The 54,452-nt window shown below is 40.6% G+C and overlaps 3 protein-coding genes across 3 annotated transcripts; all 3 read right to left on the bottom strand.

The window, feature by feature from the left end:
- Nucleotides 1-4,862: 4,862 nt before the first annotated feature.
- Nucleotides 4,863-13,799, bottom strand: LOC115800981 (uncharacterized). The gene is made up of 7 exons (XM_030758651.1): nt 12,515-13,799; nt 12,045-12,112; nt 11,524-11,752; nt 7,394-9,387; nt 6,982-7,200; nt 5,815-5,955; nt 4,863-5,583 (listed from the first exon to the last, which is right to left on the bottom strand). The coding sequence occupies exons 1-6, from the start codon at nt 12,858-12,860 to the stop codon at nt 5,851-5,853; spliced, it is 2,961 nt and encodes a 986-aa protein (XP_030614511.1). The 5' UTR covers nt 12,861-13,799; the 3' UTR covers nt 4,863-5,583; nt 5,815-5,850.
- Nucleotides 13,800-20,863: 7,064 nt separating this feature from the next.
- chaf1b (chromatin assembly factor 1, subunit B) lies at nt 20,864-35,867 on the bottom strand. Its single transcript, XM_030758442.1, has 14 exons — nt 35,815-35,867; nt 35,296-35,451; nt 31,870-32,002; nt 31,577-31,697; nt 31,233-31,336; nt 31,052-31,148; nt 29,837-29,921; nt 29,470-29,563; nt 29,280-29,349; nt 29,097-29,188; nt 28,851-29,010; nt 25,605-26,120; nt 23,164-23,252; nt 20,864-21,629 (listed from the first exon to the last, which is right to left on the bottom strand). The coding sequence occupies exons 2-14, from the start codon at nt 35,419-35,421 to the stop codon at nt 21,529-21,531; spliced, it is 1,788 nt and encodes a 595-aa protein (XP_030614302.1). The 5' UTR covers nt 35,422-35,451; nt 35,815-35,867; the 3' UTR covers nt 20,864-21,528.
- Nucleotides 35,868-36,996: 1,129 nt separating this feature from the next.
- Nucleotides 36,997-54,146, bottom strand: morc3a (MORC family CW-type zinc finger 3a). The gene is made up of 19 exons (XM_030758879.1): nt 54,038-54,146; nt 50,872-50,944; nt 50,317-50,449; nt 49,892-50,118; nt 48,252-48,408; nt 46,084-46,231; nt 44,020-44,148; nt 43,743-43,862; nt 43,562-43,659; nt 43,330-43,437; nt 43,111-43,239; nt 41,248-41,322; nt 41,121-41,163; nt 40,875-40,976; nt 40,604-40,712; nt 40,431-40,518; nt 39,227-40,343; nt 38,593-38,780; nt 36,997-38,474 (listed from the first exon to the last, which is right to left on the bottom strand). Exons 1-19 carry the CDS (start codon nt 54,074-54,076, stop codon nt 38,300-38,302), a joined length of 3,258 nt encoding a protein of 1,085 aa, XP_030614739.1. The 5' UTR covers nt 54,077-54,146; the 3' UTR covers nt 36,997-38,299.
- Nucleotides 54,147-54,452: the final 306 nt, after the last annotated feature.

Below are 54,452 nucleotides of genomic sequence, written 5' to 3'. Positions count from 1 at the left end.
CACCCCTCTTGCCCTCTCAATTCCCCCCTTTCTTTTCCTCTCCTCTCATGTCTCCTTCTCTTTCCCTCATTCTTCCCTCCCCCTCTTCTCTCTTTCTCTCCCTCTCTCTCCCTCTCTCTGAGAATGTGGGGGCCCCACTAGCATAAATTGTCAGCTGTTCCTGGGCGTACTCTCCATGGCTCCCTAAACTCACATAAGCCCACATATGCAGTCAGTGGTGAGGCAAGGGTAACCCAAGTAAACTCTGTTGGTTATGAGTCTGAAAAAGTATACCCAAGCCCCCCGAATAATGCTGCAGTGTGAGGCGCTCAGAGTTTTATACTATAATAAGCAGCACCAGGAACTGCAGGGTCAACATACTTTTATTCTGCCCCTTCGGTTAATTAACTCCAACTGCATAGTGAGTCTCTCAAACCACAATTATTAACCTTATTTGCAGTTTTCACGGGAATCACTGTAATGCCTTTTTGTGAATAATTAGTCATAAGAAAATTAAGGTAATTGCTATGTTTATGCACGGCTAGAAGTCAGGGGAAAATGTTCGCAAAACAATCACAAATTTCTTATTTTCCCTCTACACTGGGGGACGTCTGGGGGTTTTCAGAGCTGTGGGTTGATACTGCTGGAACCATTTTGCATTGTAGTCTTATTGTTATCGCGCAGGCATTGTTATGCACTAGTGTAGGCTGTCATCTAGTGTCAGGTTTAGGTACTGTTTTTTTTTTTGTTTTTTTTTAATGAAGCAAGTTCCCTTTTTTTATTTCCCATGGCAACTCAAAGGTAAATAAACACAGGTCAAAAAATCTGTGAAATATTACAGCAAATATGCTGTTTATTCACAAATCAGAGTGGTCATGAGACTTGGATCGGCCTCAGGTAAGGCTGGATATTTGTTTTGTGAGATACACAGTGTAAATCATGGTGCTTTATGCAGAGTGCTTTGTCTGGCTCGATGAGTTGCAGTGAAAATTTGTCTCCTTTTTTTCCGACATCGTGTCAGCTGCAGGGCAGTTCAGGTTTCAGCGATTTGCTCAGGGACTCCTGTGCTCATGCTTCAGCATGTGCCCTCTGCTGTGCTCAAACTAGATTGGAGAGAATTGTGAAAAACAATCAGCCTTAAGGTCAGAGGGAGTTGCACTGTGTTTTTCTGAATCTAGAGAAAGCATGTGATAGAGTGCCAAGAGGGGCTTTGGAACTGCTGGAAGTCAGTAGTAGCAGAGAAGTATGTGAGGGTGGTGTAGGATATGTATGGGGACAGCAAGTCAGTGGCGAGGTGTGCAGTAGGAATGACAGATGGGTTCAAGGTGGGGTTGGGATTACAACAGGGATCGACTCTGAGCCCCTTCTTGTTTGCAGTGGTGATGGACAGGCTGACAGATGGGGTCAGGCAGGAGTCTCTGTGGACTATGATATTTGCAGATGACATTGTGTTTTGTAGTGAGAGTGGGGAATAGGTGGAAGAGAACCTGGAGAGGTGGAGGTATGCACTGGAGAGAAGGGGAGTGAAAGTCAGATAAAGCAAGACAGAATACGTGTGTGAATGAGAGGGAGACAGGTGTAGCAGTGAAGATGCAAGGGGCAGAGATAGTGAAGGTAGATGTGTTTAAATACCTGGGGTCTACCATCCAAAGCAATGGACAGTGCACAAGGGAGGTGAAGAAAAGAGTGCAGGCAGGGTGGTGTGGGTGGAGACGAGTGCCATGGGTGATTTGTGACTGAAGGAGAGCAGCAAGAGTGAAAGGGAATGTTTAGTGAGACATGCTGTGATGTATGGTTTAGAGACAGTGGAGCTGACAAAGAAACAGGAGGCTGAGCTGGAGGTGGCAGAGCCGAAGATGTTAAGACTTTGATTGGGAGTGACCAGAATGGACAGGATTAGAAATGAGTACATCAGAGGGACGGCTCAGGTTGAGCGGTTCGGAGACAAAGTTAGAGAGGCAAGGCTGAGGTGGTTTGGACATGTGCAGAGGAGGGATAGTGTTGAAGATGGAGCTGCCAGGCAGGAGGAAAAGAGGAAGACCACAGAGAAGGTTCATGGATGTTGTGAAGGAGGGCATGCAGACACAGTGACACAGGAGGATGCTACAGATAGGGTGAGATGGAGGCAAGTGATCTGCTGTGGTGATCACTAAAGTGAGCAGCTGAAAGAAGACGAATCAGCCTTAAATACTTCAAGACTCCACTTAGAAGACATTTACAAATGTTTATGGTGATTTGTGAATAAACCTTATCCACAAACTAACCCACTTTCAACTTGAATTACTGCCTTGTGCCTTTATGCCAAGAGTTTAATTCCTTATATGAGTTCTCCTTTGGTCAGTAAAGTTGATTTTGATAGAACACAAAGTTGTAATCATGTATGTAGACAATTCTTCAAATGGATGTTGGTGCAAAGAAGCCACAAATTTTAACAGCTTCAGACATTTCCTCGTCTTACCAGCACAGATTATCTACGCTGGTGTGGTGGAGGAGTACAAGTACCTGGGTGTTCATGTCAAGACAAACATGGAGGGTGTAGACAGAAAGGAGATGATTCATTCAATATGTGCAGCAAAATCACGGAGATTTATCTGATTTTGTGATTTGTGGCCAGGGTAGTGTCGGAGCCGGTGACATGAACAGACAGGCTCAGTGGCTACAAACTGGACACTTTTGAAGCTGTGTTCACTGAACAAACTGACCACCCTCTGCACCACTTACTGTACAGGCAGCAGGAGCACCTTCTCTTACATTATTTCAGCTGCTTTAACAAAAGAATTTCTCAAATATGGCATAAAGTATTTCTCATCCCATCTCACTATTATCTCATCCACAAAATCACTACAGTTTAAGAAAATTAACCCATATTATAGTCTTAAAAACCACTCACCAGCATAATGTATCACATTATCAGTATTAGTTATCTATGCATATATGCATTCTTTTTTAAGATACTTAAAAAGTTGTTTTAGCAGATGCTGGATGCATCAAACAAATGCAGCTTTTACCTAAAGTGGGTTTTTTTATTTGTTTTTTGCTCTCATAGCATTTTAATGCATAATCGCTTTGCAATGTCAGATCTTCTTCTGCCTGATCATGATTGATTGAAACATTGCACAGCAACAGTGAAAAAAATTTAGAGGATTGGAAGAATAAACACTACATTGCCAAAAGTATTTGCTCGTTTGCCATCAGATGCATATGAAATTGAGTGACATCCCGTTCTTAATCCGTGAGGTTTAATATGTCAGCCCACCTTTTGCGGCTATAACAGCTTCAGGTCTTCTGGGAAGGATTTCCACAGGGTTTAGGAGTGTTTTGGGGAATTTTTGACCATTCTTTAAGAAGCACATTTTTAAGGTCAGGCACTGACATCGGACAAGAAGGCCTGGCTCGCAGTCTCCGCTCTAATTCATTCCAAACATGTTCTGTCAGGTTGAGGTCAGGACTCCGAGCAGGTCAATCAAGTTCTTCCACACCAAACTCGCTCATCCATGTCTTTATGGACCTGCTTTGCGCACTGGTGCGCAGTTAAGTTGGAACAGTGGCTGGGTTGATGTTGTTCCCAATCACTTCCACTTTGTTATAATACCACTAACAGCTGACTGTGGAATATTTAGTAGCGAGGAAATTTCACAACTGTACTTATTACACAGGTGGCATCCTGTCACGATGCCACGCTGGAATTCATGCATGGACTATATCCTCTGCATCTTCATATGGCTGCATTTACAGGATTTTTCCCCCCAAACTCATGATTTGATTTTAAAAAATTATAATGAAAATATTAAATTACATAAGAGACAGAGGAGCTGACAAGCTGGGACTGGCTTTTTTTTTTTTTCTTTTGAACTTATGGAAGATTATTTCTGCCACAGATTTTCTTCTTTTTGCCAGGCAAAAATCATCATCTCAACATTTTAACTTAGTGACTCAAACTTCTGAATAAGTCAAAAATTTTAGTTACATAATCTGAAAATCTGAGATAACCAAAAATCTTAATTCATGGATGGCAATTTTTTTCCCAGCTGTGAAAATTAACTTCCATAATTACTAAATATTTACAGATGTAACATTTAAAATTCCAGTTAATACCTTGCAGCTGTTAACCGGTCAGGTTGCAGGCTGGATGCATCTGTGTTCACTCATATATGTTGTGAAGAAATGTAACTGGTGGGCATCAAAGTGTCACAAATTCATTATCCAACCAAATGTGAAATAAAATGTCATTTTAACATTTTAACCTATCTGATTTTATTTCTAATAATCAGCATGTAAATTCTGGAGTTATGAATAAAAACAGTTTATGACATCACAGTAACCTTTGACCACTAAACAAGTAGTTCTTCTTGAATGCAGGTGTGCCAAATTTAGAGAAATTCACTTGGACGGCCATAAAGCGGCACCATTTTCAGGTGTTAAACCAAATCTTCAACAAAAACAGTTCCCTTTAACTTTAGGGACAAGCTTCCTGCTTAGCTTTTGGCATAAAACTGTCCCAGGTCTATAATTTGAATCTTTTGTCACTGGCTCCATTTACAGTTCCTCAATATATCAAATATATGTACTTAAAATCAGAATGAGAGGATATAAAAGGAAAAAAAATGTATTCAGTCTTTACAGATAGCGAGAGACAGCTCATTTATTTCTAAAATCAATCTGTGAAACATAGACATCTCTGTATGTGCACACATTGCATTTACTCAGTAGAATTTGAAGTAGAACAAAATGAGCGTCTTATCTTGGATTTAAGTGGAGGAAAAGATCAATAGAACATCTGTAATGACACAGCTGTCTTGATTACGATTTCATAAATTCACATTAAAAACGAGACACTTTCCCTTTTTAAAACCGGCAGCCTTAGAAAAGATTGGGGGGGGGGGGGGGGGGGGGGACTACAAACAGCCTGGAAATACACATGCAGTTGCTTCACCACACCAACCCCCCGCCCGAGTCAAACCCCAGACTCAAGGACTAGGTGAGATTAACAGATCAATACAAAAGGAGGGAAAGACTAGTCAAGTCATTTAAAAGTTTTCACACCAAAAGACAAAGACCCACTGAAACACCTCGAGGAAAGGCTCGCTCCTAAATCCCACCTCCACCTTCAAGTATTCCCTCCAGCACTTGCACCACTTCAAGTATTCCTGCTCTGAACTCAAAACCTTCGATTTCAGTACTACTTCTTAGGTTTACAACATATGTTATGATATAAGTGCACTCCAAATGTATCTATACATAGAAAAATAAAGATGACAATAAGTAGAAGTAATAGTTATAACAATCACTTTATAATTCAATATTGTACACAACAGTGATGTTAAAAATCACTTTATAACGTGGCATCACATTCCCCGCCCCCTGAGTGTAATGTTCAAGTTTAACCTTCTGTGTCTACGAAAAAGCAAACAGGAACAGCAACCTTGGTTTGGTTATTTAAATAACATTAGCAATCATTGGCAACGGCAATGATTAGAAGCTCGAGTAATTTCCACAGGCCGTTGTGCTTGTGTGTGGTGGACGCATTATGTACACGCTGCAGATCGATCATGTGACTCTGGCTCCAGCCCGTTCCCTGGCGTTGAGACACTGACAGCCTTCATCCTGGAAAATAAACATGAGTGTTAAGAAACAGACGAGCCACTCTGAAGAAAAATCAATGCAGGTATTGAGAACATGATCATACTGCACTGTAGGGTATTGACAGCCCCATCTGTGAGATATATGAAGAGCAAAGGACAAACATTCATCTCTCCCTCTCAATCAATCATATCAGGCAGCAGAATGCAAGATGACTGACTGGCCTGTAGCTCAGTCTTTTAAGGTGTCACTCACCTTAGTCTCAGTGCACGAGCAGGCCCTCCAGCTGCCTCACGAACCGGCAGCAATGCAGCTCCGGCATTTGTACAACTTGGGGTCGTGGGTGCGGATGTGATTCCGTACATTCCTTAGTCGAAAGAACGTCTTACTGCAGAGCTGCACAGGAGGAGAAGGCAAAGTGTTAACAGCACAGAAATGACTGGAAAGGAGTTGTGATGTCACAGTTTCTAAAAAAGCTGCAACACGCTGCTGGGCGCCAACCAATGCACTGCAAAAACGTGGGCTGCGTAAAAGCAGCAAAATATGTTAGGCAAGTATTACACCTGTGGCAGCTGATTGACCACTGCCTTTTTGATACATTGGGGTTTATGTGCACATTGCTGCTGACTGGGTAACACTTAATGAAACACCCACCATATTTGAGAAAACGTAGCTCTAAGCTACACACTAGTTCAAGGAAATGCCATTCAAAGCAAAAACGGTAACAAAATATATTTATTTTTAAACCCAGACCAAAAAAAACCCTAAAAGATATGAAATGGTTTAATTTTGATGCAAGGCTTTTAAGAACAACACTTGTGGTCTCTTGAGCTTCGCTACACCTTGTAACAAAAGTCACCACCGACTGAAGTTAAAGGGAAGGGCTGTGCTGATTTCACCTATTGGAAAGAAAGCTAGAAGAAACAGATCGCATGGAGCGGCCTCGTCTAAATGATGCATGAAAATAGTATCACCTCGTAACTCACTGAACAGAGCAGCAGGAGACAAAGCAGTGAGGGAAAGACTTTTGCACAAGCCAGTACTGTCTAAAGCTTTTTTGGGCTTGATTTAGTGGCAAAGAAAGGTCACTAAATCAAAGCGATGACTTGAAATATGATCACTGCTGTGCGTGAGGATATCTGGAACTCAACACACAAAGTTTAAAAAAAAAAAAAAATTAAAAAAAAAAAAAAAAAAAAAAAAAAAATTATATATATATATATATATATATATATATATATAAATATATATATATATATATATATATATATATAAAACGATCATCAGATCATATTTGATTTTCTGCATACAGCCCTCATCATGACAGAATATAAAATTTGCACATTTTGGAGCGTTACAATGTAATGCTCACACAGCTATGTGATCTTTAGACGTGTGACGTTCAGGAAACCCTGTGCTTACCAGACATGGCCAGTGTTTGCCCTCAATGTGCCTGAGGCGATGCATAATTAGAGCATCACAATCCTTGTAGGTGGCGGAGCACTGCAGACAGGCGTGGGCTGATTTTGGAACTTTGGGGGCTTGACTACGAGGCCCTCTGAGCTGCTTTAGTCGTGCCCGACGTACAGCATCCAGCACGGCACAGCTCCGACTGCTCAGAGCAAGGAGTTTACCTTGTTGCTGGAGAAAAAGGAAAGTATGTATGGGTTCATTCACATTTTGTAGATAAAAATGATAAAATCCTTTTAAGATTTTAAAAGGCACCAGGGACGATGCTTCAAACAAAAACTATGCAGTTCTAAAATTTGATTTTTAAAAGAAAAGTGAGAGATCATAATCATCATTATACATTACTACTTGGTTATTTTCTTACCTTTGGCATGGTCCCTGCAGTTTTTGACCTAGCACATCTGGCTAGAGGTAACGTGTTTCGAGGGTTAGGCCTGGGTCTCTGGCCTTTAACTTGGGTCACTTTCCTCTCCTCTCTCTCCCTCTTCACCAGCGGAAGGATGGGTGGCCCTCTGGCTCTCAGAGTCCTGTGGGGGGACTCTTCTGCTTCAAATTTCTCTCCAACTTGTGACACAGAGCGTGTTAAGCAGATATCAACACTCTCCTCCTCTTTCTTCAGTCCGGTGATGGGCCCCCCTGCTGGCCGACAGAAGCTGAACAGAAAGCCCGAGTCCAGCAACTTGATGGGGGGCTTGCTCTGGCGTTTGCCCAGGTCTGGTGAGGGAGGGTCAGGGAAAGGTCCTACAACTGGCACAGGTTCTGCTGGTTCCTCTTTAATGACTTTGTACAGAGGGTGGTTATAGATGGACGGTGGAGGCGCTTGCTCTGAAAACTGCAGCCCATCAGGTTTATTTTCTTTCACTTTTGGTCTAGTGTCCATGGCTCCTCTCAGCCCCTGGTTTCCCACCTTCCTTACCTCCTCTCTGGGACCACACCTCGCCTTCTTCACCTCCTTTGTGGAGCCCCGTCTGAGTTTAGCCTTTGCTGCCGGTCGGCCGCTGTTGTAACGCAGTGTTCTGACTGTCTCTACAGCAACCTTGTTTCTAGCCTTTATCTTCTGTGAAGGTAACGATTTGTGGGGTGTGGGGCCACAGCGGTTGTTTGATGAAAAGAGACCTGAGAGAGCGTATTCAGCCGGTTCGGATTTGATCCTGACTTTGTTTCTCACTATATTCTTTTTGGGGCTGCGTCGCAGAGGCTGCTGGGCATGAAGGTGGGCACCGTCACCCTTCCTCACGGATTGTCTGAGTTGCCTCCCCCCAAAGGCAGGCCTGGATGTAGGCTGGAACATGTCGGGCAACACCCCTTTACTTCGCATGCTCCTATCACTGGGAGGAACACGCTGCAGGGTGGTTTTTGGCCTCTTAGCTGTAACCTTCTCTGCGCTAGCTGGTGCGCCAGGTTTGGTCTTCACAGGCTTGTGCAGAAGGTGGGTGTTGACAGGGTTGCACAGGGGAAGCGCCAGTGTCACATCCCCATAAGACAGTCCCGGGGATGGTGAACGGGGTTTCCGCCGCTTGGTCAGTGAATAGTTGTTGGCCTTCAGCTTCCTTAGTCGCTTCTTTTGTCTCCAGCCAATAAGATCTTCTGGTCTGGGGAGGAGAGCAGTCCTTTGTAACCCCAGAACATTCATCAACTTGTACTTTTCCTGTGCTCTGGCATAATCCTCTTCATCCTCGCCAACCTCCTCAACTTCCTGCTTAACCCTTACAGGACTGCACACAGTGCCGGGCCTCAATCTAGATGTGCAGGAGAGCTGGGAGATGGGATGAGATTTTTTGTTTTTTTGAGAGGTCTCTGACATTGGCAGCAATCTCTGAACCTGCTTGGCAGCTCCAGGAGTGGAGCGGAGCAGCCGAGTGTTTGATGGAGATACAGGTGGGTAATTCTGTGACTGTGGGGTGGGTATGGCATTTCGAGATGTGGCAGCCTTTTTTGAAGAGGGGGATTTAAAGTCCATGAGCTTCATCCTGTGTGAGGGACTCAGAGGGAGGCCGTTGTGGCCTTGTGGTTTTGGCGTTCTGCGCAAATTGCGGCTGGGACTTCCTTCAAAAGACTCATCTGATGCATCCAGTGTTAGATTGAAGCAGTCATTCACATTGTCCTCCAATCCCAAAACCCTTTTCCTTTTGCTTTCTCTCTGCTGGTACTGACGCTCACGGCACGCACCAGCACAGGCTAAGCCCAGATGCAGTTGCTGTTCCTGCTCTTTAATGAGGGCAGAGCAGGCTTCCACTGCAGGCCACATGCCCAGGTGGCGGGCCATGGCGATGACTTCAGGTAGATCCTCGCGGCGAACACACAGAGTGGAGGAATAGGAGAAATCCAGCAGAGAGAGAAGGCTATCCTCGCTGAAACCTGGGGGTTAAAAAGGAGCCCTTAATTAGATCACTGGTCAATCAGAGGGTGAGAAGAGGGAGATGAAAGCAATTCGGTGTAAACAGAAGATCAGAGGGAGAGCACTCCAAGTGGGAGCAAAGTGTAAACATGACAGTTGAGACAAGATGACAAATTAACAACTCCTTTAATCATAGACACTTCTGCTCTCATCTTTGATGTGTGTCTTCACATAAGTAAATGATAACACAGACAACAGCTAAATCTCATTTCAGGGATCAGATTCAAAAAGTCAGAAATTTTAGACTGATTATTTCATAACATAATGTCAATCCAGGCTCATTACAAAGGCCTTTGAAATCCAGCTTAGAAACCATCTCCTCTGCCTATATTAGATGATATGATTAGCCATTAGTTTCCTAAAAACCGTTATTAGAGGAATGATAAGACATTAATCTTGTTACCTCATGTCAGGAGTTGTCATGAGTTCACAAATTTACATTTTTTGCATTCAGACACTTTATATATGTATATACATTAGATACTGTGTAATAAATCAGTGGAAATAATAATGATTCTACTGTTTGTTCTAGCCTGGGCATGTTAATAACAGGGTATTACAGGGACACTGTTGACTAAAGTTTATTACTCACTAGAGGAGCAGCATTAAGTTTACTAGTTGGCTGAAAGACAACCTGTATTCTGCTGACTAAATAATGATTGATGAGCAAAACTCTGCTGGTACCAGCTTCTCAAATGGCTGTGGATTCACCGCAGAGTTGATCCCATGCCCACCCACACATTCATTTAAATAAAAATAAAAAAGTCAATTTTAAAAAAAAAAGTTATGTTAAAAAAAAAAAGAAAGAAAGAAAAAAGGGGAAAAAAGCAATGGGAAAGTCATCTTGAGCACTTTAAAATAATAATGGACATTTTTCAGTATTATTTGATTTTTTAAAGAAAAAAAAAATCCAATTTAGTAATGTGGAGATTTATGGATAATCAAAATAAAGGTTGGGTTATCCTAACATAATAAACAGAATGTGCAACTGGCTGTCCAACAATGTCACAAGCTAAAAGTATTTAAGCCATTTCTCAGTGCCTACATTCAAAAGTGAGATAAAAATCTGGGATATGTGAGGAGTTCAGACAAACACACACCTTTTTTTTTAGAAAGCCTTTCTTGGAAATCCTTCATTGTGTTGCAGTCAAAACTAACAAATTGGTAGTGAATTACGTCCAAACCCTAATTATATTAAGTTCTGCATAAACCTGACCATTTGCTGCATGGAGGAGTGAAAGCGCCACAAATGTTTTTTTTTTTGGATGCAGCTCCTGTTATGTAACTGCCAATGCTCTCAAGCCCCTTCATGCTCATGGGTCTCCCTTTCTAGATGTATTACTGGGGACAGTTTCAGCAACCATCATTTTATCTACTATGAGAAGTAGGATAGCTATAACTCACCACTCATAGAGATTAACTGTCTTCTTTTTATCTCCAAGCCATCCATAAAAAAGTAGCTTATTTATTCTCATGTTTACAGCTTTGAAATCTGAGTTATAGCATTCCTCACAAGAAAGCATTACCTTTGATATCCCGATGAGCACTGGGAAAAATTACACTTGCCTATTACGCCTCTTATAGGTGGAACAGGATTTAGGAGTCTCTTAAGTGAGACAAATATTTTATCATAGAAGATCTTAGGCATGCATGTAGCTTTGGAATTTTGAGTTTACACATAATAAAATGCTTTTTGTGAGTTTTTTTTTTTAAATAGTACCCGTAATGTATTTGCTGGGCATTACTGTAAAGGAGCGCTTTCTTCCAAACTAGCCTCCCCTGATTAAATAAAGAAATGTATCTATCCGAAAGGGGTGAGGGGGAAATTGTTTCCAAAGCACCATCTAAAAAGAGAATACCTTCAGGTTAAATATCACATTTCTAACACTACTATTGTTAATCTTCTGCTGACATTTAGGCCAGAAATATTCATATAGAAGTTGACCAAAGGCCAATTTTTGACTTGCGTCTTGTCTGAGTGACTGATGTGAGGAGAAGGATCAGGTTCAGTAAGGTCTTTTAGGCCGCCTTGAGCCACTGAACTGGAACGCAGCTCAAACGGTGACGTTTGGCCTCCAGGTGCCCACTCGTCTCACCTGTGAGATCTATGTCTGCCTTCATGCTCAAGTCCATTTCCGTGAAGATCTCCTGAAAGTGATCACTGACGGCCGCCAGAACAGCTCTGTGTGCCAAGAAGGAGCGCCCGCTCGTCCGCAGGGTGATGTCACAGAACTGCCCCGCCTCACGCTGACTCCTCAGCTTGCTCAGCATGTCGGAGCTGTGCGATGCTACCGTCTTTGTGACACATCCTCTGCCACCTGGATCCTGCAAATCAAAGAGACAGAGACAAAAAGAAAAAAAAGAAAAAAATACATAAAAAATAGACCAAAAGGCCCTATTATAGCAATATCGTTCGTGTGTGAGAAAGCACTTCTAGGAGAAAAGCGCGAGATTAAGTGGGAATGAGTGAGAAGGTGTGAATTAAAATGTGTGACATGCAGAAAAATAAGGCACACTCCATAAAAACGAAGAAGCACTTAAAATTTGATGAGCAGAAACAGGGGCCCCGGGATAGCGTTAGCTGTCAGGTCACTTTCTAACTCCAGCTTACACTCACCTCTGATTTCTTGTTGTGCTGACACTCTGGACAGCTGAGGACAAAGTCTCTGATCTGGAAGTACATCCCTGTGAAGGAGGCAGTTGTTCAAACATCAGAACACGAGGCAACAAAAGACAGGAAGAGATAATGGTGCAGCTTTTTAAAGGCGCATGAAGGGGACTAACCACTTTAAAAGGTGTCAAAACTCTTTCAACACTTAGTATTGCCTCACCAAAAAGAACAGCAAGGGATGCAATTAACACCTATTGTTCATGTCTGAATAAGTCTCTCAATCTTTGACTGATTCAACACTAGTGCATGTGTGTGGGTGTCAAACAGTCCTACATTTACAATCAGAATTAAATCCTCTACTTATGTATAGATCACACAATCAGTAAGAAGTTATACGGTTATTTTACATTTGTATTAGTCTAGACAGAAGCAACATGCTGTGCTAGGACAGTCTAGAGACTAAGTGATGTTCATACCCTCCCACCAGTAGTTTTCAGCCACGCATTTGTAGGTCTCTTCCAGTGAGAAGTGGCGCTGGCCCGGTCGCCGTCGGTGGAAGGTGGAGATGGCCTCATGTCTTCGGTCCTCATTCAAAACTTCCCGGTAGTTGATAAAGCCCCTTTCCAGTTTCTTTCGATATAGCAGCCCGTCTATCACCTCAAAGTTGGGGGACCACCGTGCGGTGGCTCCACGCCCATCCGAGTCCCCCGCTGACTCCTTCTCACCGGGTTGCTCTCCGTCTCCATCCAACCAGGGCTTGGAGGGGCAAAACGTCTCTGCGTTTTCGTACTGGGCGTTGGTGTGGGAGCAGTCGCAGGCCATTCCTTTCTCTCTTTTTAGTGGATTTATATTCCGATATAGAGATGCAACTTTGTGGTCTCAGAAGGAAACTTTACTCACCGACGTGAAACAAAGTCCACGTGGATGGGGTGATAAAGGACGACAGAGCCACGAAAACACACTCTAACACCCAGCTACAAGTCTGTTACAATCTAGTGTACTATACAGAGCAAATTCTCAAAAATTAACGCCTCTCCATTGTGGCTTCAAAAGCAGAAGAAAAGTCAGACGGGAATCAGCCGCAGTTCCCTGCCCCTGCTTTGTACCTTTGCTGTCAATGAGAGCATCACTTCTCTCTATCCAAACATCCCTAAATATGTAATAGTTACACTTCCTCATTGGGACACATTTGGTCAAATTTCTGAGCAATTTCTCGGTTTCGAATTCTAGGCAACCATAAATTGATTCCTTATGTCCTTCTAAATGTGGATGATAAACCAGGAGAGTATCGCGCCAACAACGCCAATCCAAGTGATGTAAAGTCACCACAACGACCGCGTAAACGGGCTTCTCCGTTAACCTCTCGCCGGCAGTCCGTCTTCCATCTGTCTCAGAGGTCGGGAGTGGCCTCTGGGGATGGATGACGGCGGGCAGCCTCACCTCTGGCGTTAACTTGTGATTTCTTTTCGCCAACTCGAGTCGGAAGCAACATGATGACGCAGCTATCAGCTCAGCATCGCGACTTGGACGACCTAAAAGCGAGGCTGTCTCCCCCGACCAGCTCGAAAATGTTGCAATAATCACCGCCGGACCCCTTCAAAAGCGAGCCAACAAGCTCCGGTCAAACACCCGACATAGTTCACTCCGCTCCAGTCGCCACAAAGCCGGCCTAGTAATCAAATAGTCCAATTTTTCAAACTCGTAACCTTCTGTTTGTTGCTAATCAGCAGACTAACCGAGCGAAATGCTCCCCGCCTTCACACAAAGGCTATTAGCAGAAGCTTTAAAGAGACTCGGCCGAACGAATTATGATTGGCTGATACGGCTGCCACTCAAAAGCCAGTTTTCTTCCACTCGCAGTAAGGTAGGTTGTTCGCTCACGATTCCAGTCTACTAGTAATTTGCTTCACTTGCTGCACAGACAAGTGAAACACGATACACCCACTGTGTCGTATCCATTAACGGAATAATTCATGTGACGACCGTTCAATATGTACTCCCTGAAAATAAACCGAAGTTATAGCTACAACACACACTTGCACATTTACTCACAATTCCAAACGGTAGCTATCTTTCATCATCCCAATGCCTGTTTCAAATACTGTAATCCCATAATAATTTTGCAAACGCTTTGGTTACATTTGCAAACTTTTAAGATATTACAACTTTTTGCACAAAAGGCCCTCACGGCTTTCAGCCTCATGTAACGCTGACAATAAATACCTCACCCAGGCCCGTTTCACAAAACATGTTCATTACTAAATCTGGGGGGATAATCTGGGGGAAGTGTTTGAAAGAATGTTGAATTTTGAAACAGTAACAAATGAAAAATGCTCTTAAGGCAAAAACTGATTGCACATTATTTTAAATACAGCCAGGTTTTCACTGTGATGCAGGAAAGCAAAAATTACACTGAACAGATGTCCACATGTCCTTATAATGTTTGGATGAAAATCCTTTGCAGTCAATGACTGCCTGAAGCCTAGAACCCACGGACATCACCAGATGCTGTGTTTCCTCCCTTGAGATGCTCTGCCTTCAGCTGCTGCTTGTTTGTGGGTCTTGGTGCCTTCAGTTTTGTTTGTAATAACTAAAAAGCATGTTCTGTTGGGTTGAGATCAGGTGACTGACTTGGCCATTGAAGAATATCTTATTTCTTTGCCTTGAAAACTCTTGAGTTGCTTTTGCAGCATGCTTTGGGGTCATAGTCTCTTTTCACTGTGAAGTGCTGTCTGATCAGTTTTGCAGCATTTGGCTGAATCTGAGCAAAGAGTACAGCCCTGTACACTGCAGAAATTGTCCTGCTACTTCTATTAGCAGTCATCAATTAACACTAGTGACCCAGTTCCACTGGCAGCCTTACACGTCCATGCCATAACATTGCCTCCACCGTTTTCCATACTTTTCACTTTTCATCATTCTGGTGCAAGTTAATCTTGGTTTCATCAGTAAAAAAAAATCTTTTCCATATTGTTCTTGAGTGTAAGGAAGAACATTTCCATTTATGAAGCTTCTCTTGATTGTAGATACACCAATGATACACCTCCTGTAGAACTTTGAATCAGCTTTAGATTTTATGCGTGCTTCATTAGCCATGAAATAACAAGGGAACAGACCTCACCTGTCCACTTCCTTTTGAGCCTCTGAAAATGGGGGACTGTGTATAAAAATGGCTGTAACAGTTAATGTAATACCTTTGTTAAACTCCTGGAATTAAAGCTGAAAGTCTGCACTTCAATCACGTCTTTATTTATTTATTTATTTATTAAATCCACTGTGGTGGTGTAAGGAGGCAAAATTAAAAATTAAAAAAAAAAAAAAAAAAAAAAAGTTGTGGACCTAACTGTAAAAATATGAAATGATGATTAAAAATGCTACAGTTAAAATAAAAGTACAGACTGGGGTTAATCCTCTTTGAAACAGTGGCTACACATAAATACTTTAACATGATCACAAAGATTTGTTTATTATCTTTTTTGGTAATATAAGTAAAAAGTAAGTTTGATTTTGGACTCAGAAGCTAGTTCAGCCCTTTCATTAGAAATCACTTCTTTCATAGTTTGCCCACCACTCTCTGACATTGGCTTACTGGAAATTTTGACCACTTATTAATTCATCATTTCTTCAGTTGTACAGTGTTTGAGGGTTTTCCTGGATGGATGCACTGCCTGTTTCAAATTCAACCACAACATTTCATTGGGTTTCATGCCGTATCCCTCAGTTTCCTCTGTAAGTCGTACCTTAGTGGATTTGTAAGTGTGCTTAGGTTCATCATTCTGTTTAAAGGCCCATTTCTGGTTTAACTTCATATCTTTATATAATCTTTCAGAACTATTTTTTTTTTTTTTTTGCATTTTTGGCCACAGCAGCTTTTATCAGCAGTTGAGAGAGACAGGAAATGGGGGAAAGATACAGGGGAAGACACGCAGGCAAACTGGCAACGGGCCGGGACTCGAGCCCGCGCCGCCTGCACTGCAATGCAGCATATGTATGTGGTCGCCGACTTCACCACTAAGCCACCCAGGCGCCCTATCTTTCAGAACTATTTGATACAGATTTTATAGTTGAATCCCTCACTGTAAGCTGCCCAGTCCCTGAGGCACACAAAAACCTCCAAACCACATTTCCAACATTATGCTTCACAGTCATTATGAGGCCCTCCTGAAAAAAATTGTTTCTGGCCTCTGCCTGTCATGTCTGCTGTTACTGTGGCAATACATCTTTGTCTGTTCAGAGCACATTATTCCAGAAGGACATGTCTTTGCCTATATTTTGGCAAATTGAAGCTTTGCTCTGACCGATGCACTTTTACACCAGCAATTACAAAAGTGAACTTCAGATTCTGGTATTAAATTTTGACACTTTTTGCAGTCTGCTGCTGGGCTGAAGTTTCTGGAGGTCTTGGACCAGTTGGCAGTAGTTAGAATTTATGCAACTTGTAGATGATTTTCTTTACAATGCACAGCAGTTAACACTACAGGTAAATCTTTAACAAGTACACACAAGTTCCAACTTGTCCCATACTGTACTCTTTTATCATTTTTGATAAAGCCTATCAGCCATTTGAAAATTGAAGATGGGCCCATTTTCAATATGATTGTTAACTGTGGCAAGAAGTTTTGTTTTTTTATAAACAAAAATAACTGGGCTTCCCCATTTTGAATGATCTTGATGTTAAATTATGAATATTTAACCATCTAGATGCTTGAAGTCTGAAATTACTCAGACATTTCTTTGTAGTGTATATGAGCTTTTGTTTTGTTTTGTTTTTTTCTTTAAAATAATTTGTTAACAGGGGTGCAGCACTTTTTGGGTGTAGTACTTTTGTTTCAGCCACATCTCCTGGATGGACTTCTAGCATTCCTCTCTGCTCACCCACCTCTCACCTCTGAGTCCAAGAAACTGGATGTTTATGCTGGCTCAGGATTTAGAGCAACATCTACTATTCAGAAGTCCAGTGGTTCAATCCTGGACTTTTCCAGTCTGCATGTCAAAGTGTCTTTGGGCAATATCCTCAATGTTCCAGATGAGTGCATGGTAGTTAAAAATACAAGAAAATATAATTCTATTTATGACAGACTAAATTAGACTGAATGTGGTGAGACCTTAAGTTGACTGGATGGAAAAACTCACTCATGAGTTATTACAGAATTACCATGCACTGACAAAGAATGTTATAGATGGAGCTGCCAGGCAGGAGGAAAAAAATGAAGATCACAGAGAAGGTTCATGGAGGTAGAGAAGGCGGCCATGCAGAGGGTTGCTGTGACTGGGAAGGATGCTTATAACTGGGGAAGATGGAGGCAGATCTGTATTAACACAGTTAGATCACATTACTGCTGTGAAACTCAGCTTGAGGGTTAGTGTTGGCTAACTAACCTGCTATTTAGATTAGTTACATATAAGCTTATACATTAATCAGATATGTGGGCAGGATTGTGGTGCAGTGGTTGGCACAGTCCTCCTAGGAAGGTTTGAATCTCCTGATCCAAAGTTCAAAGACATGCATGTCAGGTTAATTGGTGATGCTGAAGTGGTTGTAGGTGTGCATGTAAATCAGTGTCTGTCTTTCTGTGGTAGCCTCTCCAGAGTGTATTCTGCCTCCCCTAGGCTAATGGTTAAGCTGTTTGAAAAAAAAAGAAAGAAAGAAAGAAAAAGAAAATGGATGGATAATTCGATAGACTGACAGTTTGTTCCAGCATGAGTCAAGAGTAGAATAGAATAGAATAGTTTTATTGTCAATATACGTCACATATAATGAAATTACAGGTGGTTCTCCCATTGTGCAGCAATATAAGTATAAAAGTATATAGAAATAGAATAAATAAAACATAAGTAAAACACATTGTACACATCTGTTTAATTTATATTTACACAACTAAGGAATTAGATTTACACAGCTAAGGATAAATATCACAATAAATAATACTTAACAAGAGTACGGATATATATGAGTGATAGATGGGTGTTGGATCATAGCAACAGTAGCAGCAGTTTGGTTGGTATTGCACAGAGAATAAACATGATTATTGCTCAGAGTTGTAAACATCAAGGTGATATTGCACTTGATGGAGACATTGACAGAGTAAATGTTCAGATCAGGGTTGTTTAATGTTCTAATGGCCCAAGGGTTGAAACTGTTTCTTAGCCTGGATGTGCAGGCTTTCATTGACCTGTATCGTTTGCCAGAAGGCAACTGTTCAAACAGGTGATGCGCTGGGTGGGAGGGATCGTTGAGAATGGCTGTGGACCTTCTTAGGCATCTGGAGTCAGCGATTTCCAGGAGGGAGGGCAGAGGGCAGCCAACAATTTTCTGGGCTGTGTTTATGATCCTCTGGAGAGCATGTCTGTCTGCAGCCGAACCAGCCAGAGATGCAGAACGTGATCACCATTGGTGGATCGTTAGAAGGTCACCAGCAGCCTCTCTGATCCAGTTTGTTCTCCCTGAGGAAGCATAATTTCTACTGGACCATCACCATCATTGCATTGGTGTTGACGGATCAGGTCAGCTCCTCTAATATATGGACTCCCAGGAATCTGAAGGAGGTCACTGTCTCCACCATGTCCCCGTCGATGTAGAGAAGGGTGTGGTCAATTCTGGTCCTTCAGAAGTCTACAGTGATCTCCTTGGTTTTTGAGGTGTTCAGCAGCAGGTTGTTGGCTAAACACCACTAGACAGGTGTTTCACCTCATTTCTGTATGCAGCTTTCCTGTAATGAGCCCAGCCAAGGTGGTATCATCTGCTAACTTAAGGATGGAACTTGATGGATGGGATAGTGTACAGTCATGTGTGTAAAGGGTATACAGGAGGGGGCTCAGCACACAGCCTTGGGGAGAGCTGGTGCTCAGAGTGAGGGTGGATGACAAGTGGCTGTCCAGCCTCACTGACTGCGGTCTGTCAGTGAGGAAATTCTTTATCCATGCACAGGTGGTGGTGGATGCAGGTCCAGCAGTTTTTTTTTTAATGATAACATCTGGGATGATTGCTTTAAAAGCTGAACTTAAGTCTATGAACAGCAGTCTAACATAGGTCCCAGGTTGTTCCAGGTGGCTCAGCGTCGATTGGAGGGTGAGGGTGATGGCATCCTCAGTGGGGCGGTTTGCCCTGTGGGCAAAGTGATGGGGATCATATACTGTGGAGAGGCAGTCTTTGATATGGCATGAGACTAGCTTCTCAAAGCACTTCATCACCAGCGATGTGAGAGCGATGGACCTGACGTTGTTCAGACTGATGTTTGTGGGTGTTTTGGGGATGGGGATGATGCTGGCTGATTTGAGGCAGGCGGGGATGGTGGCTTGGTTCAGGGACAGGTTTGAATAATCTAGTGAAGAGCTCTGCAGGTTTGTACACGCATGACACCAATACCTTTCCAGGTATTCCATCCAGACCACCACCTGGTGCTGGTGAAGGCTCACTGAGGTGCTGGTGTATGCTGGGGGAGGGGCTAATGGCCTACTGGTCTCAAATCTTGTGAAAAAAACTGTTCAGGTCCTCAGCCAGTGAAGCATCGGCTTTAACAGCTGAGATGGTGCTGCCCCTGTACTTGATGCTGTCGGGGAGATGGGCCTCAATTTTCTGTTCATATGAGTAAAGGAGTCAATGCGTTTACAATAAAGAAAAACATTAAAAGACATCAAAAACAACTGTTGCTGTGATTTGGATTATAAATAAAACTGAATTGAATTGAATAAAATATTGCACAGCACAGGTCATCTACTAACAGGAAGGTTGGTAGTTTGATCCCTGGCTGTTCCAGTCTGCATGCCAAAGTATCCTTGAGCAAGGTACTGACCCCCAAGTAGCTCTCCGATTTATGTGAATGTTAGATAGAAAGCCCTTCCGGATAGAAAGAAGTGCTTGTATGAATGGGTGAATGAGGCATGTTATATTAAGTGCTTTGAGTGCTCAAAGAGTAGAAACATGCTATATCAGAACCAGTCCATTTACCATTCAGGGTCACAACTGGGGCTGGAGCCCAGCTGCCATAGGGCAAGAGACTGGGTCTACCCTGGAGATCGTTGCCAATCTAATCTAGCAGGGCTAACACAGAGAGACAGGTAACCATTCACATTCACACCTCAGGCCAATCTAGAATCACCAGTTAACCTAACCTCATGCATGTCTCTGGACTGTGGGAGGAAGCCAGGGTGCCCATGCAGGCACAGGGAGAACACGCAAACTTCACACAGAAAGTCGGCCCCAGCTGGCCAGTGGATTCAAACCCAGGACCATCTTCCTGTGAGGTGATGTGATAAAAGATCACACTTATAATTCTGCCTTTTAAAAAAAACTATCTTTAAAGTCCCTTCAATATTCATATATTGCCATAATAAATGTCAATGCAATTATCTAGTGTTTTACATTAAAAATTAAACAAATTTTTTTTTTTGAATAAAAAAGCTGTGAAGCAATTTTAAGTTGTAAATTGACTTCCTTCCACCAAAACCCTAAAACTCCAGAGTAAAACCTCTGAAAATGATCCAGTGGTTCTACAGTAAAACAGCTCCCTAAGCTGGAAATTATGGCCATATGGGAATTTTTTTTTTTTTCAATTTTGAACGAGTGTAGTGGGATTTTTCAAATGATGGCATCAGACCTGTCACACAGATCGTACTCAAGCTTGGAGACAATGATGGCTGCATTTGAGAAGACTGTTGCTTTGGGGTAATAAAATAAATGAAATCAGTCTTTAAGCCAAGTGGTTTATTCATGACAGCCCAAGTTAGACCTTTCTAAATGTCTATCAGTAAACTGATGTTAATATGAAAGGCCCAATAGAAATAGGTTTTCTTCAGGTTTAAATTTGTGAGCAATGCACAGCAAGTGGCATTACCTCTACAATGACTGCAGGCTATTTGAACTGTAAAGATGGCAGATGTTTACCTTCAGATCAGTTTGGTTTTAAGAAGACTTCATTTCTATGACATAATTATTATTTTCCTGCTTGTGATTTCAACATCATGTCATAAACCACCTGAACTTACACTCTATATCAAACATCCTTTATTACATAAGAAAATGTAAAAGCTTAACAGTAGAAGTGAAGCTACTGAACCAGAGTCTTCAGCATGTTATATATTCAAAGCTCACACAAAGTCAAAACCCTTTGAGTGCTTGTTATTATCTTCTACAGGTTTTCAGTACAGTTTTCTCTTCACAATCATTTTCTGGACAAGTGAAACAACTTTTCTTAAGCTTTTAAATGTCACACAACTCAAATATAATACACTTAACTCATTACCTGTTTATTGTATGATACAAAACACCTTAAACAAGAAAATACAAGAAAATAAACTGAAATTCTCTGAATACATAACATCAAATGTAAAGCTTCATCTGCTTAGATCAATATGATGCAAAGGCAATGCTATTGCACTATGGTACGAATTCATGGGGACCCTCAGCTCTTACACTGAAGTGTCTTCAGCTTCCATTCTGCTTTATGTACTCTAGTCTTATTTTACAGCACCACACTTCTCTCAGTTTGCACTAGCCCTGGGTGGCACCGGTCTTTGCTTGGGGGTCGCTGGTCTTGGGTCGTTTAGATTCTGGTGGCTGGCACACTGGATCGGTGGAAGGAGAGGTACGACCTGGCGAAATAAAAGTGAAAGAACAGAAGGTTACACGTCACAGCCTGTTTCTGCATTAGTACACTACACTACAAAGTACTGTCATGTGAAAAACAAAGTTTCCGCAAGGGCTCCATGCACTCCTGTGGAAAAGTAAGCTCACCCTTACTGCCTGCATAGGAATTAAGAAGGAAAGTAGTAACCAGATGCTGCTAATCAGATGCACTTAATTAAGTTCTGGCAGTATGTGAGATGTTAAAGACTGATCAAGTCATACAGAAAACAATTACTTCAATTTATAGCTGCTAAATGAGTGGCTGCATAGTGTAGTAGATCACACATTTGGTTGGCAAGCAAAAAGTCAGTGGTTCAATTCCAGCTGGAGACACACCCCTCTGATGTTGTGGCAGAAAAGGCACCTGGCATAAAACTCAAACATGTGGCACTACCTGCTGTGGTGACTTCTTTATCTGCTGCTTCTTTTTATTGCTGCTAAAGGGGGGTCTACAAGCTACTGAATCATGGGTTGTACTTAGTTTTTCACAGGACTGCATACAGACCTGTGAAAACTTTTTCACACATCTGTGTATTGACATTGGGTCAACATTTACACAGCAAACACAGACAAAAATGCATTAGTTACGCCTGAAACGATCCTCCTGTATTTGACAGTGCAGCTGTTTTTTCTTTTTTTTTAATATTTCGATGTCACGTTGTTTATTTTGTTAAACTTCACTCTATTATTTTGATAGTTCAGACCATTCGTAATTAAACAAACAAAAAAAGAACAAACATGAGCAGTGAAACCAACATTAGAGCAGAAGAATGAATACAGAGCGTTCAGATTTGCTTTGATGCTCACTCCCAAACAAAGTGGATCAGCTAATCAAAATATGCTACTGGCTTGTTTGCAACCTGTCTGACTGCTTTTGTTTCCTGCTTCTCTGGATGCATCTGTAACTGTGTCATAGTCAGAGATGTCTATGACATATTTTAAATCTTTTAGTTACTCAACCTGAAATATCATCTAAAAAAGATAATCATCTTTTTTAAGCTCCAATACAGAGACTGTGCATAAAGCAGAGCAGTAAGCCAAGTATGAATGCACAAAAATATACAATGATTACAACAAGGGACAATACATGTTGTTGCTATTATCAATCAGTCCAGGCAGGGCCACAGCAATCCCTGGCTTCTTGCCACCTCATTTAAAAGCAATAATAATTTTGAGTAGTTTGCCCTGAGGGATCCGGATTTTAAATCTGGGAAATGGTATCGGGAAAGAAAAGCTTACGGCAAGCGCTTGAGATGAAACGGTATGTAAACAGGTGCTGGTAATGACATTAATGGTTGTTGTCTGCATTTAAAGAGAGTGATTACCAACACTTCCTGTTTCATGTCAAAACGGCTGCATCCCTGTGCATAACAGAAATCCTATTATGTAACTGAGGCTTTCGATGGCGATGAACGCAACCCTCCATCATAAAACTAGCTTACAGTGAAAATATGTGACATAGAAAAAAAAGAAAAAGGTGGCGGCCAAAGCCTCACTAACCATGTTTGGCCTTTTCCGTGGAAGAGAGAGGGCTGAAGAGTGAACTAGCAGCTGGGGGCCGTGATGCAACGGGAGTCAAAGATACTCTCCTGCAAACAAAGAGGGAAAAGTTAGAAGGGATGAAAAGGCTTCAAGCAACTAAACATGTATTTATCATCTTTGGTTCGTTGTTGCCCAACACTGAAAATTAGTCAAATGGTCCAAGTTACAGATGTGAAAAGGGGTAACACAAAAGCATGCACAGGGCCACCATTGTCTACAAGCAGCCTGACAGAGTGATTATTATTTTATAGTCAGTGGGGGGTCCAACGAATCCCTCATGCCAGACAGGGCTTTGTTTCCACTGCAGGTGCTGGGTACATATTAACCGACAAAAACACTACACACCAACTACAGCTATTTATATTTCTCCTGCATTATTTAAAAGAATATTTAAAGGCACATTTTGAAGAGCACAGTGTTTTCTTTCTTTTCACACACTGAAAACTCAAACTGCATTACAGGGGTGAGGAGGGTGGCTGCAGTCAATACGAGGCCAGTCAAAGAACATTTGAATCGTTCCAGTATTTCCATAAATTAGCATATGCTGTAGTTTTTAGCAGCTGCACTCTTCACGCCCTCTACACTGCACCTATAGAGCCTTCAATACTTGCAGTGAAACTTCAGTATTGCTGCCATAGAAATAACAATTATCTCTACATTACATGTTTAATAACTGAAAGACCAGTTTCTCTATCACTCAAGAGGGTTTCAGTAACTTTCACTTTCCTGCCAAATGTATTTGAATATTCAAAATTGTAGACAAAGCTCCTTATGACTGATTTTTTTTTTTTTTTACACAATTTGGCCAAATGTAAAGCAAGTGTGGCTCCTAAATAATTTTAATTATGCTTTCTCGTGACAAGGGTTTTTTTGTTATAATTTATAAATATTGGTTTAAAGTTTTATTGGCAGGGTTTTTATTTTCTGAAGTTGACGGTTTTATGAACACTTTACGTGTGAAAAAATATTCCCATAACCTGACTGAATGCTGACATAATCAACAAAAAAATGTATATGTACTTCCTTAAAGGGGATGTTTTTTGATGTCCTTAATTTTTCACCTACACTTGTAAGACACACCTTTCCCCCTCCAGAATTGTCTTAATTCTTTGTGGCAGAGATTCAACAAGGTGCTGGAAACATTCCTCAGAGATTTTGGTCCATACTGACATGATAGCATCACACATTTCCTGTAGATTTATCAGCTGCACATCCATGATGGGAATCTCCAATTCCATCACATCCCAAAGGTGCTCTGTAAGATTGAGATCTGACTGCGGCGGCCATCTGAGTACACTGAACGCAATCTGATGTTCATGAAACCGGTTTGAGATTTGAGCTTTCTGGAAGCTTTCTTCCTGCTGGAAGATGGGCACGCTGTGGTCATAAAGGGATGGAACTGGTTACCAGCAATACTCAGGTAGGCTGTGGTGTGTAAGTGACTCTACCGAATGTTGCAGCAGAAACTGGAAAAAAAAAACAGCCTGGTCTGATGAGTTTCAACCTTCTATCATTCAATTTTGTTGACAGTGTGAATTGTAGCTTCCTGTTCTTAGTCGCCTGGTGTGGTCTTCTGTTGCTGTAGCCCATCTGTTCAAGGTCTCATGTGTTGTGTATTCAGAGCTGCTCTTCTGTATACCTTGGTTGTAATGTGTAGTTACTTGAGTTATTGTTGCCTTCCTATCAGCTTGAAGCAGCCATTCTCCTCTGGTATCAACAAGGCATTTTCCTCCAGAGAACTGGATAGTTTATTATTTTCAGATGATTCTCTTCCTAAAGATGGTTGTGTGGGAAAATCCCAGTAGATCAGGAGTTCTTAAATACTCAGACCAGAAGACCAAATGCGACACTTTTGAAGTTAAATTTATGAAAGTAAATAAAGGCTTAAAAATGGCCAAAGTTTCAAATACTTACACTTAGTTACAAGGATCCTTATGAGCCTCAGAGTACATACCGCTCAGTTTAATTTTTCTCTACTTTTGAAACTGTATGACGCCATAGAGAGGGGAAATCTTTAATATAATAATTTCAGGCACACAGTACTGAGTTGACAGAAGCTTTGCTTCAGACCTTCTGTTTGAAAGAGGCCGCCAATCAGAGTAAAGTTGCCTTTAAGCAGAGAAGAGCTAAAATAGCTTGTTTCAGATAAATAAGGCTTATTTTGAATTGTGAATAATGCAAAGCTTCTGTTAAATTGTTTAAGTTGAGGGTTTGAAGTGTTTTGTTTTTTTAAATACTGTAAATTAAACAGTTTGGGATTTACAGCGGCAGCTATACAAGAGTAGAACTTACAGGCAAAAGAAATAAAAAAAACATATCTGTACTAAGTACAACATTATTTTCTGTTTTACTTACTACCACCCTGACAGAATCACAAACACAGCTGCTCTAATATTTACCTTGGAGTGGGTCCTTTTGAGGTGGTTGCACCCTTCGGTGTTGTGGACCCAGCATTATTGACGCTGTTGAGAACTTTTGGTGTGGAAGGAGTGAGGGGGGTAACGCGTGGTTGGGGAGTGGAGGGTGCACTTGCGCTCCCAGATTTTGGGGTCTGAGGTGATGCAGAGGCTGTGGCTTTAGGGGTAGTGGGTTTCCCCCAACCCTCCAGGGTGTTGAGGGTGATCCTGCGGGGCTGAGGTTTAGAGTTGGCACTCTTCTTCTCCTCTGGGGAGGTTAGAGAGCCCTGACTAGTTTGGGATGTGGCAGCTGGGGCTGAGTTTGACGGCTGAGATACAGGAGATGAGCTCTTGGCCACTGATGCCTTCTTGCCTTTTTTCTCAACACCACTGCTTGGGACAAAGACCTCCAGGGTGGGCGGCTCTTTCAGTGGAGTGCCCAGCTCCCCTGGAGAGAAGGACAGGAAGGAGCAGTAACCGTCTGTGGAGGACACAGCCAGGAAGGAGCCATCCCGAGACCTAAAAGGGATAGTGTGTTTAATGGTAAAACATTTACACAAACACACACACATACATGCACACAAATTAGAAGGGCTTCCACTAAAATAGCTTTTGTTCTGTAAATATCTTCCCCTTGTTGAAGCCCCATGATCAGAGGTTAAAGTGAGCTGAAATGATCTGAAATGGCATTCCAGCACCTTCAATTATTGAATAATTTATTTTTAAGCCTGACAGGCAGTTTAATACAAAATAGGCTACAGTCAAGCAAGATTTATGGGCTGCAGTGTGGAGGCCCTCCCAACTGATGCCCTGGAGACAGTTAATGCCCCCCCCCCTTTCATCCCCGTTATGTGTTCATGCTGCAGAAGGAAAGCAGTGTTCACAATACTTCCACATGAGAGGACAAAGCATAAACAACTTTTTTTAAAGTGCCAGTTAACTTCAAATATATTTCTTTAAACAGCTTAAGAGATATCAGCAAACACACAAAGTGTGTCTGTGCAGTCTGCGAACTAAAGGTACAGTTCCTGCATTTCCCAGACAGAAAAACACAACAGAGAAAGATTTCAGAGTGGGCAGGAAAGGAAAATGAGATTTTCAGAAGTAAAAACTGCTCAGCAAGCAACATATGATGAACTGGAAACTTTCAGTTTACATGCAAGGCTCTAATTTATGCTAGAACGTGTGTCAGTTTTGTTCTTGTTTTCATGTTGTTAAATCAGAAAATGCATCTCTCTAAAGTTATCTGGTTATATATTTAACAACTAGTTCTTGTTATACAAAGTTTAGACTGGACAGCCAATTCAGGCTAAACTGACACTGAGTAGAAGCAGAGATGTTACGAGAGAGAGACGTGGCACTCGATGACTTCTGAATTTAAATGTGTGGGAGAATTTAGCAACAGCAAACACAGTGGTAGAAGTACAAGGAGAAAAAGCTTTTATCAGTTTTGACTGAATATTCAACATTTGATTTTTGTCATGTTGACCATTGAAATCAAAGTTACTGTAGAAATTTCTTCAACACAGCTGCTCAAACAAGTGTCTGAATGTGTTTTAATATAGCTCCTGAATAACAGAATATGCTTCCAGAAGGACTCTATTACAAGTCATCAATTTAAACTGACAACATTTTTTAGTAACACTTGCCAAATTCCACCATTATGCTAGCTATAATCTGTGGCTGAGAGGTTGGAAAGCAGCCATAATGGTTATGTATCATCGGCTTATATACTGTAGGATGCAGCTGGCTAAAGCCACAAAGAGCAGTAAACCTCAGAGCAGCACTAGTGTAGATCAGCTGATCAAAGCCTGTCCACAAAGAATAGACATCTACTGATAACAAATTATTAGATGGCTTATTACTGCCATCAAGGGGGTTATGCTTTCAGTAGCGTTTGCATGCATGCCATTCTGTCTATAAAAACAATAGCTAAAAAAGCATTGAATGAAGTCTGATAAAACTTTGTAGGGGTATAGAGTCGGGTCATATTAACAATCCATTAAAATGTGCCTTACATCCACCGAGGTCTTCAAGGTCAACTTAATGATTTTTATTTTATTGGTCCAAAATTGACAAAAAGCCTTTTAAGTTATGAACTATGATTCTTACAAGTGTGGTGTGTATTGTCAAAATATAGTACCATGTAAAGATTTAAAATGTGTGACATTTGACCTCTGACCTTCCTTCAAGGCTAGTAGATTGAGCTGAAGATCAAAGTGATACTGCCATTAACAACATATAGGCATATAGGGAATGGTATATGGGGATATTTTTTTTTTTAAGTTGACCCAAAAATGTGTTACATCTTGAAACAAAGTATTGTCAACAGAAAAAGAATAAGCTGTCTACTTAGAAATATACTGTATATTATATAATAATCTCAAGTTATTCATGTCAAGTTATTTACAAATCAGTACCTATTATTCATTACCTACTTCTACATCTGTCACACTGCCCTTACCTGATTTTTACTGCAAACTTCTTAAAGTACAATTCATAAAGAACAAAGAAAACAAAATGAATACATAAAAAATACTACTGTATTCCCTTAAAAGTAAATACTGCTCACAGAGTAAGCTGCCTTGGTGGAGGTTTGCACTCTCAGAGTGCTTCTAGTTTATAATTTGAGTCACATTTTCCACCCTACATGGGAACCTAGGGTTCCCCCACCTGCCAAATTCCACTTTAACCCCTGCCTATAGTGGCTTCCATGAGCTGGAAGCTTTACCTTCTTCACGGTGACACCGACAGATGGAAATGTTTTATTCCAACTGGTACTGACTTTGTAACTAAAACTGATTTGGCCCGTCACTAGCTGTCCCCCTATTTCTGTCCTCTTGTCTTTCACTGATTTCTGGGATGGTTTTAATGACAATGACAGGCACTGGCATTAACTTTTGTACTGAATGTGCTGTGAGTATGTACTGAATTTCTCCTTTTATTTATGGCTGTATTGTTTTGTATTTACCATAAAAGAATACTTTCTGTGAGTCAAACTGCCTCTGAGAAAATAAAGTTTTACTTAATTAAACTACAGATAACGACCCATATAGCCACTGTTTTTGAACAATGTGAAAAACTCCAACTACAGTTTCAAAAACAGATGAAGTTTAGTTTATAAATTACTCTACTTCATTTGCAAATATATATTACTGTCTTTTTGTGCGTGCTTATCGTGCTGTGAAGACAGACATTACAAGGAGCGCATCTATGCTAAAACAGCTATGACAGAAAGTGCTAGTTTACCATGTGAGATCACTGAGTGTGTGGTAGTGGATGTTGGACACAAGGCCAAATGGAAGGGTCTGCTGTGTATCATACAACAAGATTGAATCCTCAGAGGCCACGGCAAACACCATACGGTACGGCAGCTGGAACACATTTGGAAGAGCCTGGATAGAGCCGTCTGTGAGGGAGTAATGGAGTGACATGAAGAACACAACACACAAGAAAACAAATCAGAAATAATCACTCTTGTTTGGATGTCCTTGCCTTCTCCTTTTTTTGTCCTCAATTCAAAGTAGACAGGGCAGCAGCGCACAGCCAGTGTAGCTTTAGATGGGCACGGCAAGTGGGCTATAGGCCTAAAACACACAAAGAGATTTAAACATCAATTATTAACCTTTAAAAGACTCTGAATAGCTTAAAAATGCAATAATATCCTACAAACGATACCTCTTTAGACTCTTCCTGGAAAAGATGTAGGTGGTATTCATGATGTTTTCTCCTATCTCCACACATCCAGCTGAGGTTATAAAGAGGGTGACAACAGAAAGGGGGTCATTAGGTCAAACAAAAAAAAATTGTACTACAACACAAGATTTCACCAGATAAATGACAAGTAAAAAGCATGTTTTGTGTTTACCCGGAGTGAGCAGGAATGACCCGTCTGGTGTGAACGAAAGACGGCGAAAGAAGGACCTCATGCTGTCATCGTGGAACATTCGGTACTGCTTCACCTGAAAAGGATACGTAACAGCTCTGACTCAACTCTGGACAGTTTGGGAGAGCATCTAATATTTTTAAAACCAAATATGAGAAATTAAATCTGTTTAAGTCAACAGGTGGATGAATGAAAATAACACATGCAGAAAAACCTCAAAGACCCATGTAAAATTAAGAACAGAGGTATTGTGGTATATATAAGTATTAGTTTGGCTGACAGATTTACAGGTTAAGAATTTCTGCCTGGTGCTAATACTGAAGAGTTTTTAATAAGAACCACAACTGACCTCTCCTTCTGCAAGTGGCCCAGAGCTCATTTTACTGACACAGAAGGCCTTCTTCTTGGTGTGAGTGCTGTACACACGCAGCAGTCTGAGTGGGAGGAGAAACAAAAACAATCTGAGCATCATCTTGCAGAACTACACTTACCCGTCACTTTATTAGGTACACCTGTTCAACTGCTTGTTACTGCAAATATCTAATCAGCCCATACTTAGCAACAACTCAACAACTGAAGTTCAAACAGTGCATCAGAATCTGGATGACGGTGATTTAAGTGACTTTAAACGTGGTGTGGTTGTTGGTGCCAGACAGGTTGGACTGAGCTTAAAGTTACAGAGAATGGACTAAAAAAGAGAAAATATCCAGTGAGCTGCAGCTCTCTGGGGAAAATGCTTTGCAGTTGCCAGAGATCAGAGAAGAATGGCCAAACTGCTTTGAGCTGATAAAAAGGCAACAGTAACTGAAATAACCAGTCGTTACAACTGAGGTATGCAGAAAAGCATCTCTGAACACACAGCACCTCAAACCTTGAAGCAGATGGGCTACAGCTGCAGAAAACCACATGGGGTGCCACTCCTGTCAGCAAAGAATGGAGAAACTGAGGCTACAATTCACACAGGCTCATCAAAAGTGGGCAACAAAATATTGGAAAAAATGTTGCCTGGTCTGATGAGTCTCAGTTTCTGCTTCAATATTCAGAAAGCAGAGTCGGCATAATGATGTGGGGGTTAGTTTCACACTTTGGGCCTCTCAGTACCAACGGAGCGTCATTTAAATACCACAGCCTACCTCAGTATTGTTGTCCATCCCTTTATAACCACAGTGTGCCCAACCATGGCTGCTCCCAGCAGGATAACAAGCCAGGCCACAAAACAAATCATCTCAAACTGGTTTCTTGAACATCACAATAAGTTCACTGCACTCAAATGTCCTCCACAGTCACCAGATCTCAATCTAACAGAGCACCTCTGGGATGTGCTGAAGCAGTTTAGCATCATGATGTGCAGCCAACAAATCTGCAGCAACTGTGTGATGCTGTCATGTTAATATGGACCAAAATCTGAGGAACGTTTCCAGCACCTTGGTGAATCTATGTCATGAGGAATTAACGCAAAGGGGAATCCTACCTTCTACTATCAAGATGTACCTAATGAAATGGCCAGTGAATATATAGGAAAGTGAAGAGTGTTCCCAAAATAGATAAATCCATGTTTTATTACCTGTCACAGCTGAGAGTGGCAATATATTGTCCCAGAGGATCCCAGGTAACCCCCTGCACGTAGCTCTTGTGGTCATTCAAGATAGAAAGCTTTTGTCCTAAATACAAACATCATAATAGACAGAAAGTCAAAATAACATTAAAAAAAAAAAAAAGAACATAAAATGTATGCAGCCACAAACCTTTGTTGATGTCCCACATGACAGCCGTGTTATCAACAGAGCCAGACACCATGAAGTTTCCATCTCGCGTCCAGCAGATGTCATACACATCCTCTATGTGCCCTCTGGAAATAAATCAAGACACAGCCAACTCCTTTTTATAACCACACCTCAGGAGCACCACAGTTATTAGAGCTGTGCCTGCACTCTTGAGAGAGATCCTGTAATTACAAATGATGCACAACAAGCAGCGCTCCAAACAAAGTAATTAAACACTATTCATTACCGAGTGAGGTTCTCTTGAAATTCTCAAATGTTTAAACGTCTCACTTGGTTGACCTTAACAGACATTAGCGCTTGCTGACCTTAGAGTTTTGACCACAGTCCAGCTCTCCTTGTTGAGCTGAGCATCCTCGTCCTCCTGAAATGCAGAGGCCTGCTCGGGCTCCTTCGAGTCATTGAGTTTCCACAGCAGAATTAATGCATCTACATTAAATAAAAAAAAACAAGTAGCTATTACTTTATCTTAAAACAAACAAACAAACAAACAAAAAACAGTTTAGTATTTGAGAACAAAATCCAGGTTATTTTTGAATGGAAACACATATTTACAATGGAACAAATGCTGACCAGCATCTGTCTGTTATGAATAGCATACCATCTCCTCCTGAAGCAAGCAGTTCTCCATTAGGGCTAAAACGCACCACATTGACAGCTTTTGTATGTCTAGCCAGATTAGACAGAAACTCCACCACCGCCTTCCCGTCTGGACCAGCATCCACCCGCCACAGCTGTATTAACATCAGGGAAAAGGTCACTGAAGACTCGGTAAACTGCACACAGCACCTCACAATCAATGCTCTGTCCAACCACAAAACCCTAATGTTAGTTTAAGCATTTTAAGTATTCTGCAATCTGATTACAAATGATTCATATTAAATCAATTTAAATGCATTTTACAGATTTTCATTCAGAGATGAATTTTAGTGAGATAAAGGTTATAAAGAAGGGTAAATATTTAAAAATCTTCATACTTAATGAAGTGCTGTTGGGTGGATCCTGTGTGTGACACATTCATCCCTTTGAGGATGTCACAATGATGTACTGTTATGAATTCCAACAAGAAAATATACAGCAATAAAACAGCAATAATAAGTGAACGCCAGGAACGCACTCAGGAGCTTCATCTAAGTCATACGAGAAAACTAAAAACCTGTTTTAACTAAAACTGTATGCTCAATTCAAACATTCACTGTTTATGAATGGAGTTATGTTCACGGCAGGAAAAATAAAAATACAAAAAATAAATCAGCTCCTCAAGTTTGACACTCCACCGTTCTACTGGAAAAGTGTTGTGTGCACTAATGAAACTACAGGGGAATTGTTTGACATGTAGTTTTAACACAGTGCTGCACACAAACATAATGATATCATATTGGCTGATGGCCCATCATGTTAGGGAATATTTGTTCGTGAGCCTGGGTAGATTACCATTATCTAAGGAGCAAATAAAAAAAAAAAATACTTTCAGCTGCTCCCATATTCACAAGGAGTCACCACAGCGGGTAGCTGCATACATTTGATTTGGCAGAGTTTTACACCAGATGCCCTTCCAGATGCAACCCCCGAGGGATTTGTGTCTCCTCCCAGGATCAAACCAAGGATCTTGATTCAGCTTGTTAGGTGAATGTGTAAACATCTACACTGTCTGAGGAGGAAATAAGTCCCTGAATTTATTAATGTATCTTACAGTCAAGGATGCTGAAGCTCAACAGAAGCAAAACAAACACTGGCCCTCAACATTAAAGTAAATGTACAGATTCACATAAAAATAAATAAATAAATAAATAAATTTCTGGGCAGTCAGAACCACAGATCTTATGGGATGACCTTACGAGAAGCTTCTTTCAGCTTCTCCGTATATTTGATTTGGTAGGCATTTTTATACTGGATGCCCTTCCTGGTGCTTCCCTCCCAGGGATTCGTGTCTTCTCCTGATTTCGAACCAGGGATCTTTGGTGTGTTTGTGTTAACCACTACGCTATGGACCTCAAGAGACAGCCAGACATGCTAAGGGAGGTTTGTAAGGGACAGAAGGTCAATACACCCCCTGAACACTACACAATGAAACTGTACACTGTTTGAATGTACAGCTGTGGTCAGAGGTTTACATACACTCATGGGCATGACTGGCATGGTAATTTTTTTTTAATGATTTCTTTGACCTGTTTTTTTTCCAGGTTGGAATAATAACAGCATAAATCTTTAATGACTTTAAAAAAAAAATAGGTGCACAAGTTTGAATTTATTTTGGATCTGCTCTAATCCACACGGGGTCAAGTTTATACAGACAGGATCATGTTTTATACACTCACATAAATCTGTTAATAAGTGGTGCTGGAGATTCTACAATGTCTTTTTTTTTTCTTCTACAATGTCTTAACTTAACAAGGTCAAGGCCTATTAACTTCTTGTTAGTTAATGTGATTGATTACAACTGGTAGTTGCTTCTTTGCCAGCATAAAAAGGATTTGTTTGATAGCACTCAGAACCAACACTCAGAACACCAAAAATTTACAAAAAAATTCAGTGAAGATCTAAGAAGTGTTGCAGATTTACACAACTTAAAGCTGGTTCTAAACAACTGCAGATTCCAAGATCATCAGTTCAAACAATTGTGCAGAAGTACAAGTTACTCAGATGCGTCACCACTTTGGGTCTACCAGACCTTGGCAAACTGTAACCTTCATATGAGAGGCCGTTTGTTAGGATGTTCAGGAACAACCCAGGACCCACCAAGGCTTGAGTTTGCCATGAACTAGAAACTCCTGGAACACCAGCATCACTGTCCACAAGTGAAGTGAGTTTTCATCGCTGTGGACTGGGAAGGTGCCAACCAATAAAGAAGCCCCTGCTCCAAGATTGATACTTGAGTGCTTGAGTGAAATTTGAAAGTCATTTAAGACAAAGACTGAGCTTTTTGTCCACAATGTCAAGAGGCATGTTTGGAGGCGTAAAGGTGAGGCTTTCAACCTAAGAACACTGAATCATCTGTCAAGCATGGTAGTAGCATCTTTATCTTGGGTTGTTTTGCTGCTAGTGGTACTTTGTGGTAATTCAAAAAGTGGATGGAATAATGAAGAAAGAGAAGTACCTCCAAATTCTCCAACTTCACCTCAAAACAACAGCTAGATGGTTGAAACTTGGACATAACTGGGTGTTCTATCAGATCAATGATCTCAAATATAAATCAAGACAGGTTTTGGAATGGATAAAGCAGGCTAACATTAAGCATCTAGAATGGCCTTCCTAAAGCCCTGACCTCAACCTTATTGACTTTTGACCCTTTGTGGATGAGAGAAAATCCAAAACAAATTCAAACTTGTGAACCCAATTCACATTTTTTAAAAATTATTAAAGATGCTGTACAATCATTCCAACCTGGAAAAAGAACAGTTCAAAGAAATCATTAAAAGCCCAACATTACCATGACATTCATCCCCATGATGAGTGGATCTAAACTTCTGCCCACAAGTGTACTATTTCAACCAGTTTCCTTTTGCTTTGGATGAAGATTATAACACTTTTTTATGACCAATTAATACAGAAAAAAAAAACAGGTGATCAGTACACACACACACACACACACCTTTCTTGACAAAGTATTTAACTCTTTCTTCAGCAGAGAGAGGCTTATTTCTTCCTCCTGCATTTATTCAATGATTCTTTATTGTCATTCACATTGCATTTGCATACAGTGGAACGAAATTCTGTCCTCAGGTCCCAGTGTTGCCCTTGTAATAGTTATGATATTCAAGTAATTCAATAATTAAATATAAGTAACAATAATATAAAGAAAATATATACATATATATACACATATGCATAAATTTATATCTACACACACAAATATAGACCTGTGTGTGGGTATATTATATTGCCTATAGATACAGATTTTTTTTCTTTGTCTAGTATATGTTAAACGGCTCCTTTCACAGTCAAAAGCGTGTACAGAAATCAACATCACATGATTAGTAAATAAAATACAGTAATAAATCGTCGACTGACCCCTCTCTCCACTCACCCTGACTGTGGTGTCCACTCCAGCTGTGGCCAGTCGATGAGTGCGTCCGTCTGAGCTGTGCTGGAAGTCCAGACTGTACACTGGCTCCTTGTTGTGCCATGCTATCTCACGTGTTACCACCTTCATTTCTTTGCAATTTTTATATCCAGCACCGACCTCAAGGGATGCAAACACGGTAAATTCACAACCCGGACAGTTTTTAATCGACTCCTATGAACTCAGTAGCTAGAAAAGTTACAAATATGGACCATGAATTACGGGTTACAGAGGCAATAGACTGATAAAGCCGCTCATTTGGCTACACTTCTATATAGTCCCGCGGTTGGCTAACACGTTAGCAGTCAACTTGGCAGGTTAGTTGGGCTAATTTGCGGCTAACACTGTGAACAAAACTCCCATTCAGGAACATAGGCATTTAAGTTACTGTCAGCTAACAAGCATGCCCGTTACAAATGCACACGAGTTATAGCTGCTTATCGGGCCAAATTAAGACAAGTCGATAGAGATGACAGTTGTTACCTTCTCTGTTGTCCAGCTCAGTCAGAATTAGTAATTTCCCGCGTAAGAGTCGCTCAAAACTTCCGGTCTAGTAGCCTGCCGTGATTGGGCAAAAACACGGAAAGGGCGGAGACAAAGTCCTGATTTTACCAGAAGGCGCAATTACATATAAACCAACTCTTGCACTACGCGTGTATATGTCTTTATAATTTTGATTAGGAAATTTCATGTAAAAAATATTTCTCCTCGAATATATCTTTAACTATCAAAATAAATGAGGACATCTGAAGAGACTTATAATTATTTTTCAAGCTTTTTATCATTCTCCCAGCTCTTGTTTTTGCGGAAGAAGAAATAAACTAAAGCATACATGGCATAAATAATCGACATAAATAATAATAAATAATCGACTACGAGTACAGGTTTGCAACTGTTCACAAAAAAATGCTTTGCTTAATGTACTATGCAAAGGTCCTGAGCCACCCCTCATTTTATTAAATATTTTGCTAGTAAATAGGGAATGGGTGCAGCGATTTATTGAAACGTGTAAACGCCTGGAAATACAGTATATAAGGCAAAAGTAGGATTTATACAATTCTAACAAGCTTAAAAGTCAATATTTGGTATGAGCACCATTATTCTTCAACGTGGTCTGAACTCTATTAAACAGTTTTCTGGTCATTTCTTTAAGTAGTCTTCAGGAATAGCTCTGCAGGCTTCTTGAAGGACTTCAAAGCTCTTCTTTGGATGTTGGCTGCCTGTTGTTCTGTTCTCTGTCAAGATGATTCCACACTGCTTCAGTAATGCTGCCCTGGGGAGGCCAATCCATGACTGCTTTTACTGGTAGTGTGTTTTGGATCATTGGCGTGCAGAAAAAGGAAGCTGTTGCCAATCAGATGCTTTCCAGGTGGTATTGCATGGTGGATCAAAAGCTGATGGTATATTTCTATATTCAGGATTCCATCAGGATCTCCAACACCACTGGTTGTACTGTAGCCCCAAACCAGGACAGAGCATCCACCGTGTTTTACAGACAGCTCACACTTGTACCATTCTCCTGACCTCCCTGCATACTGACAATGATTTGAACCAAAAAATTCCACTTTAGCATTATCTACCCAGCAGTTAATGCATTCAATTATGTAGCAAAGGAGTTTTTGTAGGAGGTCACAAGGCATTGGTTGCATGGTATTGAACGTTCTTTTATTTATATAAATGTAAAATTTCAGTCTGAAAAGTTAACAGTATGTACCTCAAAAATAAATGAGTTCAATTTGACATATACTTCGTGGAGGGCAGTCATGATATCAAATTTTCACTTCATGATGATCATGGTCATGTATCAATAGCAAATAATGGTAATTAGAGCATTATTTTATTTATTGAAAAAACAAAGCAAAATAATTTATGATTATGTGGGTATTATTGACAGTATTTAATTGTTAAATATCATGGTCATCGGCAATACACGGTAACTGTGGAACCCTTAGTCACTTTCCATCACTGCCTGTACAGCGGTTAACTGTATCACAAGGAGCTTTTTAGTTGAACACAAGAAAGTCATACAATCGGAAAAAAAATTCTGCCTGGTTTATTAACAGTGTCCTTTTCAATTTTTTCAGTAAAAAGTGATGGAAACACATGGAAATGCACAGTGTGCCAGGCCCACAATGCATTTCATTACCTGAGAGTCCCTTCATAAATAGTTTTTAATTACAAAGCTGATGTTTTAAAAATCTAATTATCCTAAACTCATCAGTATATTCAGACCTACAAGTTCATGTTGCCGCCACTGTGCAGATTTCACTCTTTACCACAGTGCTGCGAGATTTATTGCTCAACAGTACGGTGGCTTTCAGTGACATCAGGCCAACTGAGGTTTGATTGCCACCTACGCTGCCAAGATATTTTAGTCTGAAACAATCAGCCGACTCTGAAAAGGTTGCTACTTGCTGTCGATACCTCACACCTTGGTACTGTAATGAAACCATGAACTGCGATGAGAAATGTTCATTCTATTTACCGTCATGGTGCCATGTCTATGATGACGGTTTTCTGTGGCTGACTTGTGTCGTAATCTTGACAATACCAATGCTAATGCGTGATACAGTACTCCTCAACAAGTATAAACAGGCAATATAAAAATATATTTTGTAAAACATGAAAGTACAAAATATGATACACATTATTTATAAACACAGCAAAAACAAACTGAAGAGTATTAATATGTGGCAACACTGCCAATGAAGTGTTACTTCACTGAGAAACTTTGGAGCGTAATCTATGGACAATAACATTCATTTGTACAATCTACTGCTTTGCATTCTCTCACCGTTTTTTTTTTTTATAGAAAGACAGCTGAGCTAATGTTGAAGTCACTTAAAATCATTGCCAAATCTGTAAGCATGTACACGCTTTCAAATAATTTAATATCCCACTCACTGAACCCCTTATTAAACATTTACAGGTGGGGCATCAGTTAAACTCAAGATGTGATGACTTTTTTTTAATTATTGCTTGCCTCAGACATCACCCCTACAAGTGTGTCAGAATCCATATTGGAGAGCACCTGTTCCAGGATCTCATCAATGACATTGCACTCATAATTCACTTGTGCCAGGTCCAGCGCAGGCACGTAGGAGAGAAGAAGGCGGCCGACGTTCTGCCGAAGCTCCATCAAACTGAGAGGGAAAAGTAAGGAGAAAAACAGAGAGGGTAATTCAGACTGCGGCTTTCATAAATGGCTTCGTAAGAGTGGGACATCAAAGCATGAGGAGTGATTTTTCCCAGCAGTCCAACCTTCTGGATGCATCTGAGCTTGAATGTGCGCCAGAATCTGCCACCCCTCCTTCCTCCACTGGATGTGTTTGAACAGAATCACTGGTTGTCTGATGACTTGGCGCATTTTCCCTCTGATGCTCTAAGCTTAACCTGAGCTCTTCGCATTGGGCTGCCAGGTTTGCATTTTCCTCCTCCACAAGGTCCAGCTGGTGGCACAGAAGGGAGAGCGAGAGGGAGGGTAAGCAGGTCAATATCAATAAAACAAGAGCAAAAATATTCAAAAGCTACATAACACATGGTTAAACATTTTTCCTGATATTGCTGAACTGTTTTACATTTGAAAGGCAGATGTAAGACAGATCAAGAAGCATGCATATCAAAATAATGCTTCTATCTAAACACATTCCAGTTAAGTCACATGACAACATCTGTCAGCTGCTGCCAGACGTGGGTTTAAAAAAAGCATCAAAAACTTTGTTTATTTAAGATGGTTTAAATCTCAAATTAGTTCAGCTGAATGTGAGAAAGCTCTCTGTCATCACTCTCACTGGACTTGCTTTGCAAAAAGATCTCTACACAGTGCGGACAACTGAACAACTGCAGGTAGTAAGTGCCAACACATTGAAGCTCCAATCAAAGCTGGAACACTGACCCGTGAGCGCAGCTCATTTTTCTCCGTCGTTCTTTGATCCAGTTTCCGCACTAGAGCGTCGACTTGCAGAGCAATCTCATCGACATCACTTTCCACATTTTGGTCAGCACTGAGATTGGCCTTGGTCTCAGAGACTGCTATTAAAGCCACTTTGTCTTTAATCAATTCATTGATTTTCTGCTTGGCCTTCTCGAACAGACTTTTGTAGTCCTTCTGCCCTCCTGTTTCTTCTGTCTGGCTGGCTTGGTGAGAACACTCTTTCTTTATGCTGACCTGTGCCATCTCCTGCAGTTCTTTCTCCAAGTCTTTCAGTTGTGAAGTAAGTTTCTGGACCTGTTCTTTTAAAGAGTCCCTCTCCTGAGCAGTCTCTTGCATAAGCTCAAGCAGTTGGTCTTGTTGTTTCTGAGCCTCAGAAATGGTGGGGTAGGTAAGTGGAAAGTATTTGCTGTCACCAGCGTTTGAACAGGAGGGTCCTGGATTTTCTTCACTTTCAGGATCGTGGTTCACACCATTCTGCAAGGTGTGCTGTCCTTGATTCTCAACCTGAGCATCTCCGCTGCTCTCTTGCTTAAACACTCTTTGCTGAACGTTGCAGGCATTCATATCAGAACTCTGTTCTTCTCCACTCTTGTCATTATTATTAATATTATTATTATCATCTTGATTTTGGCTCTCATCTTCCTGCTTCAACTTAGGTATTTCTGTCTGGGTAGTGGCACTTGACAGTTCTGGGTGGGGCAATGGAGTGGAACTAGTTTCCACAGCTGCAGACACTGCAGAGCTTGCTCCTGCAGCATTTGTCTCTGAGGGGACATCCACAGCAGCATCATCGCTACACTCCAACAGCATGCTGACACTATTTTCACTTTGCTCTTCCTCTTCCCTCTTCACTCCACTCACAAAGAGGGTCTTTTTTGGCTTGGGGGTACTAGCAGTCTCCAAGATGACGATGTCATCATCGGTTTCATCATCATCATTACTATCGACATTCACAGACGGGGATCTCCGTGGGGTCACGTCTACTGATGAGCCTACTTCTGTGGTGCTCCTATGGAAGCCATTTAATCGAGGTTTTTTTGGTGTTTTCTGTAGAATAACAGGCTCTGTTCTTTTTCTTCTGCAGAGCACACAAAACAGATTTAATGCCCCATTTTAGTGTCATAAGACAGACATATTTAAGCTGCCAAACAACACAAAACCATACCTCAGAGGGACCTCTGACAGCGAGCCTGCTGACAATGAGCATACACTAGTAATAACTGGAAGGCCATCATTACTGGAGGGGCTGCAGGCTAAAGAAAGACAATTACAAACACATTTTAATCTCGCAAACTCCCCCCCACACCCCACACACACTCAAAGAGAAATTTTTCTCACCAGCTTGAGAAATGGTGGAAGACGTCTGCGGAGAGGATTCAGGCCTCGCAGCACCCCCCTGTAATGACCAACTCCTCAGAGTAGTGGGAGTGGAAGGGGATTGGGCAGTCTGTCAACAAGAGATTTAGAATGAAGAAAAATACCTACATGACATCCACCTTCTGGAAAAAAATTAAAACAAGATTATAAACATGAATCATTATATTAAACCAAAATGAATCAACTTTAGCTCATCACTCCCGACCCCTATATTAACAAGTGGGAAACACACTGTTTGACGCAGCTGCCGTTCCAGGTCTTTCTGCTGCCGCCTGAGAGCCTCATTTTGTTCAGCAAGTTTAGACAGACGCAGCTGTTCTTCATGGCTTCGATCCTCCACAAATGTGCACAAGATCACAAATCAGTTCAATCATTAAAATGACGACATGCAAGAAATCATAGTGAGGCACTGCACGTAACCTTGCAGGGAAAACAAGCAAACAAATAAAAAAAAAAACGGCAAATGATGGATCCTTACCTTCTGTCTTTTCTTTTCTTGTTTCATCTTTTCCTCTCTCTCCCTATAGCAAATAAATCACACAGGACAAGTTAAATATTTTTCTTGAGTCTAAATATTCATTTGAACCTCTGTTATTGTGACTCACTGCTGTTTGTAGGTCTTGCGGTACGAAGGCTGGTCATCATCAGAGTCCTCGGGTTCCTCAGGCACCTGGCAACTCCTGTAATTGAGATTTGAAGTGAAAACTAGTGAACAGGGATGGTCTGATGGGCAATCATCTTGGGGACAGCAAAAGCTTGCTAATCAAGAGGATTTCTTTAAACACTAAAATTAAGAAACAAACAACAAAAAAACAACTAACTTTGGCCACCATAAAGAAAGGGAAATATTTGATATTTCAACACTGCCAGGGCATACAGATACACACGTTGATATTTTTGTTCATGGATTTTTTTAATGCAAAAGGAATTAACCTGATAACACAGGACTCCCTGACAATCTATTTAGCGGTAGGATGAGGGTTCCTTTAACATCCAGCCCTTTTATGTCAATTTCACCCACTTGGCACATCCAAAAAGGTTAAAAAAAGTAGAAGAACCACAAGGCCCAAAGAATGTATATTTGAATGTTAATTCTCATGATAACATCCCCTAGTTTCTGCTTGGTTAGCATTTGGCACACAGCCTAGCGGGGGAAAATAACGCCTGTCGCACTGTATTAACCCTGTTCGCTGTCACATGAAAAAAACAAATATAACCAGTGACATGATATAATCCCAAACTTCCTTTGGTCATAACCTATCTACATATGAACATTGCTAACTGTAGGCCAAACAATTCTTGAGTTATAGAGCAGACATTTCAATGGCCACCACCATGGCTGTCCACATAAAAATACTTCTGCACCTGTAATCTGGTGATTGTTAAGAGCCTAAATGCAACTGCTAGCAGTCTTCTGTTCCACAGCATGTTTGCATGTACAATGGCCTCATTCTGCACAAATGCAAAGTTAAGTGCATGGAAGTGCTGGCTTGAAACACATGCCAGGATGTCTGTATACCCTTTTACTGCTGACTTTTGATCAGTTCCCAGAATACTTTGGCTGCTTTTCAAAGTGCTGTCCAGAAAGGAACAGATGACCACCATACCCTCTCAGATAGGCTTAGCAAGTTCTGCTTAGCTATGTGTGACTGACCACAAAGCTATCCAGATTAGACTTCAGCTCTCTTATGCTACTCTTGTGCTATGCTAGTGGTATGGTATTCTGGAAGCACCCATCAGATCCACTTGGGTCAGAGTAATGTAACTTTTTTTCATCACAGGTTCAAAGCAAGACTCCATGTGGACTTCTGTCTGCCCTGAAATTTTGGTGTGGCTGCATGAAGCTGTCCACACAGATACTACACTCCCTAAGGCAAGGCACCAACGGCACATTGGTCTTCCAAGCCAACTCCAAGCTGAAAAGCTACAAAATGGAGTGGTAAGAAAAAACTACTCCACCATGGTGTTGGCAGATGTCCATATGCAAAATAGTTTGCTTTAGTCTGTGTAAAGAGCAGTTCTGTTGGTGGCACGTGGTTGAGTGGCCTCCCATTGATATATAAAGATTTTCTTGCTTCAGTCACCTGTGTGCGCTTGTCAACTCAATGAGAAGTTTGATCTGGCAAATGTTGGTATCACAGATGGCAACATTTGCCAGATCAACCAATGGCAGCCATCTCATTACCTAGATTGGTTGCAATGTCATGAGCAGTTATATTATATTCACATTAGAGCTGCAATGATTCATCAAGTAACACAAATAACTCGATTACAAAAAAAAATCCTCGATGCAATTTTTTTTTCGCTCTGATGTTTCGCTTAATGTACGACTCTGTGGAGCTCACCACGTAAGCAGGAGCGTTTCACCCACATTTATGATTAAAAAGAGACCTGCAGTATAAACGCATCTAGGAGCATGTTAATAAAAACTATTATAACATCAGGTTAACTGATAATTCTCCGATTACCTGAACTGAGGATCAGGGTTCATTTGGCAGAACCATTTATCTGGCAGCTTGTTGACATCATAGCCATCAGGAAGTTTACGCCACCGCAGACATTTGTCGCACTGCACCCAGTTTTGATCTGGTCGCTTCCTGAAGACAAGCCAACATGGTTGAACACATATGCACATATGAATTTGAATGAATGAAAACCTGACGCCAGTCACTGTGGATTACACTAACTTGATATCTTCCGGTAGTATTGTGCTATTTGGATTTTCTTTCTTCTTTCTGTAGCGTATTTCTTTATAGTACTCCTCCAGTTTGATCCCCAAATTATTAATGGTTTTCCTGTGCAGAGAAATTTTGCATCAAACAGAAATCAGACTTTCTGTACCTCACGCATCTCAACTTCTCATTAAGACCTCAATCAAGTTTTCAAGATGATAACTGAAAGCAGGAGTGATGCTATTACCTGTACTTATCGTTCTCAAGAAAACTCTGTTTGTTGTGAGTAGGATCCAAAAAGTTACATTCTATGACCCCAATGACTCCAACACCGCTGTTGTTAGCCTGTAGAAGGCAAAATTTTAGCAGATGACACCTTGAAAAGACATGATTTTAAAAAAAACCTGACGTGAAGAGTGGAAACTCACCTTAAGCTGACAGCCAACACGTTCGTAGGCTTTAATGAGCCGGTTCTTGTGATACATCATTATACCACACTGGTCTTTACTTTTGGTGTTATACCCAAAAGTAATAGGAATTCTTTTATTCTAAAATAAAATTTAAGGAAAACTCAAAAGCAGCAGTATGAACAAGTCTCAGATATCTATAAACTACCTATAGTTACAGTTACAGTTTTAGATACAAACATCTATAAACACATATCAGACACCAAAATGACACAGTTGTGCAGAGATAAAAGGATACCAGGAAGTTAGGCTTATAGTGGTCCTTACTGATCCAGGCCAGGCTCTTGGCAATGAGCTGAGATTTCACCTTTTGACCACGAATTATGACCTGCATCCGAGGCTTTAGGTAAAGAATGCTGCAAAATGCCTGCACCAATTAAAAACAGAGAAATCACTTTATTTATACAATCAATGGAAAGGTAGTAAAGAAGAATTAATATAGTTGAAGGTTGAAGTTGGACACAAAAATAAGAAGGAAAGAAAGCCAAAACACTATAATTTTCTTCCATAATGCAACATCTGGCTATAATTTTTATAAGGTTCTTCCCCATTTTTTTTTTTAATCTCAATGAAAGACTGAAAAATCTATGAATATGTATGAATCTCTCCCTCTCTCTCTGACAGCAGTGTACATTTAGGTCCATAAATTTTTGGACAATGATAGTTTGTTTTTTTTCTCTGTATACCATCACAGTGGATTTGAAATCAAACAATCAATGTGTGACTGAATTGCAGACTTTCAGCTTTAATTCAATGAGTTCAACTAAAGTATTGCATTAGGAATTATACATACATAGTCCCATATTTACATTTTCAGAGGCTCAAAAGTAATTGGACAAATGACTAACAAGCAGTTTCATGGCCACGTGAGAGCTTGTTCAGTTCTGTAAATTTTTTTTAGAAAGATGAAATCAAGGCTAACTTGTACCAGAATGATGGGAAGAGACCAGTATGGAGAAGGAGAGAAACAGAACAAAATCCAAAGCATACCTCATCATCTGTCAAACATTGTGGAGGCAATATTATGGTCTGGACAGGTATGGCTGCCAGTGGGACTGAGCCACTATTGTTTATTAATGATGTGACTGGAGATAAAAGTAGCTGGATGAATTCTGAAGTGTGCAGAGCTATACTCTCTGCTCAAATTCAGCCAAATGCTGTAAAACTGATTGGACAGCACTTCACAGTGCAAATGGATATTGAGCCAAAGCATACTGCAAAAGCAACCCAAGAGTTTCTCACAGGCAAAGAAATGGGATATTTTTCAATGGCCAAGTCAGCCACCTGATCTTAACCCAATAGAACAAGCTTTCCATTATTAAATATAAAACTGAAGGCAGAGAGCCCCCAAAACCAAGCAACAACTGAATTAAGGCCTAGCAGAGGATCTCAAGGAAGGAAACAGAGAATTTGGTGATGTTCATTGTTTTGGACTTCTTGGCAGCTACTGACTGTAAAGGATTTTCATCCAAGCATTAAAAACAATCCTTATATTCAAAATTATTTTAGTCTGAGCCTGGAAAATCAGGGACTGAGTATAAAAATACTGTGCCAGTGCTACCACTCAGGCTCCTGGCAGTACAATCTTTAGGTGGCACGGATCCCCTGGAAGCACAAGTTCTAGAATACATAATTACCAGGTTACAGCAGATCTCAGTTGGGTGCATATGAGCCTCAGTGACTTTATTCACTGTATCAATTTAAAAGCAAATGGCTACATAAGAACCAGGAACAAGAAATACTAAAATCATAATAAACATAAACAACTGATAATATTGTCACTTTCTGTGGTTGCCATTATTATGGTAAGAACTAACTTGTCTGAAATTTTTAGTCGATGCATCTATGGCATCAATTTGAACATCCTAGGTGACATCATTTTTGACTTATGGCATTCTCAGAGTTGAAACTTTGCCGCCCGCCTGGTGGGTGACGACAATACCACATCAGCCTTTTTAGGCTGAGGGGTAAAAATGGCTGTAATTTCTAAACAATTAAAGCAAAAAAATTAAAGCAGGAATTCTTCGTCACTCACATCTTGATAGTTTGACTTAAAATCCACTGTGGTGGCAAAATTACAAAAATTGTGTCATTGTCAAAAAAAAAACAAAAAAACTTGTGGATTTAACCAGAAGTTGCACACTGGACCAAAACTGCTGAACTGTCCCAACAGTTTTGGATGCATCATTATGGTGAGCACAAAGACATTGTCTCTTTCCAACAGATGAACACCACAACAGTTTATAAGAGTCAAATTCTGCACATGAGTGAGTGCTAGTAGATAATTTCAGGACATGCTTACCCGAAGCGAGTACACACTTTCTGGGATGTGTGATGTGACCTTGTCTGGACCTTGATTAATGTCATTCACTGTGTTGTAAACATCTGATGGAATTCGGATATCATAACGATCCGTCTCAAAATCAAACTCTGTTGTTCCAGTTCCAGTACTGACAAAAAAACAAAAACAAACACTGGCAGTTTAAGTGATTTTTCATTAGTTAAGAAGACAATTAGGACATAAGGGCAGAGAGGGAGGATTGTGTCATACAATGTTTCTTAGAACCATCATTAAAAAAAGTTGGAACCCTCTGGAAAATTTGAAAACAATTTGAATGCAAGGATTGCAAAGGACTACATATTGAGGCTGGAATAGAGTTTTTTAAATATACAGCTATAAAAGTCAACGAGGGGCATTCAAAATTTTGAAAAGTTGAACAAAAAACCCAACAAAACACTTGGGGGCACCTCGCACAACTAAATAGGCAAACAGTCATATTTTTGTGTATTAAAAGATCATCAAATAGAGAAAAAAGATATTAAAGTGGGGAAGGGGTTCACCTCTTCCTGAAAAACAGCATCAATAAACAGTTTAAGTATAGGGGAAACCAACAGCCAAGTGCTTAGGGTGCTTATGTGCTCAGCAGTGCATGTTCAGGACCACTGAAGACAAGAAACCAAATGAAAAAAAACTTTTTTGGAAATCATGGATGAAACATCCTCCAGGTATGTGTAATAGTATGGACGTGCATTTCTACACATGTGGAAAAATGTGTGCATGAGGCATCCAGTTAGATTTTCTCTTTGTCATGCAAACAAAGCATCAGTTTCCACATCTGTACCCGATGAGCTTTGTTTCTCCTACAAACAAGAAAGCTGTTGGTTTGTGTCAGATTCTTGTAGGAATGACGACTAGACCTGTTAACACGTTTTATCTCATTGATCCAGTAATTAAGAGTTTAATATATAGCTGCAATGAGTAATGAGAGGGGCCAAGCAGTGAGACACGACAGTTTCTAGAAAAACTGTTGTGAGAATAGCAAGGAACAGGCATTAAGATCTGCCAGCAAGATGTATGGTAAAACACACTTTTGTTAATAACAGTGCCAACCAAAGATGTAATGACACCAAATTCCTTGTGCATCCTCCGGGAGGGATTCGAAAGCCTACTTTGAAGTTTGGTCTTGATAGGTCAAAGCACTGTTGAGATATAAGCTCACTTCCTTTTTGGTAGGTTTGCCATCAAATTTGATTGTTGCTGAAAATTGCTTCTACAAAACAAAATGAAATGTGATAACGTTTGTGAGGCTTGCACTAAAGATCATATATACCGAGTTTCGTGAAAATTGGACAAAATTTGTGACCTGTGAAACATTTCATTCACTTTGTAAAATCCAATGTGGTGGCTCAATCAATTTAGTCAACATCAAAACTTAGCCCTTATCAGGCACGGGACCTTTGACAGTATTAACAGACACACAAATTCCATGTTGAATGACTGAAACATGAAACACATAAGTTGTTGGTCAAAACACACTGTTACTAATTATAGCACCCCCTAAAGGTCAAGTGTTACCAAATTATTGTGCTTACTTCTGAAGGGATCTCGAGTCTACGTACCAAGTTTAGTTTTGATCGGGTAAAGCGTTGCCGACATGTGAGCTCAGTTCTGGTTTTGTGACTTGGCCATTAATTTTGATTGGTTCTGACATTGGTTCTGGAAAATCAAAACTCCAGCTCATAACTTTTGTGAGCCTTTACCTGAAGATGATCTGAGTTTGGTGAACAATGGGCAAACTTTGTGACCTGTGAAAACTTTTGAAGGATTTCCATAACATCCAATATGGTGAAAAATTATGTCATAGGGTGTGTTGAACTCTGCTAGATCCAAGGATTCCAACAGTACCTCGATTTCCAAAATCAGCAACATGGGTCACAAGTTACGGTTGCAAAAATACAAGTCTAACTTTGCACCATTGGTGGTGCAAGGCAGTGGCACATAACCTGGTGAAACTGATGATGAAACTGTCCTGAGGAAGAGTGCCAAATTTAAATTTTGACCAGACGGTCACAGTGCCCTCAGACGCACTGCTTGGCCCCCAATTAGCAAAGCACAGAGAACATGTTCCTAATCACAATAACACTCTGAAATCACATATAAACATTTATTTGTGTGGATCACAGGCAGACCTGCGGAGATTCCAGATGATGATCCGTGTGCCAGTATTCTCTGTGGATCCCGGTAAACTGATTGCATCAATTTCTGCGAGCAGTTCTTCTTGAGTCGTGAAAGGGGAAAACTGCAGAATGGCCTGCAGACTGGCTTTCTGGTCCTCTCTTACAGAGAGTAAAGGAGAAGTTAAGGACAATTACAGTGAAAACACAGGAAAAAGGGAAGTATGACTCAAAAAGTAAGACTGCAAAAAAAAAAAAAAAAAAAACCCTTTTTTCTTAATGATAATTTCAATTTTGTGAAAACCATAGCAGACTTGTACAGAGTAAAATTCAGCATTTTCATACTTTCTCAGTATTTTCTGCAACTCCACCCCTTAAATAAATCAAACCATGCATGATAACATTTGGCCAGGCTCCACTCATACAGTCATGCTAAAAAAGAAAGTTTGCACAGGACTCCAAGCAGTATTAAGAGGGTAAGTAGCAGCCGGGTGCTGCTAATCAAATGAACTTAATAACTGATCATCAGCAAGTGTGAGCACCACTATAAAAGCAGATGATTTAGCAGTTTGCTAGTCTAAAGCATTCAGTTGTGTCAACACAATATCAGAATTTCTCAGGAAATTCACCCCAAAGTCAAACTGTACAATGCTCAAGAGAAGTTTGGAAGTTAGAGCATGAAATGTTAAAGTTCATGGCTCAACAGGTGTGGCATGTTTGGAAGGGTTGCCAGGAGAAAGCTTCTTCTCTCTATAAGGAACATAGCAGCACAGCTTAGGTTTGCAAAGTTACATCTGAGCAAACTACAAGATTTCTGGAACAAAGTACTCTGGACAGATGAGACCAAAGTGGAGACCTTTGCCCTTAATGCACAGCACCATGTTTGACATAAATCAAACACAGCATATCAACAAACACCTCATACCAACTTTGAAGAACAGTGGTGGAGAGGTGATAATCTGGGCTTGTTTTGCAGTCTTAAAACTGGGCACCTTGCAGTCATTAAGTCAACTATGAACTCCTTTGTATACCAAAGCAAATCTACAATAGAATGGCTGAAAAAAAAAAAGAATCAAGGCGTTGTGATCAGTCAAAATCCAGACCTCAAACTTACTGAAATGTTGTGATGGGACCTTAAGAGAGCTGCGCTTAAACCAATGCCCTCAAACCTCAATGAATTGAAGGAACATTGTAAAGAACAGTGAGCCCAAATTTCTCCAATGATGTGAGAGACTGATAAAGTCATATATTCTACAAGTTATCAAATCATTTTTTTTCCTAGGACTACATAAAGTGCTGGTGCACAGTGGCATATATCACAGTTCTGGTTAAGCTCTGGCCTTTCTACAGACCTCACTTGCAAATCAACAGAACAGGACAACCACAGAGCGGTGCTGCATTTTTATGGACAAAGTTGCAGAACTTTGTTATCACACCTTTTATATAGCCTCTAATGATGTTTTATAATTTTTAAAAAAGGAACACAAATCTCCCTCTGGTTCGGTTAAGAGCTTACATTTAAACTGTTCAGTGTGTCTCTGAGATTTCTCTACAATGACTGGATTGCTCCTATTCCTAATTCAGTTGACTACACTTGATCCTGGAGTAATGAATACATAGGTGGCATATATGTTACTGTATTAGATAAAGGATATACTTGTTTGTGTTCCGCACTTCAAAGGAAACAATAGGTACAATTATTTGGTTGGCACCAATCATTTCCAGGTAGGTCTGAGAGAGCATCCCCACACATGAGGTCCTCTTCGACTTGGAGAAGACAACAGCATCTTTGCCAAGACGCATGGAGCCAGACTTGAAGCCATTGCCATAGATTCCAATTGGCTCTTGACCATTCATAGCAATTTTGTCACTGTAGCCAAAGCTGAAGGAGGCAAAATGGAAAAATTCTTCATGAAGCATGATTAATAGGGTTCTCAATTTAAAATAGGACACTTCCCACACCCAACTCACAGGCACAGTTTTAGGCATTGTTTGTTACAATTTCTAAGTTCAAAATTATGAAAAAGAGTCTGTGAGTACCAAACGGACTTTCTACAAGTTTCAGTAGTTGCATCTGTACCTGAGCATCTTATGCATCGTTTCATTGTCCAGTCCATTTCCATTATCCATAAAGCTGAGGCATTCTTTTCCTTTGACCACAGTTTTATCAATCCAAAACTGTTTTGCACTGACATCTGGGTCGTAGGCATTGTCTGTCAGAAACAGTTTCAGGGGACATTTCAAATCCACACACAATATTAAAATTAGAGTGCTGATGAGCCACACACAGGGATTCAAGTATGGATCCAGTTTTTTTTGATAGGCACATTGTACATATTATATGGGTTCATAAAGTTAGTACTTCACACTAAAATTAGTACTAAAGTTAGTACTTAATAAGGTGATGAAGAGCTAAGATTTATTAAGATATACGACATGTATTTTTTTATTGTTTACCAGGAAAAAAGGGGGAATTACTAACAACAAAAGCACAATAAACAGAAAAAATAAATATAGGCGTCAGCTATTAGCTAAATTGTTATCCAAACATTGGTAATCTGTCCGTGATGTCCCAGTGTGCTCTGGGGTAGTCAAATAGTAACAAACGTTGAAGTACAATGAAACAATGACTCACCAATCAGTTCAGCTATTGCGCTGAAGGGCCAGGTGTGGCTGGTGGAGTTGCTATGAAGAAACTTGGGCGAAAGCTACAAGTGGAACAAATGAAATTTCACAAATTATTTGCATATTATATCACACTTTTTTTTTTGTTGTCATACATCCATCACATTAAAGTGGCTTTATTGTGCTATGCTGGGTTTGTTTTCTTACTGCATTCAAAATAAGTTGTGTTTAAAATAACGGTTTGATGGAATTCTGAAACCTGAACCCCGCTCATTCAGCACTGCACTGGTTAACTTAATGAAAATAAACTAATAAATAATTTTATTAAGAAAACATCAAATGCTCACAAGCAGAACAGTAGGGGGACCGGGTTCCCACATGTGGCAAACGGACAGGAAATACAGTTAAAAATATTTGAGTAAAACAGATTTCAAAATATTGAGGGTGTTGCTCAGAGGTTGAATCTCTTATCAGGCGGTGCTCATTGTCTTCTGAAGAAAAACACAAAAACAAACTAGAGACTAGAGAAAGGAGTACCTTAGTGAAGGTTTAAGACATATTATGTGCCTTAAACAACTTCTCTGAACTGTTAACAGCCTTAGAGGAAAAAGAAAGATGTTTTTACTTTGTACTCTTTAGTATTATTGTTTGTATGCAAATAAAATAACACTTAAATATTTGTGGTTTTCTTGAGAGAGAGAGAGCACATTTTTCAGAATGAACATAAAATGTACTTGAAAATCTAAACTTAGCACAGAAACAAAAGAAATTTGTGTTTGGTTGATTTTTTTTTTTTGTTTGTTTGTTTTAACAGTAGCATGTGGAAGAACCACACACAACCACAACAGCCCGGCACCTCCTCGTCACGCTGGTCACCAGCTTGGACACACACTGCTGTGGAACAGCATCCCATTCTTCAACCAGCTACAAGCATTTGTCACAAGTCAGCCAGTGTGGTTGTGTTTGTCAGTCTGGCAAAAACAGAACACCTAAGCTGATCCCACAACTGTTCAGCGGGGTTGATGTCAGAACTACAAACAGGTCACTCCATCCTCACCACTCCCAAATTCAGGAGGTAGTCTCTGATAAACCCCACTCGTGAGCGTGAGCATTGTCATTTCTTGGATACAGTTTGGTCCTAGACTGTCAACATATGGAGTTGCCTGCATAGAGAGATACCACAAGCTCCAAACAAAAGTCAATAGCAGAATAAGCTGCGTGACATCGGCAGAGAAGGCACGTTTTTCATGGACTCAACTCATACTCAGCTCTGCTGCTCAACCCACAAATTCATTTCCTTACAAATGTGGCACATTTTAGGAAATAAACAGGCTTTCCAACAGTATAAGATTTATTGCCAAGAAGCATTGTTATAACAAAGAAATAATTGACCAAACACAAAATTCCCTACATTTTGTTATTAGTTTATATATTTTGAATTATCCTAATTAATCATTGCTGTATTTTTTTTTTTTTTATCGTTGCTCATTAAAACTAAACAAAATTCTTGCATATCATTTCCCTGCAGATATTCATGCAAAACAGTCATACAAATACAAAATTTAGAAATTCACATTATATTTACATACAGTTGAAACTGCAAGACGACCCGCTTATGTTCAATGAAAGCATCAGAATGGGGAAGAAACGTGATTTTGAACGCGGCATGGTTGTTGGTGCCACATGGGCTGGTCTGAGTATTTCAAAAACTGCTGATCTACTGGGATTTTCCTGCACAACCATCTCTAGGGTTACAGAGAATGGTCCGAAAAAGAGAAAATATCCTGTAAGCTGCAGTTCTCTAGGGGAAAATGCCTTGTTGATGCCAGAAATAAGAGAAGAAAGGCCAAACTGTTTCAAGCTAATAAGAAGACTACAGTAACTGAAATAACCAGTTGTTACAACCAATCTATGCAGAAAAGCACCAGTGCCCAATAGAAAACGTTGCCCGGTCTGATGAGTCTTAATTTCTGCTGCAATATTCAGATGGTAGGCTCAGAATTAGATGTAAACAACATGAAAGCATGGATCCATCCTGTCTTTTATCAGTGGTTCAGGCTGCTGCTGGTGGTGTAATGGTTTGGAGGATTGTTTCTCTAAGCACTTTGTGCCACTTGGTACCAACTAGGCATTATTTAAACACCACAGCCTACTTGAGTATTGTTGCTGACCATGTCCATCCCTTTATGACCACAGTGTGGCCATCTTCTCATGTTCCCAGCATAACGCACCACGTCACAAAACTCAAATCAAACTAATTCCGTAAATATGACAATGAGTTCACTGTACTCAAAAGGCCTCCGCAGTCACAATATAGAGCACCTTTGGGGTATGGCAGTATGGGAGATTTGCATCAACTCTGTGAAGCTATCATGTCAATATGGATCAAAATCTCTGGGGAATATTCCCAGTACCTTGCTGAATCTCTGCCCCTAATATAGTAAGGCTTTTTTTTTTCTTTTTGTCACTTTCATTTGATAATAAACAAAAACCAGTGTGGGAAGAAAAAGAATTCAAGAGGGTGGAAAATATGCAACAAATATCCGCAGTCGAACAAAACATGACCTCAAAACACCCCTGTTTTGCTTTCACGAGTGATAACACGAGTGACAAACCTACTACAGTTTAATAAACAAACTGGGGGCTTTAAGAGGAATGTAAATAGGGCGAAAGCAACATTAAAGTGAATTCAATCTTAGCCAAAACCCTTATGGCTTCCTAGCAAATGAGATTTGGGTTTCAAAGCGAATACATTGGTACTGGTAAGGTGCGGAACTGGAACAACACCAGCCAGGATGTTATCACCAGTATGGTTATGGGTTATAAATCAGCCGTAAGCCAGGAAAACGAAACTTAGCACTAGCCTTACTTCACAGCACAACCATAACTAATTTCCAAGCAAACAGTACTGCTGGTAACACTGACTGACCCTTTGCAGTTCAACGCTATCTCAAATATGAAGTGACCAGCTACTAAATGCGAGGACGGAGCTCAGTAGTAACCACAGCAAGCGTAGCTTTAACCACAGCAGGCGTGCTGTATGGATGTAATTAACCTCAGTGCTCACAGACGCAGAGTCTTACTATCCTTTCCATTGCTCACATATTTTGTCCACAGGTAAAAAGGCAAAAAAAGAGAGACAAAACTCATTAAACAAATAAGTAAACTCCTCTCACCGTGCTTAGCGGAACACCGTGGTCAGTCTGCGCCGCCATTTTTTTTCACGATAGGTTTGCGGTGGGCGGAGTGAGGTCCCAGCATCCGCGGGTCGGCCAAACGCTTAAGTTACACACACAACTATTAAACAACGCGCTTTTAAGTTAATTCAGATTTGGCCTGCTAATGTGTAATATTAATGTATCTGCCTCATATTCAAGGCTTTATTTGTTTATTTAAAGCTCTTAGGGTTACTTCCGGTCTGACGCGTTCCACAATAAAAGCATGCTATTTGTGCGTTTCATTGAAATCAGTTTCACTCTTAAGGATTTCGATACCTCCGCCGGCCATGGATGTAGGCATCATATTTTCTTGCTGTGTGGTACTTATATCTGCACTCTAAGGATCAAATATGATATGTCAAAAAGTGGACAC

This window comes from Archocentrus centrarchus, chromosome 21 (assembly GCF_007364275.1).
Source record: "Archocentrus centrarchus isolate MPI-CPG fArcCen1 chromosome 21, fArcCen1, whole genome shotgun sequence".
In the NCBI taxonomy this organism is placed as follows: domain Eukaryota; kingdom Metazoa; phylum Chordata; class Actinopteri; order Cichliformes; family Cichlidae; genus Archocentrus; species Archocentrus centrarchus.
The sequence above is the reverse complement of the archived record's forward strand: the minus strand, read 5'-3'. Positions and strand labels throughout refer to the sequence as shown.

Coding starts and splice junctions, on each gene's coding strand:
- chaf1b (XM_030758442.1), bottom strand. CDS start 35,421: ATGAAGGTGGTAACACGTGAGATAGCATGGCACAACAAGGAGCCAGTG. Junction 29,564..29,836: donor GGCCACTTGCAGAAGGAGAG/GTCAGTTGTGGT, acceptor TATCCTTTTCAG/GTGAAGCAGTACCGAATGTT. Junction 21,630..23,163: donor CACGGAAAAGGCCAAACATG/GTTAGTGAGGCT, acceptor TTATTTCGCCAG/GTCGTACCTCTCCTTCCACC.
- LOC115800981 (XM_030758651.1), bottom strand. CDS start 12,860: ATGGCCTGCGACTGCTCCCACACCAACGCCCAGTACGAAAACGCAGAG. Junction 12,113..12,514: donor TGAAAACTACTGGTGGGAGG/GTATGAACATCA, acceptor CCTCCTTCACAG/GGATGTACTTCCAGATCAGA. Junction 11,753..12,044: donor AGCACAACAAGAAATCAGAG/GTGAGTGTAAGC, acceptor TTTGATTTGCAG/GATCCAGGTGGCAGAGGATG.
- morc3a (XM_030758879.1), bottom strand. CDS start 54,076: ATGGCGGCGCAGACTGACCACGGTGTTCCGCTAAGCACG. Junction 40,713..40,874: donor AACGGCAGCTGCGTCAAACA/GTGTGTTTCCCA, acceptor TCTTGTTGACAG/ACTGCCCAATCCCCTTCCAC. Junction 38,781..39,226: donor AAAATGAGCTGCGCTCACGG/GTCAGTGTTCCA, acceptor CTGTGCCACCAG/CTGGACCTTGTGGAGGAGGA.